Source organism: Orbicella franksi, chromosome 1 (assembly GCF_964199315.1).
Source record: "Orbicella franksi chromosome 1, jaOrbFran1.1, whole genome shotgun sequence".
NCBI classification, from domain to species: Eukaryota; Metazoa; Cnidaria; class Anthozoa; order Scleractinia; family Merulinidae; genus Orbicella; species Orbicella franksi.
Genome location: NC_138145.1, coordinates 42,013,379 through 42,084,325, shown reverse-complemented (window position 1 = coordinate 42,084,325; position 70,947 = coordinate 42,013,379). Strand labels below are relative to the sequence as shown.

Below are 70,947 nucleotides of genomic sequence, written 5' to 3'. Positions count from 1 at the left end.
AGTCTCGAAGCGTTTTAGTTTGTTTGTACAGCACACAAGCTCGTGTTGAGTTGACATACACGTGACGTCTGTACCAGTGTTTCAGCCAGAAAATTTTACTTGAGGGCCAGAGTGGCCCCTGAAGATCTTTTTTAGGGGCCAATTTTTTAGGAAAGGGGCCAATAAATTGAAAGCTATAGAAGGAAAAAAATGCATCAGGATACCAAGAAAAATAAAGCAGTTTATTAGGATCTATGATAAACTTTAATAATAAGTGCTTTTTGAAGTGTTTCTACTCAATAAAGTTGCTTTTGAATCAGATACTACTATGAAGGATCAATGCATTACAAGAGAAAAATCCTTAGGCATACATGACGTAGTCAATGATCAAGGGTTTGCAATGCATTATAGGGCGATTTCAAACACGCTCAGCCATTTGGAAGTTTTCCGATGTGAGAGAATCAATACAGCAAAGCAAAAGGACGGATTGACTTCTTTTCTTATGTTGAATGTTTTAGAAGCAAAGATCTTTCAATATGATTTTCTAGAAGGATATAATGTGTGACAAAATAACCGTTGTTGATCGTCAACACAGAGAAATGTAGTCGCCATTATGCCGTATTATGGCGACTAAACCAGAATTTTTGGTCGTCAAGGATGAAATGCTTGTAGCACTGACGGCCGTATCGATCACAATTTCGAGCCCTGGGGTGGCTTTTAAAGTATTATGCCTGTGTTAAGCCTGCAGTCTTGTAAAAGGAAAGGGCCAAATTGGCCCTTTTTTCGTTTTTCTGGGGGCCATCTCTGATTTAAACGCGGGATTGCCGCAATGGCGCGCTCTGGCGGAAACACTGACTGTACACGTAATTGTTTCTTTGGCTTTTGTCAACGTTATGGACCGTATTATAACCATCATTCTACTTTTTCTCCACGTGCATTTGTTTGTACTTATATTTGATCAACCTGAAAACTGGACCGCGCCCAACGTTTTCGGGTGAACCTCTATTAAACGGCCACCTTCTATAAGCGGCCGGTTATCTCGTTCCCGAGAGTGGCCGTTTAAGTAATGATCCAGATAAGAACTGTAGCATTTTCTATTCTGTGGCAATACGCTTTCCCCACATCGAAACGGTTGTGTTTTCATACGGAGAATGTATCAACCGATGGAAAGCAGGTTTATGAAATAAAATGTATTTAAGGTCATTCCACTGAAATAGAACCTGCACTGAGATTTTTGTCAAACTTAACCTATTGACTGTTTAAAATTGTAGGAACTTAAATTTGGAAATAAAATGAGGGGTACCCGTGTTCGTTTAGGAGCAACAGCACCTTGTTTATACCATATAAATCCTTACAATAGCACAATGATTATAGTCACAATTGCTTGCTAAATTCACGTTTCCGACGATTGTTTCTTGCTCAACACTGAGAATTGGCCCATATTTATTTTACATGGAGATATTCATTACTCAATTCAACACAGCAGAAAAAAATGATAGGTCACCATACTCGTTTTCGAGAAAATGACGATTTACCTCTATGGCGAGGTCCAGCCGCAAAGAAAAAGCCGCCATTTTTTAATGCGCGCGCGCTAATCACGCGTGAAAATATGCGCAGTAGGGATGCGCATTGCAATACTGGGGAATGACCTTAACTCTATTTTGAAAGGTAGTTTCCTTTGTGTTAAAACATTCAACCAATCACAACATTCGTAAACAGACAATGAAAGCTTCCAATTTTCCAATGTTCCCCACATAGGATTACTGTGGTATTTCGATTCAGAACAGGTTTTGCTGAAAGGAAGATAGTTAATCAGTTGCGCATAAATATATATATATAGCTATCTGAAGTTTTGGTAGGGTTTGTTGACTGAGCCAGTCAGAAGTATGGTACAACAATAGCAAAACTGCACAAAAGTTAGCATCTTTTTACATTCCTGGCCGCGTGGTGCTATCCTTCTCATATGGACCGTTACTTAATAGAGGTTCGACTGTATAAATAGTCTAAATGTAAATTAGCCTCTCCAACCTCGTTACCTCGTTTGAGAGTAAAAATTCTTTTGAAGTTAAAATGAGGTTAGTAACGCTAATTTTAATCCTTGCAAAAGAATTTATAATTGGCAACCATTTATGAAAAGGGTATATAGCAGTGTTCTCAAACATAGTAAATTTTTACTTCAAGAAAAATACTGATTTCCCAAATGAGAGAAATTTTATTGTCACAGCTTTATGTAGACTTGAGACTTAAGACCTAAGATTTCTTTCATAGTTGAAGGATGTGGAAGACATTGTTATTGCCAAGATGGACGCTACAGCTAATGATGTGCCTCCACCTTACCAAGTACAAGGGTGAGTCAGTGTTTGGAGACAAGATCTCCTATCTTTTTACTTACAATACCTTAAAGAAGTTTTCACTTGAGAGTCAAAAGTAGATTCGCATTTGCTTTGGTTTTTCATTACCACGCTGCGCGAATTTATTAAAAATTCGCGCCATTTTATCATCCAATCAGAAGCAAAACCAAAACCAATCGCGACTCGCTCGCACACGTTTTCCCGCGCTTTGCCTCGGCTACATGTATTTGCTCCGAGTTTTGATTGGTTCACAGGATTGTCTGCGTTCTTTGTGAGTGGCCAGAGTGAAAACTTTGCTATTGGTTCTACGACACTCCGTTGAAAACTGCTCTAGTGGTAGCAATTGGTGGTTTTCGTCAATGTAACATTTCAGTCAGTTAAAAACAAGCTAACTAAAAACGGACGTTGGCGAACCCTGATTTTATCTTTGCCATGACCGCTAGTTTGCATCAGAGACACTATTAATCTGAAAGGTGTTTGAAGATGCCGTTTTGAGGGCTGATTTAGATGTCAAAGTCACTTGAAGATGAATATGAAGCGTATTAAACTCGGAAACACCCGAAAAATGGGAGCAGGCAGTGAATCAAAAACACTTTTTTCTATGTACTTTTTCAATAAAATAATTGGTTTTGTCGTTCGGGCGATGGGGAACATAACATTCCATGGCGATAGCTTAATTGTATTGCACGGTGTTTTACCGCCAAAATCATGGGATTGGAAGAAACATGTATCATTGGCTCATTGTTTTATTTTTGAACTAAAAGCTCGCTAATAAAAACCACGGACTTTTGTTGTCTTCACAGTTTTCCAACACTTTACTTCTCACCAAAGAAAAGTAAGGATACGCCAAAGAAATATAACGGCGGAAGGGATGTGGATTCTTTCATAGAATACCTCAAGCGTGAAGCAACGAACACATTTGAAGTTCCCGCCGAGGAGAAGAAGAAGAAGAAAAAGAAGACCAAGAAAGACAAAGATGAATTATAAAGTACCATAACAATGTTTTTGTAAAACTAGATTTAACAAATTTAGGTCTAAACTGCTTTGTTATTCGAAATGGGCCTCTCTTTTTAAATAACAGAGATTTGTCACCAGAACAGACTTCGAACTAGGAGTTCCCACTGCTCCTTTCGGCTCACTCTAGTCTAGTTCTGGCTGTCTCACTCTCTCTGTCAAGCAACGTGACGCTCTCGGAGAGAGGAACGCGCGTGTAGCGTTGCGTGACAGAGTGCCAGAATTGGACTACGCTCAACCCCATAAAATAAAGATTTAAAGCTGTGGTAAATTTGTTATCGCCTAAATTAATACTGCCTAAATGTGAGTTATCACAGAGTGTTTCGCTTGGGGTTCAAGGTGCAAGAAGAGTTTTTGGGAATATTTCCGGTGGAATAATTAAATCAGCTCTTTTGAAGAATTCCTGCGTGGTTCGTGTTTGAATCTCTTCGATTAATGTTAGGGGAAGGTAATGCTGTTTGCAAAGAGGATTCTTTGTAAAGTTAACATTCGTCCCGAGAAAGGACTGGACCTGTTTTCCCGTGATGCATTCGTGTGACATCAAACTGACGTCATAAACTGCAATGATGTCCATGTTCTCTGTAATATGTCAAACACAAAAGGCCGTGTTTGACCACATTTCCAAACACCGAGAAGAGAGTTGAAAATACGACGCGTAGCGGAGTAATTTGACGAACTTCGAGGTGTTTGGAAATGTGGTCAAACACTGTCTTGGGTGTTTGATATATCTTCTCAACTAAGGAGAAAACAGAGGAGTCAAATCATACAAAATCCATGCAAAAACAGCTGCGACTGATACATACTGGTTGCTAAGGAGCGGGCCTTGTTGTGTAACCATTGTGGGGATGCACGTAGGGGTAATGGCGGCACCCCGCCCCCCCCCCCCCTTCCCTCGCCTTACTAGCTTAATTCCCTTGAAATCCTACGCAGTTTTAAAATGTCCTCCACTCAAATTAAATAGGAACCACGGTGCCTAAGTGCAGGCCAGGGTCATTGCACTGTGTTCTTGAGCAAAACAATTTATTCTCGCAGTCCCTCTCTTCACCCAGGTGTACAAAGAGGTACCGGCGAATTTAATGCTGTCGGTAGCCTTGGGATTGACTAGCATCCGATCCAGGGGGGAGGGTACAAATATTCCCAGTCAATGGGCCATTAGCCACGAACGTGGACTTAACCCACGCAAAGGTTACCTTGAATGTTTTACAACATAACAAAGTTCTAACAATTGTGACTCTGTTTTAATATTACCTCCATTTGTTTCATAAACATCCGGTTGTTATTTCGCAATATTGTTCTGTTTGCGAGGCGCAATGCGCTTTGCAGGAGTTTACCGGAAAGAAAAGCTCTTGAAAAAGTAATACAAACGTGCCGACTTCCCTCGGCAGACATGTTCTGAGATTGAAAACGGATATTGGTAACTCGCGTTGTCTAAATAAACTGAAATAATTCCGGTAGCAGCAACTCGCATACTACCTAAAATTTCAACACCTTTCTACATTATCTGGGGAAATTGGCAAGAAAACTGATCTTAAGGTCTTAAATTATTAGTAAATAACGAAGGTCTACTTTAAAAAAAAAATGTTTAAATAAACGGATTAGAAATCGTTCGATATGAGATATTCAGTCATCGCGATTTTTCGTAAATAAAACGCAGGTTCGTTCAGGTATTGTGTAGAATGAGGGTTTTTTTTCTTTGAAAGAGCTGGTTTGTGAGGGAAACGTTTAATTTTTGTGTTAATTTATTGTAGAGAAAGAAAGCGTATTAAAGTACACATCAAGCCCCTTACTGACGCACACGTAATAAACGTGTTTTTTTCCCCAGTAATTAATTTTTGATCTGAATCAAGACCTCAGTTTGACAGTTTCTGGTGAAACACTAGAAATAATACTTTTAAATTGGATGAATTTATCATCTGTCCTTAAATGTTTCGATGACCTTGCCGATTTTGAAGACTTTGGCGCAAAGGATGTTTGACACTTGTGAACTTAACTTGATGACGCAATTCAGTGTGTATTCGAGAATTGTTAAATAAAGGAAATATCTGCTTAGAAACGCGTCCAAGGATAAAGCGATAAATATTACAGTTTCTAGAGTGAAAACGCAATTCAATAAGGAAGTTTATAAACAGTCCTTATTCAAGTACGGGTACCTGATACCAAACTATGCAAAACTCGAAAGTGGCGTCGCAAATAGGACTTAAACCACAGAACTGTTTAATCTAAAGGTTGCAAGTTTAGCATTACAAAAGAAACCACAGGAAGATATTGCTTTCAGCTTTAAAGAGACCAGTTAACAATGTGATTTAAGTGGTTTAAAAGTACACATACCCCCCGGCTTAGCAAAACCGGAACAATTAATAGTTCAGTTTGAAAGAGAAATATAATCAATCACTGAAATATATATGAGAAATACTCAGTGCAGGAAGTCGTTCAACCTGAATAGAAGCAGGCTCCGCAAGTGAAATATTTTTTCTTTAAAAGCGTGTAACAACGTGTAAGTGTAACAACGAATACTGTTCGGGCTTGTTCTGGGTGAAGCAGGCTTCCTGATTAAGGAGGTGTGTCACCCAGTCCCCTCTCAATACGTTGGTTAATTAGGCGACCTGTGACGTACTCGAAAAAAGAGTTTTGTCCATGCCGGCGTGCACACGATGTCGTTTTAAACACCACTTTATAGCAGACCTGGTACATTCTAAAAAGTTAACCTTAGAGGCCTGTTCCTTCTTGGTTTGCAATTTAATTTGGAACCTTAAAACATTTTGTGTCGATTGTATATAGCTAAAATGCTGTGGACGGTTTGACCTCTAATCAAGTGGTTCCAACTGCAAGCGTTGCTTCGCACAAAATTATATTTCAATTTTGCAGTTTGCTTTGATCTTTCATTTGTATGGTTCGTCCAAAATATTGGTGGTGATCTTTTCCTAAGTTTTGTTCATATATAAAACGTTCTGTAGCTTTACTGAAATTATCTCAGTCGCAATGCAAATAGCCCTCTCAAAGTTGCGGAATTCAGCAAATAGCTTATTGTTGTCAGCATTCCAAGAGTCTTTGGACGACTTCGAAATAATCGGTCAGATTGATAGTTTAAAGTCTTTAAAATCTGTTATTTCCCTCATAGTTATGTCTCATGATAAATTATCTTTTTCCTTGTAGTTTAATTCCTATGCAAAACCTGGAAAAAAGTCACGATTTAAATTGCTTGGTTTCCTAAACTGTTGTAGCAGAAAGTAACAATCCTATTAACTTTTAAATGCGACATGTCAGTGTTTGTCCGGCGCTTTTCCAAAGCTTCTCGTGAAAATGTTTTATTTGAAGGAGTTCAGTCACGACTTGCGCATAGTGAAAAGTTTAGCCTCAATTTTTCAAATTCGTCGTTTGTAGTCTGTGTCAATTTTCTCCATCCTTAGCCACCCTTGTTCCTCTATGGTTTATCATTATCTCTTTGGTGTTTTTCTATCTTATTAAACTGTTATTTTCAGGTTTCCTACCGTTTAAAGGTAATTTTGTATGTGGCCAAAATAACTCAAAATTAAACACCGTGACTGAGCCCCTTTTAAAACTCTTAAACACGCATTTACGGTCATTAAAATGGTTTCTGTTTCGTACAACTTTCCTATTTTACCGTGTTGAAAATTCACAGCACTAAAAGGCTTAATTCAAGGTTTATCAAAAGTTTCGTTAGTTGTTTCTTTTTCTGCCCAACGAAACTGAGCTAATTCTTTGCTGTAAAATGTCGTTAATGTGAGAATAACACGAGACAGGATTTACAGACTCGTGAGTTTGTTAATCCCTTTCCCGCCTAGGACGAAAACGTCATCTTGATTACTGGCTTTACTCCAGAGAACATAACTTACCAAATAATAAACAACTTAACACTGATTAACCTTATTTAAGCTGTTATCTGACGTCAGCGAAAAGTGTAAGATTTGAACCGCTAAGTCGGCAAAGACGTTCGTTAAAAAAGATGCTCTCTCAGATTCGTGCCCGCGGTAATGTCTAATCTTACAATTGTTTGCTTCGGAGAATCAGCCATTCCACATGTATTTGGAGGAAATCTAAAAAGCCTTTGGAGTAAAGAGTATCAACTTCTAAATATTTGCCAAAGCGGGCAAATTCCAGCGTAGATTATAACACTCGGCAGAATTGAGCAGAGAAAAAACATGCAAAACACTAAACGGGGCTAAACACTCACGATGTTTTACATTTGCACCACACATTTCCTGGAAAAAAAACTTTTAAGAGGACCGTTTGAAGAAAGTATTTTCAACGTGTTCTTAAAGTACCAACGAAAACAAAGTTACCTACGTATTAAACCCATTCTAAGTGGGTGTCAGAATGTCGACTGGTCGCCGGACGACTAAAGCAAAATGAGTTCGCCAGGCTTTGCAGGAAGTCCATAAGAAGAGGAAAACAAGAACTTTTCCGGTTCTTAGAAGTGCCTGGACGTCAGTGCAGTTGAATTTGAAAGATTTGAAGCAAACAACACTCGGCCTTGCGGCCCTACTGCTTATGAGGACGAATTTTTACTCTATTCAAGAATGTTAGTTTACGAATAGTTTCGCTCTTCAAAGTATTTTTTTATCAAGTATATGCTATTGTTGCAATTCAATACGAAGAGAAAATCAAAGTATAAATCTGAATTATTGTTGTTCCAATGCTGGAAGAAAATCAAAAGGGTAAATCTTAAGTAGTTTAACGTTCTTGTTGAATTTTTTTTTTTTTTTTCACACATGCAGTGCCGCATTAAGATGATCCGGCGGCACGAGGCATTCCGATAATGTTTCCGTCTGGATGTTTCCTCATTTTCGGCCGGAAAAAGGTTTAGCTAGCACTGAATTACATATAGTTCAAAGGAAGGTCACATCAACTTAATTGAACACTCATTTAGTTTCTGCGCGTGAATGAGTTTTTCATTTTTTAAAGTTGTTTACAACAAGAACAACAAATATGCTAGTTTCTTAAGAAACTTTTGGGCTGCGACCCCGTGCAACTGAAACACTTAGCTTCTTATCCACTTGAGGTTAATAACAGTTATTTAATCACTATTGCGTGTTTGTGAAGCTAGAGCTTGTATTTTTACATTCACTCAGAAAACAAAATGCCTATAGATGTAACTGCATTTAAAAAGACTAAAATATTTCCGAAAGCGCCAGAAGTGTACCACCTTTTCTTTTGATTTAGAAATGGACATGTTCCATTCAGACCTGTTGCGTATTGTTGTCATTGATTGTTTGTGCAGACCTTTCAACTTATTACTCATTCTAGGGGTCAATAATGGTCTATAAAAGCCAAATTGGCGTTAAAACAAGGTGCATCTTACACACGTGTAGGATCAAGCAGGCTTACCTGCTTCGTCTTACTGAATACAACTGTAATCAATTTCGGCTTTTAGACGAAAAGAAAACGAGCGTTTAAGCTCTTTTTTGTGTTTTCGTGGAATTTTCTTCTGTCGTAAACGGGCCACCCAGGGGTGCAATGTACCGGACAGACAGTCATCTGTTGTTTAAGCCTTTAGGAACTGTACAATTTTCCTAAGCATGCTATCGTGTAGTCACAGTTTTTGCAGCTGCCTTGTCTAAGAGATGCTTCGAGCATGCTTGTTACAAATACTCCAATTATACAACATATGTTTTTTTTTGTGAAAACGCAGGTCGCTACTGTTATTTGTTTAATGGGACAAATGACTTTTTTGACGAGCTATTAACATTTTAAGCTATGGTATGTGGGAATTCAAGAACTCAAAAATGGTTGTTTGATGTCTTCGTGTTTTGGAGCAAGGATTGGAAATCGTGCGAGGAGAGATTGCAAATCATCACTTCAAAAAATCCAATGGGCTTTCTATTGTTTATCGCCACAAAGCGATTGAATAGGAACTTAGCTAAGCAGCAGGGGGTAAGATCGGAGAGACATTTAACGCCTTCTTTGCCGCTTGCCTTTTCGTAAGTCTGTGTTAAGTCACGTTAACACAGGCAAGGCAAGATAGGCAAGATTTCAATAAATTTATAAATTTTCCGCCTTTCAATGCAAGATGGGTTCTGTTTGCGTTGGCAGGACTCTTTCATATGTTAAGCAGCGTGTTTACAGTTGGTACTAATTTTCCAATAAACTTTTTAATTGTGTTTTCTTTGTAGCGATTTCAAGGGGTCAAGCGTATGTCAGGGCTACAATACCAGCACAGGACACAGCTAATAAAACGTGACACACAAAGCCATTGCACTGGATAACCGTCTAGATGAGTTTATTTTGAGACAAGATCCAATTTGGACCTGTTTTGTACAGTACAAATCAGTGCGCGCCATAATTAATAAGGCTGCCGGTGGGGTCCGTTCCTGCGCTTAAAGGCTCCACCCCGAAAATTAAGATGGATTGCAATTAAATTAAAGGACTTAAATTTGCTAGCAGACGCTAACGCCATTTTCGTTCGGGGAAACAGCACAGGCCTTGCCAGTGAAGAATTTCGCTACTTAACGACAAAGTGAACTCCTGTTCTTTGAAACTGAACTGAACACACGCGCCTTGCAAGTTTATAAAACAACTGAGAAGCAAACAGCATTGACACAAGGAGGCAAGAGCGAATTTGATAACTGACAAGTTAAGTCAATGCTCCTTAAAGAACAATGTTTTTGCTTTGAATGGATATAAAATATCGCCTTTAACGTGGATAACATAAACGTGTACCATCTTTTCGCCAGATGGGCATTTATATGCAATTCTCGTCAAGCATGTTGCTTAATCATTGTTGAGGTTACTGCTTCGTAGCTTTTGACGAGGTAGTTAACAAAATAAGACCATTGTTAAGCTTTACAAAGCTCGTATTAATAAGCATATGAATAAGCTTGCAAGAAAGGCTGCAACACTTCTCTAATTGTTGTCATCTCTCAAAGCTAAACACCGCAATTTGTCGATGTTAGCGATAACTTTCCTCCAATTTACAACCAGCTATATATTGTTGAAATTAGATATCAGGATTGTTTTCGTTCGTGGGAAGAAAAACACGAATTTCATAAGCGTTTAGCAGCGATTTCGTAATTCACCAGTTTAGTTTTTACCTCACATTAGAGGCTCGAAAACACTCCAGTTGTGGAAGTGAAGGAAATCATCTCCCGGAAAACTTTTGTTTCTGATGCACTGCGAATATCTTGACGACATTAGCGAATATTTCCAAACGAATCCACGAAAACTTTAGGTTTGAATACCTTCAGAAAGTATAAACCTTTCTATGTTGAAAGGAAAGTGAAAATGCCCAACAACAAGAAAAAAAAAAGAAAAAACCGTATCGGGGCTAAACAGAAATCTATTCAATGGCGTACCTTTATGTTTTTGAAAAAACTATTATAAGCCTTGAAATTATCTTTTTTAGCTGTCTTTTATCAAGATAATATCCTTTTAGAAACCAGACGAAATCACCTCTAAATGTTAGAAATGCCCCCCAGAGAGGTGACGCGCAATGAAAGACAAACAAGCAAGGCGGAAAACACAATTTGGTCTCAAAGACGTGCGCTCATTTCTACAACTTGCATTTTCGAGTTGTAACTAAATATATAATGCAATTAATAACGGCTCTGTATATCTGTCTCAAGTGCTATTTATAACAGCCGGCGTTTATTAGATCTCCGTGCTCATTAGAGAGCGAAATTAAAATACACTTCATCGCACGTTTAAGCTGTAGACAACATGAACAAGCCACCCTTTTCCCCTCTGGTCAGAGTGTCAGATTCCGGAGAGATAACGCCAATATACGAACTTAGTTCTCAGTGAAAATCCGACAATGGGCGACTACAAGTGATAAATTTGAAGGATTTGACGTAAAATGGGTTGTTTTTCGCGAGAATGCCACGTAGGAGATTGAACGTGCGGGGCTGATGGTAATACGAGTTCAATCTAGCGAGGTCGAACAATGACTAACATGTCACAGTAATATCAAAACACAGCGCAACTAAAACACAGAGACTTCATTGTCGATCAGATTTATTTCGAAGCGTGTGTGTGTGTGTGTGCATTGTCAAAATGCTTGTTATGTGGGTTCATAAATTAATCGAGAATGTAAAAAAAACAAATAAATTTTTACGCACTGCTCTCTGATCCGTGCCCGAAGAAAATATTCAGTAGAAATATATAAAATGTATGCCTCTAATATTCAAGTGACTTCTTATTTTTTTTATACAAACTGTCTGTACATCTCTGATTCATAAACAACGTTTCTATCGATGAGGTGTATTTACACGAATTTGTCACAGATCGTATGCAGAAAAATCGGTTCATCTTGGCCATCTTTGCATCGTCCTTCACTAAACGCGCTGTTTAATATACTACAAGAAGATTTTGAAAGATTGAAAATAATCTGGGAATTTCTTGACAGGCAACAGATAAGATTCGGCGGAGACATAGCACATAAATTATTTTCAGCGCGTAGTTTGATTGGATTCCTGTCATCTCACTGAAATGTACATAGACATCAATAGCACCCAGAAAACGAAGTATGAGTGAGATGCGTTATGTTGGCTCCCATTATGAGCTTGTCGCGTGGGTCGGATGGCTGGAGTGGTTTCTAACCGAGGTTCAGTAGTGTTGTAGGACAGAAGGTCCCGTAAGGTTCCCATTTCATCTAGCAGAAATGAATCGTCTAAAGCATGCCACGCCGCAGCGCTGAAATTTTCGTCCCCCGTTGTTAGGAGATCGAATAAACATGAGTCAAGGTAGAAGCCCGTGATTTTCGTCTTTGTACACTTAGCATGGGCTTCTTTGCGAGACATTTTACTTCTTCTGGGACGCATTCGCCCTAGTTGTTCGTCCGTATAAGATAACAGCTCTCTATAGTCGATTCGCTGGCGGTACGGGCATCCCGTTACACAAAGTCCAGTTATCGGAGCTTTGAACAGAAGCTGTTCGGGGATTTTTACATGAAACGTCAGAAATTCACCGACCTGTCGGATGATTATCGTCGTGCTAATGTAACAGATTCTAATCTCGATGTGAACTTGTGCTCCCTTTTGACGGCGATGGATTTTCGCTGCGCAATCTGATGGCCCTGTTTGTCGAGTTCCATCATGAAACTCAGCGGGTAGCAAACCCGCTTTTGCTCGGTATATTTTCTGATTCACACAACCTTTTCCTTGAGCTTTTATCAGAACGGTGATCTGAAGAACAAATCACAAGTAAAGCGATTAGTAAACTCGATCCGTAAAACGCGATCGATCAACTTTGGCAGGCTCTTGTGTTAGCTGTGATGATGGATTGCTTTATTTCAGATACAAATTGCATGATGATACGTGATTAGTTTCATCACAAAAGCGAACGAGTTGAGTCAATGTAAGCATGATTAGAACACAGTGCGTTTAATGAATAGCGTGTTTACCAGTGAAACGAACATCACCGCAGCTCAGCCGGACTCACTAGGAAACACACAGCTTGTGAAATCTACAAGCACAGCCCTGAGTAACGCGCCATGCTTTTCACAATCAGTTGGAGTCCATATTTGAATTGCAAGCAAGCCCTGAGCTGCAGGATGTATATGCATAATTCAAAGCTATGTTGTTTGAACACGTTCCGTGTTACGATGTGGGGAAATTGAAAATAATTTAAAAGCCCTTACCGTGTTTGTAGCAGTTGCGCTCGATCCTGTAACGAGCTGCACGTTCGTAACCTGCACAGAGAAATACTCACTGTCGATTAAAGGCCAGGCACCTTCTACGACACATGTTTGACGCTCTTCTGTGAATGTTTTTAAATGTGGGTCCCCAAATAAAGCACACAATCGAAAATCGTGTGGGTTTCTCCTAATTTGTTCTTTGGATGGTTTGGTTTGCGCGAATGTAAAGTTCAAACAAGCAGGCTGCTTTTGAGCTGGTGTCGCAGGAGTTTTTGTAGTTGGTAGAGCTGTTCCGTTCGTAGGCAGTGAAACATTCCCACAGTTGTGGTCCTTCATTTGCCGTGGTATCAGTGTAGATATAGTGTGAAAATGTATGTCTGAGTTACAGCTTTTCACCGCGTTTTTTACGTCCTGAACACAACGTAAAAATATAGCCAACGCGGTACAAATTGCTCGGTTCGTTGCGGATTCCGCTGCATCCACGGCGCTCTCGTACGGCGCTATGCATCGATCGTTCAATACTTGTATACACGTTTGTCTCTCTGCTGACACGACAAGCTCTGCGAACACAAATGAGAAAGCAAGTAATGTGAGCATATTTATATTTACGGCATAACAACACACGATTACGCGCTGAAGCGAACGCGCGATTCGAAGCGCACAACAATTACAGAGTTGAACTCACGTTGCGGAAATAAACAACTCGACAGCAGCACTTGGAAAACGGCAGTCAGTCCCAGTTTAAATCGAAAACTCATGTCCTTGTTACACGACCGTCTGAGCTGTCGCACATAACTGCATCCAGACCTTGTAAACCGTGCCGATATACTGTGTTTGTCGCGCGACTCAACTGAGCTCTATCCGTAGCAGGCCAATTTGCTCGATGGGAATGAAAACCAAATGAGTCAATTCAGTTATCAATCAGAAAGTTGACAGCTTGTACACAAAGATACTGATTAACAAGTCGGCCAGGACTTCTGTTCTCCCGCCCCGATTGACCTTATCGGCGATTGAGAACTTTTTAAGCACAGCAACGCAGTTACAGCGCGAATCGTTCAGCAAGCATTCGTTTAAGCGAAGCCACATTCAAGTAAAAGGCTTGGGGAAAAAGCCCGGCTCTTATAGGGGGCTGTCAGTTTCACAGTAGCCCCCTAGTGCGGTTTCCCGTCACAGTAGAACCACCGAAGCAGCTGTCATTCTAATTAACTATCTGTTCTTTTCTTTGTTTTCATTGGTTCGCACCGAGCAGTATTATCGCCCGCGGCTATTCAAAGTACCCTTTTCAAAAGGACCAATCACAGGCCAGTATCCAGCACTGAACTCGTACATAATTGAGCGACTTGTCATTCATCATTTTCTCCTTTTGTATTCTCGCTCGGTGATTGGCGGAGAAGCGTTAAAAATTACAAAGGGGGACGGAGTGTTGACACAACCACCGGGGAACCCGACTGTTATTTCTAACCTCAAACAACAAAAGCACTCTGCAGCTTCGTTGCCACATAGAGCTCCCGGTGGAAGAGTCCGTAGCGAAAGCAATTTCGATTTCTTTTCCTAGTGACAGCATGTGTAAGCTTCCATGACTAAATCCTTTCCCTGTGGCGGCCAGCTTTGCCAAGTCAAGCGATCTTTTAATTGCACAAGTTTGTTGATTTTGTGTAATTATACTTTTGTAGTTCAACACTTCGAAAAATTAGAAATGTCATTTGGGAGGGATCTAGACAAAGATAACACAAAGGCTTTATCGCAGACCAAAAGAACAGAATTATATTGCCACAATACGCCGCGAAATAACCATTTTTTCGTTTCACTGGCCAGGAACACATATTCAGAACGCGGGTTTTGCTGTGAGAACGCGGCATAAATAAGTTATTCAGAAGAACAGAAGCGATGGAAAATGCGAAGAACGTGCTGAGTTAATGCTGCGAGCCCGCCAAGTCTTTATCCCATTGATTCGATGTACCGCCCACATATAATGAATATTGGTGTTTCTTCACGACACAAAACTCTTTTTCCGGTGGTATCATTTAAGGTTTTACGAGCGCCTCAAGAACGCATATTTTGCCTAGCAAGCGCTCAGCGTGCGAAATTGAATCACAATGGTTAAGAATCTGTGGGAACACAGCGAGGGAACGTTCTGGGTGAAGAACAATCATTTTCGGAACTTCGATTATCAGTAGCCAGCTTTGAGAACGTCGTACTGGGCTTTGCAGCGAAGCAATTTCCTGTTATTTTATGTTTCTGGAATCAAATGAAGTACACTATATGCCAGGAGCCCTACTGTTGTGGAAATTGTCTATTAAATTTTAACTAGAACTGCCTAACTTTAACCATTTGTGGTAAAAATTTCCTGAATCTCTCTTCAGCTCAAAAAGGCTGTTTTGCCCTGGGTTCGCAGACGACACCCTGCGCTTCAACTATTTAAATAGAAATTAAGAATTCTATCAAGAATGAAATCTCGAGTTTACTGTCCTATTTAGTCTGTTTTTTTATGATTATTTCGTCCGTCAATTCGAAGTTAGTGAGATAAGTTAAACAACATTCAGTGATTGTTCGGTGGAGTTTTCAATCCTTGAATTGCCTTTCTTCCCCGCTGTTGCCACAGAAAAGAATTATCCGACGCAATTTAAGCCGTGGCACGGAACATAGTTTGTAATAACATACGACCAACAGAGCTGTTTGTTTGGAATTCAAGAAGAAAATTGAAAACTGTGGGAGACAGGAGTTATGCAGATAAGGTGGCGATTCGCCGTGGGTTATTTTTGTCCAAAAAATGAACACATTTCAATGTTTCCAACTGGGTCTCAGCTGATTGCGAACAAATTAGTTTTCTAGCTCTACACAGATCCCACGGCACGATTTGATGCCTATTTACACTCTGTATCGAAAAGCCGCCAAAAGTTTCTTTTTGAAAACGGCTAGATAAAAAACGAGTATTTCTGGAACTTATGAGTACTGCTGTGAAGCGACGTGTACAGAATTCCAATGAACTTCTTTCTGTGATGAACGCAGACAAATATAATTTGGAAACCCGTGAGAGTTTTGGACAAAGACAGCACATCTTAAAAACTGCCACCAGAGCTCGCTGAAAAAGTCGTTGACCGAGCAGTAAAAAAAAAAACATTCTGAAATGGAAAAGAAACTGTTTCATAGTATTAAAATATACAAGCGTGGCTGGGGGCAGAGTGCAAATCCGTTTACAGTATAATACATGGCTCTTTGACCGCCATTTTGAAAAATCTGGATCTGTCGTGTTATCTCTTGTCTTATGAGGTATCACTTCTTGGGATAAATGCTCGTTTATCGCTGGGCAAAATCGAAATTTCCATCGAAAATTCATCTTCTTCTTCTCGCCACATTTACAATTAGTTAAATTGGCCTCTCGAAGACAGCAGGGGGCTTTGAACTACCATAAATTATCGAGTCGACTGTAATCACCCAAAAAACGACTTGAACCTAAGTGGATATATGTTCGACTTAGAGCTTTCGTAATGTCAAAAAATTCGAATAAAATTTCTAATTTGAGGTTATAAAATTGAAACCGGTCCGACGGAATATTGTTGTGGTCATTTTTCCTGAAGCAAAACAAACTAAAAACCTTATTAAATAATAAATTAGGCGGTCCTGAATTTATGGTTCATGGAAAAATGCACGGTCTCAATTGAATTGCGTTCCGTTAGGGTGATTCTACAAGTAATTAGTTTAAAATTAATGGTTTGCTTGCAGAGATACTTTGCAGGTTCAATGTTTAACGCCGAAGGCTATATTCAGGGTTTATATTTGAGTAGTTTACGTTAGCTGACACCAGTCACCGAGCAAAAGCGATTGTTTTCGAAATTATTTTCGTTAAGATACCTTTTCCCGTAGAAAAGCCATCGACAAAAAACTATTTTCATCTTTGGGACACCCAAAAAGTGTAAAAAAGTGTAAAAATCTTGGATCACTGTAATTAAACCGGGTAGCTGTTTAAGAATTAATGTATTCACTAGTCACGCGAGTTTGTAATCCCACATAACGTTTTAAAATTATTTTTGTTTTAACTCGCAGAATATGAAAAGGCATTGCTCTCTTGAGTGGTTTGTTTTTCGTACGTGGCAGGTTTGGTGTTCAGCCCAACATCATAAGGGCCTAATTGTTCGCTTTACCAAAATGTTGTTCTAGGCTTTTTAAAAGCGCTTCAAACAAATTGAAATATTGGGAAACTATTTTCATCTTCGTCAGTGCAAGATTGGACCCAGAAGGATTCTTTCGTAGCCAAACCACGTTAGCAGTGAATAGTGGCTTAAACTGTTATTTTCAGATTAACTCAGACGGAAGAAAAACTGACAAGTTACAACTTGATCAGAAGTTCTCTTGTTATCGTCCGTGTCGAACTTTCAAGGTTGATTGAAGTAAGTTCGACTGTTTCGTGTTCATTCGACTTTATATTGCTTTTGAGTACAAAAACTGTAATAAGTACTTCATATATCGTACACTACACAGAAAACAAATCTTATATTGCTTCGACAGGAAAGATTGAATATTGATATCTTGGCACTGTTTTACCTGCATCACAATACACACACTAGAACACCACTCGAAACGTTAAATCATTTCTGGAAAGTTTTGCAGGCAAATGGTGAACCTGTTCGTGTTAAGCGTGGGTTTGTCGAGTTATTCTCAAGGGAGGCGTTGTCGAGAAAATTTCTAGTGTTCTCCAAATTATCATCCCAAATTAGTTGCACGACCGTTAAAGCAAGAGCCAATTCTTTTAGTCCATAGAGATTCGGCTCGTAAAATTTTGGCTAAATGTTTGTCCAGAAAATTTGCTACATTCTCGCGTCCAAATTAATTAGAAATTCTGCTAGCTTCGTTTTCACTGCAGTCTGCGCACAGCGGTTTTTCTTTGGGAGAATACTACCTACTTTCATTGTCGTTTTACTTAGTTTGCGAGGGTCAAAAATCTTCACCGCTAGAAAATTTGGGACGACCATCGTGATGTCCTCTAGTTTTGAAGGTAACAAGGAACTTTTCTTCCTTAGCAAGCAAAAAATTAAGTGTCTTCTCAAGAGGCGAAACTATTTTCACACGTCATATGAACCACAGGCGGGCCTCAATAATGATTGACGTATGTGGGCAAGTTCACGGTTTACTGACGCACAAGTTCTTCTAAAAACTTGCTATTAATATAAACCAATTTGGCTTATTTTTGAATAAGGAGGACGTATGGGTTTGCGGTGGGTGTGAGCAACAAAATTCACTCTACCGTGAATGCAAAATTCCTTTTTTATGTTGATTCAGTTTTCGAATGAAAGAGATGGAAATTGACCTTTATATATGACATAACTGCTCTCAAATCGAGTTTGAAATAATCTCTTTAATATTTGTAGGAACAATAATTTTGAGGAAGTCTCCGCTTTTTATAAAGCGAATTAGCCAACGGCGAATAACAACTCGACTCTAAAACAAAGTCCGGTATAATTTGAATAAAAAGGCGCAAAGCTTTTACTATCTGTCAATAGCTATCTCTTTGCGGTTTAAGTTAAAGTGACAGGCCATTACCTTTGAAAATTATCAAGGCTGGTTATTAACCCCGTTAATGTGCAGCTTAAAGTAGCTGAATTTTCGTAAGTTGTATAATTCACCATACAACGTTTAACTGCATTGCGCTAGTTCTGGCCACACAGCCTTTCAATGTCTCTTCCAAATTCGACGGTCTTTTTAAAAATATTGCCCCTTTAATCTGTCCTAAGACGAAATAAGTTTGATAATTTTAGATATGCAGACGGCTGCCTAATTGCTTTAATCGGAAGGCCGCAAAATATCAACAAAAATTTGCTCGGCTTCAATATTAAACATATCTCGATAACAAACCTGGGGCCCATGCAAACACGGAATAATAAATCTTGATTTAAAAGAACTATAGTCACCGCTACAGAAAAGTTTAGAAAATGATTTAAAAGTAGTTGTTTTTTGGGAGTTTTCGCGCAACCTAAAGGTGCTTTGCGAGACAAGTGCAATATCACTAACATTTATTTCAGGAAATGAAACGTTTAATTTGAAAGTTATCAATTGGAAGTTTGTGTCTAGAAAATGTTGACTCTGCAATGGACTGCCAAATGCTCAAATGTAAATAATGTAAATTCGTAATGTAAAGACGAATGAATGAAGTCCGTTGTAGATTTCGATGTTAAAAGAGAGAACCCCAAGAATTTTTTTAAGGTACTGAAAGAAGAAAGCCATTGAAAATTCTGTTTCTGTGCACTTTGACTTAAGAGTTTTAAAATGAAGGTGCGACACTATTTCTTTATTCATGTATAAATCGATAACACCCCATTAACTTTTGTTCTTTCAAAATATCTCAAAATTTCTCATATCGCATGTTAATTACGTCGGAAACTTTTAATACATTAACAGAACAGGTGACTTTCGGTAAGTTTCTTATCTTTAAATGTATGGCCCGTGTTTAATGATTTTAATAGCACATTTAGGTCGTCTTACAACTCGTATTGAGTTGCGCCAACGTTTTATTGACACTTAAGAGGTGTTGGGTCTTCCCAGCGGCAAAAGGAAAAGATATTACAAACTGTCAGTTATAGCTCGATGCGACTTTTTGATGGGAACACATTTTATCGATATAAACAGATGGGCAAGAATGCAATTTAGACCGCCGCTAAAATTGCAGCCGAAACCAGCCCTGAAAGATTCAAAGATATTTTGATCAACACAAGTTTTTTTACAGAGATCCTCCTCCCAGACTCACTAGCAACTATCCATTGGTAAATCACGTTTCGTCGCTCACCTCCGCTTCGCGTTTTTCCCGCGCCACAAAACTTAATAAAAGAGCAAGTGTAGCGGCAGACTGGCCTCTCCTTCTCGATAAAAGAGAACAGGTAAAACACATGAAATTATAGATTTCATGCAGGGAAAATGTTCATTACCAAGACCACCTGGGTTGACAGAATGGTTGGCCCTCAACAACGTTAGATCAAGAAAAGTCTCAACAATTTCTTATGTTGCTACAAGTCCTCAATGAAAACAACACCTTTACAAGGTGACGAAGCAATTATAAAGAATACAAGATATGAACATTTGTTTTATACATAATGCGAAAAAGCTAACGGTTTTTGAAGCAGAACATAGCTAAACCAACAAAATATGCCATTATTAAAGATGGGTATTTTTATAAAACGACCGCAATTAACCTGACCAAAAAAAAACTGCTCTTTTTCATTACAAAACGTTCGCTACGTCCTTGAGAGAAAAATGATCTTCATCACCTGAGCGCTAAACCAAGTCAAATCGCGTCATCAACAAAGGGACTGCAGAAATGCGAAAAAAAAATTATATTTCGGTTTTAGGGATAACATGCATGCATGCTATAGATGTTTCTCTTGAATCTTCTGCGCTATAAGAGAGTGGCTACAAACAAAACGTTTGCTTGCTTGCGTCAGCCACGTATACACAAGTGCTTCATTTCGCCTAAGTGGGGGGTTCTCAACTTATTGAAATTACTTGTATGGTTAGATGACTTCCCAGCAATATTTTTATTTGTCTATCTCGTGTCCGGCTGAACGTTATGCTAAACGAAAATATCTACGAGGCTAGTTAAAAGGCCTCTGTTTTGAAACAAATTCCTTGCTATTGTGTCGATTTTAAGAGAACTTCTGCCGAGCATAGCAGAGGCTCTATACTTCAAAGTTCGAAAACTTATTATTTAAAACATGAACCAGAGAACTTACCAGAGAAAGTTCACTCGAACTAATTAAACTGTTGGCACGAAAAGGCAGTTAGAAAATAAGAATATTTGAGTTGCTTAATATGCATTTTTAGGGGAAATTATCGACCACAACCTGTTAAAACCACATGTTTACTCTTCAAGGCATAAATATTAAACCAAACGTTTCTCGATAAAATAGCCAACACAAAGGACCTGTTCTTTTGTTTCGCTCAGGGGGTCTAGTTCCGCTAACAGTTAAAATAACGATAGCAGGTATCGCTTGAGGGGACTTCAATTTGTCCATGGACCATGTGTTTCACTTAGAATTAATTTCTCGTGGACTTTAGCTCGCCATAAAACATTTCAATCTGTAGTAGGCTTGCTTGTAGTTTTTCTTGTTGTTCACCAAACTGTTGACGCCTTTATTGAAATTTCAATATGACGTTTTATCTTGTCCAGTCACCGTAATTACAGATCTCGATACAAGAACTGTAAAACTGAATTTCACTCTATCACGGACCTCGCTTGGGCTCCCCATCGTGACGTGAAATTCACCCGAGGCTATATTGATACCATTTAAAGCTGTCTGATAATACCTTTTTTAAATGCATTTCTGAAACTTCCAAATGGCTTTTTTTCTAAAACACTCTGCAAGTGACAGACTTTTAATGTATGTGCTAATTCTCATTGACATAATGGCTGGGCTATCATATGATGCATAAATTACCGTTTTCCCCGGGGAGCGAATAGATTTTACCCACTGGAGAAAATGGCGTTAGCAGCGGGGGACCTCTGCTATAATCTCTGGCTGAAGAAGTGATAAGTTTAAACTTCGTCTTCCAGGTCGCGACTTGCCAAAGGAAAAATTCCTGGGTTCAAAAGCACTTTAGTTTAACTATGTCACTGACGCAAAAACTGCACTATTTTAGAAGTGCTTTTCAAAAGATTGTATTTACCAAAATATAACTGGTGTGAAACAGAGGGCGGGCACAATACAGTTTTGTTAATAGATTGTAATTACACTTTTTATCCGTTGCACGTTCCAACAGCTGTATCCAGGGCGTTTATTTTGTCTCAGGTCCCCCTGTGAAACAATTAATGGCCAAAATCACGCAAAGAGGTGATGTTTTTTCTTAGCACAGCAGGACTTGGCTATTTTTTTTGCTCCGTTTTAAATCTCTCGCTTAACACTAGGCAGGCGAGCGAGCTGCTCATAAAAACACGCGATAAATATATTCAGCGAGTTTAAACCAAATTTCATACTCTTTAAAAGGTAAAGAAGAAAGGCATTAACTATATTGTGTGTTGGATATTCATGACAAACTCGAGTGGAACTGTTTTCATGTAAATTGTTATATTGTAGCTTACATTAGAAACATGCAACGGATAAATATACTGGCACTTTGGAGAAAATTACAGTTATGAGGCAATTTAACGTTTTCAAATGCTGGCGACTGAATTTACCACAAAGTTATTTACATACAGGCTTTTTGGCTTGAAAGGCGTTATTCACTTAGAATAATGTAAACATAACACACATGCAACGGTTAAATATAACTCTTAGTTACTATCTATAGTCTCCACTTGAGGTAGCAAAAAAATAAAATATTGACATATCACATAACCGTAAGATATGAATTGCAATATATTGTTTGAAACAAATATTTGTCCAGAGAATTTACTGGGAACTGCTAAAATGTTTGGAAGAGTAACAAATGTGAACTCCAGGCGAATGTTTAAAATAATCTTCGCTTCCTTAAAACTGAGTACTTCTAAGCCATTCAAACAAATAGCGAATAGACGCTGCCAGGCAATATACACAGCGGATGTTTGTGGAGCCACAAAGTTGAATCGCTATCATAGATTTAATCTCAACCGACGGAAGGGAAATATTGCTTTGAATTAACCAAACTGTTGCAAATCGCTTCGAGATTTGAAAGCCTGGAAATTTTTCACGACACAGGGAAATTACGAGCTTTACGCGAAATTCTGTCTTTTCAAAGGTTAATTCTGCACCAACGACACGCCCTTTTGCAGCATTTCAGTATATGTAGTATCGCTGCATTAATTACAAGCCACAAACTTTAAACTTAAATAATTCAATGAAATATTCCACTCAAAGCTAAACTCTCCGTTATGTTTATAGGAACAAAGACGATTTTTGAACATATTTGACCAAATTCTCCCCTCCAAATAAAATTCAGTGGAATGTTTTCTATACGTCGAGGGGAATTAAAAGGTTTCCACTCGGGGGAGACTCCCATATCAAAAAGACGGGGCTTTTGGTATCTCTCAGGGTGATCAGCCTCAGAAGGTCCACAACAGGAGCTTTTGCGGCACGTTTTAGGATACTGAGCCGAAAAAAAATAGGACAAGAGATAATGTGTTGTTTTAGAATTGGTACCTCTTGGGGGGTGAAAAACATTGCAAGCCACGCCCACAAAACAGGATCTTGGCGTCTCTTAGTGTTTTTTTTTTTTTTCAAAATTACCTACGAGTACCACCATCCTTTTATATGTGAGTCCCCCCGGGTTTCTATTACAAGTTTCTGTGCTAGAAATATAGTGTTTTGCCAATGTAGTAATGCAATACCTTTAATCGTATGAAGAGCCCTCATTCTGTAAAAGAAAACGTAAAGTGTATATGGTTCAAGCCGGTGTCGTTACTGTCTTTTCTTCCTTGGGAAATTGTTATCAATAGATTCGTGGAAACGATCTAAGAGCTACATTTTCCCATGTATTCAGCGTTCTGTTAAACTATTCTAACACAGTGAATCTACCCTAGTCATTGAAAATTTCTATTCAACATTCGAACATGGTTAATAGAGGGAATGGTTATGAAACCTGGCAAAGTTCTCTGTTGTATGTTTTTGTTAGCTATTTTGGAGGTTGACCCTACACAAAACCTGGCAAAACACAAAAGGTGATTACGTGTGGTCATACAACTAACCAATAGGAGCGTTGCAATTATGTAATTCATGCACAGTCAATCAGCACAAAACAAGACATGCAGGGTCAGTCAGAGACCTTCCAACATAAATCTTAGCCTCTTTGATTTGCTTCTTTGATGTTTACCGAGTTTCTTAACCATTCCCTCTATTAACTATGATTCGAAGTTGTTTTAAATCTAAAAAGCTCTAAAAGTAAGAGGTACAAGAGAAAAAGCTACTTATAACTTGAACAGGAAGCCACGCCCAAACTGTTAAAGTGATTTCTTGAGCTTCGGAGCGATGAAACTCTTCATGAAGGCCGATAAGGTTGGCGGGATACCAGCGTTGGCCCTACTTTTGGAAAGGGTCGTGTTTGCAAAGGATATCTGTTTGAAATGAAATATAACTTGGTTAAGACAAGCCTGTTATTCTAAATGCCATTTTGCTCTCATTTAATTCTCTTAACCCACCTGGGTATTCGAGATAGGAACCATTAAGGAATTTTCCCGCGAGTTGAATAAGGTCTTGCGTCTTTTGGTACAGTCTAACATGGAGGAGATTTCAGTGCTGTTTGTCCTGCAATCTGAGTTGGACTGCTGGTCAGCTGGAGCTAACACCTCGCGCACACTCGAAGTAGGTTTTCTAAATGAAGACAAAAAAAAGTAATAATAATAATAATAATAATAATAAAAAAAATTGCTTCTCACTTGACAAGCCAGGGTGCATTCATTTATTTATTTTATAAAAATATCTACTTTTAATGAAGAAAAAACACGCCAGCCCGTAAACAGGAAGTAATGCAGTATTTGCCCTATTTTGGTAATATTTTTTTACGCTGACTCTGAAATTCTTTAAATGTCGCATTAAAATTTTTAGCATATCTGAAATTTAGAACGGGAACAGAATTTTTTCGATATTAAGCCAACAGAGAAACATCCCGTGCAGACACAATAAATTTTGAAACCAAAAGACACTACGCGATATCAGTATTAAACCTTAAAGACTTAAACACAATTGCCATCCGTTTTGTTGTTTATTTTTCACGTGATTTTCAGATATTTAAGCGATATTGTTGCCATTCCAGCGATACATGTGAACAAGATTGGAAATCTAAAAAAAATTGGAAAAAAACGAAAAGAAAAACAAAAAAAACAACAACAACAAAAAAACATGCTATTTGGTAGTTGCAGATCTTCGGAAAAAATGGTGTATCTTTGAAGTCAGAGTATGCCAGAACTCTAGACGAAAATCTGTTCTTTTTAATTTCCAACGCAGGATTTTCAGAATTTTCATGTTCGAATTGAAAGGAAAGCGTCATTAAAATCACTTAATGGTAGTCTACTTGATGAAAACGATCTGTAAAACACACTTTAACTGAAGATGTTGCATAACGTTTCAGACCCGCAGCAGTTCTTTCACAGTTGTAGTTGTCCCGGAATGCGATTTGACGCCAATTTGTAATTGTTAGTTGTTAACGATCAGTTATTGTGCAGCCATGTTGGCGTCATCTCAGCGTGTTAAACTTTCGAAACAGACGAAGGAATTCACAGCCGACAATGGGCTTGTCACATAGCTATAGAGATAAAATAGATTCAGGACGTCACAAGATCGTTAAAACGGAAGCGAGGCTGATAGATATGGGGTTTTAAAAATGGTGAACGGAAACAAATTAAAGTTTAGCCTTCTCCTGGCATAATTTCTTTTAGAAAATTTAGGCAAGAACAAAATGATTTGTTTACCTTTTCTTTCTGCTTTTCAGCTTTCCATCAGGTGCGTTTTCCTTCGAGGACGCCGCTGTTAGGACGGACACTCCAGCGGGATCCTTCCCGTCTCTTCTCGATCGACCCGTATCCCGAGACGTGGATTTGGCCGTCTGTCTTGTTAAATGCGTGTTATTATCCGCTTCAACGGTGTTTGAACCTTGTTTCTTCGACGCGCTGACATCATCAACATCTTGAAACAGCTGTCCAGAGGGTGCAATGTCTGTGTTGTCGTCTTTTTCGTTCGGGTGGAGTCCATTTTGGCATGCGGATTTTTCCTCCTCTAAATCTTTATGTAAACAATTATCAAAGATCGTTTCTTCTAAGGTGCTGATCCGATTAACATTTAAAGCCAGTCTCCCTTGGTCCGACGTATAATCTCTGGGTCGTTCGCCCTGAGGGGATGTATTACCCTCATTCAACCTTCCCAGCACTTCCGGTTCCGGTTGCTGAGATGTTTCGTCACTGACGGGTGTGAGAGTCGTGACCTCTCGTGATGGGCGTGGCTGGTCAACAAGGCTATCGATTTCACGCGATGACATGTCGTTTTCACGCGGTAACTGATCAGTCTCCGGTGTTGATTTGTCCAACATGGTAAGTTCACGACCTTTTAAATCCCAGCCATCGGGTTTACATTTTTCCGTCACCGCAGTCTCGACCACGGAATCCTGCCTCTTTTGTCTGGTTTTAGTGCCAAGTGCTTTTCTTTTCTCTCCCTTCTTGGTGTCGAGTTTAACTCCAGAATGACATTCTTTCGCCCTGCTTCTCAAAACTCTTCCACCTTGACTTTCGTTTGACTTGACTGCGCAGTTCTCTTGAATTTCGCCTTCATCTTCTTGAATTTTTCTTTCCGCCGACTTAATCTGTTTCGCTTTACGTTTTCTTATACTTTCCTTTTTCCCATTCTTTCGCATTTCCTCATTCACATCTTTGACGCCTGGTAACTCGTGGCTTTGTATGTCTTTACCAGCATCCGGCCTTTCTGAATCCTCCGGCAACTCCTGTTCGTCTTGTAGCTGTATCCCAGCTTCATGTAACTCAATCGAATCTCTATCTCCTTCAATCAACGCTCTTTTCTGTTCTTCGCTGCCAACCTTCTCATTTTCCATAGACCGTTCTGGCGAGGGCGTCGCCACGAAACCATCTTCGTTAACTTCTAAGACTTCCTTCACGTTTTCTAACATTTCCTTATTTGAATTACTCTGGACATATTTCTCAAGTCGAGTAAACTCTTTCGGAGCAACTTCAGTTTGCTTTTTCGAGGTTTTCCCTTCCTCCTTAGAGCAGGTTATGTCGTCTTGAGTGCTACCGGAATGTTTCTCCAGACTTTGGTTATTTTCCTCTAATTTTTGCAATCTTCTTGGAGTTATACTGTATTGGAAAGGGGCGTCATCTTCTTGCGAAGCATTCGATGCTAACAAGGAGTCACTGAGGTTACCTCCTTCATGCTGAAATTCCTCACGTTTGTCCGTTTTTGCTATGGTTTGTTCCTCTAGATGAAGTTCTTCCTGTGTTGATGTCGCTGTTTGTTGTTTCTCTGCCATCGACTTAGCTTCGTTTTGTGGTGTAGCACCCTCTCGTTGCGAAGATTTCCTCTTTCTTAAAAACTTTCCTTTGTTATCGCTTTCCTCGTGAATCACTTCATTTTCTTTGCCTTTGTCCTTACACTTTCGAACTGTTTTAACTTTTGCCGTTTTCTCCTTTGTCTTAACATTCATGCGTTTATCTGCATCCTTTTTATTTTCTTTTATCATCGCACCCTTCTTCGCTTTCCCTTTTGCTTTTGTCACCCTTTTCTTTTCCTTTGAAGTCTCATTCGTTTCTCGAAGATCCTCGTTGACCTCTCGGACATCATCGCCATCCATTCGGGAACGATCGTCAGCCAATGCCAGATCTTGGGCTTGTACTCCAACTTCACATGTTTGAGAATCAACTTGAACCATCGTTGAAGTGTTTTTCACGTTGACTCTCGCTTGGATAGCCTTGGTCTGTCGCAACAACAGCAAATAAAGAATAATTAAAATTCCGTTCTTTTTCGCCTACAAAAGAATCAAAATTTACCGGGAAAGTTCGAGTTTAAAAATAGTACTACCTTCACTGCAACCGTTTTATTGCTCAGTTCCGTCCTAAGATCTTCTGCCTCTTTGAGTATTTTGAAATGCTTGTCCTTAAAAGATAAAAAAAAAAAACAGAAGAGATTTTAAAACACGAACGACATTGATGGAACCCATTCAAAGGCAGATCAGGCTGGCGGAACTCTACAATTGGTTTAGGAAATCTCGTGCTAAAAGTTCTAACCAATTAAAGGAAAGGTACTGCTGTTTCCTTGGCCAATCAGGAGATAAATCAAAATTAGTTTTAAGTTGGCTTACGAGGAATTTTCTCGTATTCAGAGGAAACCAATCCTTAATGAGAAAATCGAGTCGTCTGTTTACGTTTCTTCTCGAATGCACGGTTTTAGAAGAGGCAAAAATTGTAAAAACGAGCTATGTTGTATTCTGTTTGACTAGAGTGTCTCTGACCACAATGCAGTTGTCTCAACTTTAGGGACGGACCATTATTGTTTTGACCGTTATTGTTCCTGTGCAGCAAAAACTGCTGGAAAAAAAAAAAAAAAAAGCGAGTGCTTTCTACTACATGTATCTAGGTCCTGTTTTTTGATGATAAAAAACTTCTTGCACAAAAGCTATTGCCCAGCAAAAAGAATCATACACAACCTAAAGGTAAGAAAAAAAAATTCCATACCCCAGAAAATTGCCCAACCCCCCCTACCTCCCCCCCGCCAAAAAAATAATGGTCCATCTCGGCCTTAAAGGAAATAGAACGCAAGTGACGTAAAACTCATTACGCGCAGAAAAAAACATTCCAAATTTCAAAATTATCCAAGAAAGATAGAGGCTTGGTTTTTTTTAGCAATGAAAAATTGCTGCTAGCTGCCCAAATGATATTCCACGTATTTCCTTTTTTTGTAGCTTGTAGCAGTTTGTTGAGATAGATCAACTCTCAAATAAGAAAAAATTAACAGCCGAAGTTTTGAATGGATGTTACATGCAAACATTTGCTCTTGCAATCTGTAGTTTATTCTTTCTCGTACAAGACAAGTGTTTAAGTCACCTGCAAGGTTTTTAGCTCTTCTTGGAGTAAATTCTCTCTTTTGTTCGCATTTTCTTTCTGTTCTTCCATTTTCGTTTCCATTTCCGAGTTTAGTTTTTGCTCCAATTCCTTCTTCTCCAACTCGTGGCGAGCTTTTTCGTCCTGTTTATGATGACAATCGGGGAAATACGACGTGAATATATTATACAGAAGGATGAAAGTATCAAGATTCATAAATCAGTAAACAGTGACGGATCCAGACCTTGGGCTAGGGGAGGGGGGGGGGGGGTTGGTCATGTTTTGCTTGCCCTGCCAGCTTTTCTTCCTTCTGCGATTTCTTCCTTTTTTACCCAAATTGGGGGGGGGGGGGTTCCACTAGACCCGCCACTGGTAAAATAGTGGAGGGAATAGCCCTGTGGGACTCTGTAAAAGTAATAAACCCAATCAGCTTGTATTTAACAGTTTCCCTTCTTCCTCTGGAAGTTAGAGCACTTAAAATAACACTGTTACAGTTCCTGCATGTACATTGAAGAGGTGTATCATATATAGAGTGGAAGTTACACAAAGCTTCTACTTGGTAACACTGACACTTTCAAGGCAAATTTTATACAGCCGTAATATAAATGTAAATGTAAATCTTATTTATAGTGGTCATGCACTTAGCTATACAAGCACTAAGCTTAGCTAGTTTATGGGCATGCCACTGAAACAAAGGAAACAAATATTTCAAATAAACGTAACATAGTTAAAAATCCCAACTGGCAGGGGACAGATCAGTCAGCTATTTGTAAAGCGTGACCGAGGATTTGAACTTAGGACTACCAAGAAACAAATCCCGCTAGTGGCAAGGTGGAAACCTTGAACCCGGGATCTCCGGATTACAACACCAGCGCCATAAACCACTCAACCACACTGCCTCCTCTGCTGGCGTGCATAAAACCACTATTATCTCATCAAGAGCCTGCCATGAATCCTTTAGTCAGTCCCATTGTCAAATAGACCTCGCTTCCATGATACATTTGGATTATTGACCAAGCGTGAGGTCAAGATGGCTGGATATTGGCCAAGTTCTAGTTTTGCTCGTTTATTGGCCGAGATGGAGTCGAGGACCATAAATACCCCCAAAAATGAACCAGGCCAATATCCAGCCATCTTGACCAAACAAAGGGGTGGGCAATAATTTTCCATACCTTATTTCAGACCTGAGCCAAATATCGATATTCCATCTCAGACCTCTAAAATAACTACAGAGCTCTGATATATGACTGCGGTTTACCAGAAGTGGCTCCATTTGTATAAACATTGTAGAAGGGCTACAAATTTGCCAATAATTTTTGAAAAAAAAAAAAAGTTCTTCATAAACAAAATACCCATGCCAAGCCAGAGGGAAAAACATACCCTATCTCAAACCAACCCCCTCCCCCCCTGGGCTGTCATCTCCCAGGTCACTATTTTCGCTATATCAAGAGACGATATCATTGTCTTTTGGCTATGTACTTTCTCCACTAATTTATTTATAAGGTTTCTTGTCGCCTAGAATGAAATGGCCATGATAGATAACTTACTGCAAGAATGTGAAAATAATCCAATCACATGGACTGTAATGACAAAAAGGACTGGTCTCTATGAGAAAACACATCCTTTAGCATTATCAGGGAATCTTTGATTTTATACTCTCCTCTTCCTTGTGTGTTTAGGGAGGCGCGGTGGCCTCATGGTTAGTGCGCTCATCTCCGGATCGAGTGGTCTGGGTTCGAGCCCTGGCTGGGGACGTTGTGTTGTGTTCTTGGGCAAGACACTTTACTCTCACAGTGCCTCTCTCCACCCAGGTGTATAAATGGGTAGCAGCGAACTTAATGCTGGGGGTAACCCTGCGATGGACTAGCATCCCATCCAGGGGGGAGTAGAAATACTCCTAGTCGCTTCATGCTACGGAAACCGGGATAAGCTCCGGCCTGATGGGCCATGTGGCTCGCATGCAGACTTTACCTTACCTTCCTTGTGGAGGCACGAAACCGGGATAAGCTCCGGCGATGTGGGCCACTGACCTGACAGAGCCACAAACCTCTTTCCCTACCCCCTCCCCCCACACACCTGTATCTTGTTCATATTCCCTTGTACCAGAAACGTAACTTTCCTCCTTGAAGCTTGAAATGCTATTTAGTGTCTTATTCTCAACTAAAATTTAAAACATCGGATAGAATATTTTACCTGCAGTGAATTTTGAGCGGTCTGAAGCTGGCTTGTAGCATTCTTTAGTTCGGACGACAATGATTCTAACTGTTCCTGGAGAGGAAACAATACACGCGATCTTGAATAAAAGTAAATTCAGAAGACAAATTCTGCTTGCCAAAGAGTTTTCATGGCACTTCCTGTATGGATAAATGAATGAATAGGACCTTCTGATTCTTTGTCTTTCGACGCTAGTTTATACCTGTAGTCTCAAGTCCTTCTCCTTGAACTTGTTGTTGACTCGAACATTCTTCCGTAGCCGCTCATTTTTCCACAGCAGGTCCAATTCCACCATGGATCTTTTACAGAACAGCGTATCCTGGTACACCTGTAGTTTCGATTTTTCAAATTCCGCTTCTAAAATGCTCAATTCAGAAGAAAACCATATGGTTTCTTTCTCGATCACTTCGTCCGCCATCTTTGTCAGTTCGAGTGACCATATTCGCGCTTTGTGTTCAAACTTCCATAATTTGATCGTTGATTGGTCAAAATTTTCAAAACACTACACACTGATTGGCTACGTTGAGCCATTATGGGAATTACCGCTAGTCACAAAAGTAGATAACACTGGCGCGGTCACTGGCGCGGTCACTGGCGCGGTTAATAAAAACATGGCGACGAATAATTGCGGAGTCGTGATCATTTCCTTTGCTTTGCTGTTTATATTTCCCACGAATGCCCTCGATAATGGCTTAGCTATCACTCCACCAAGTAAGTAGCTACTAAGGCTGATTTGTTAGTACCATACACACTCACAGATAGAAGGATTTTTTTTCGCGGCACGCGTACGTCTGAGCTTGCATGTAATTCATTTAAACATTTGTAAAAGTTCTATATAGCTTACGGTTTATATTGCACGTAGCAAGTGCGGTAGATAGACATTTTGTGTTATGATAAGTTCATTCCTATTTTATGACTCCAAAAAAGAAAAAAAAATAATAATAAAAGATAGGGGCTAATGGAAGCTGGCTGACGATCGTTTGCAGTGTGCGCCAGCTTACATTTTCCCGAGTTGTAAATATGCTTTTTTAAAATCAATAATATCAAACACTTACGCAAATTAATTTTTTTATCAATGCACACTGCACACTTTTTCGACTAGCATGGAATATTCTGTTGATAAATACTGTTTGGCATCTATCAACATGTTTCGATAATTACAACAAAGTAAACAATAACAAACTCCCCTCACACTTACGTCAGCTAGGGCGAATCTTCTGGTCGTCTAGACATGTTGTCAAATGAATGAGTTGCCAGTAATCGGATACCCGTGTTTGCGCAAAGAACTCAGGGATCGTCAGGGGGCAAACATTGCAAGTTGCTAGAAGGAAATGTATGGCGAAAAGTTGTTTCGACACCCAAAAACATGGTTTTGGGGAGAGATCAATGCTTTTCCACCATTGTTTTATCGCAAATGGATTTTGGCAATGTTGATACATGGAAAATGTAAGTTTTTGTGTGAATAACCATGAAATAAGTGATAAAATTTACCAAAAAACTCCCTTTTGCTTGCGTGAGGTTTATTGTGAAATGCATTGAAGAGAATATTGAAAATTTCAATACACGCCTGATCTCGAGAGGTTACCTGGAGCAAATGGGCTTAATGGTAGAAAAGACCCTCTGAGAAGTTATATATGAAGACAGAAAAGAAGCTCTAAAACAGAAATCGAAAACTGCAGAAAAGGAACTACTACCCTTTGTGTCGGGCAATTTCACTCAATCGTCAATACCAAACTTTGGAAAGCATAATCACGCACAAATGGCACTTTTAAATACAAATGCTCGGAGATATATTCAAGGAGCCACCCTTGATCTGTTATAGAAAAGGAAAATCACTGAAATACGTGCTTGTAAAAGCAAAACAAAGGTTTTGAGCAACACAGTAGCCACACAGCATGAGTCGTGCATACTCACTTGTCATTAAATCAACCTCAGACAGTACAATGATCGCCACTGAGCTTATTTCCAGTAATATTTGTATGACTGAGCTTTCAAATAGGCCAAAAGTATCCTGTACACAACTTAAAAGGCTTTACTGGGTTATTTCCTCTCGATTTATACCTAATTAATTTTGTATATTTTCAGACCGTTACGCGATGTAAATTTCACAATAAACCTCACGCAAGCAACAGAGTTTATCAGTAGATTTTGTCACATATTTCACGGTTATTCAAACAAAAACTTACATATTCCACATATCAATATTGTCCAAATCATTTCGCGATAAAAACGACGGCGAAAAAGCGTTGATCTCTCTCAAAAATCCTTTTCTTGTACCTTGAAACGACTTTTCGCCATACATTTCCTTCTAGCGACTAGCAATGTTTGCCCCCAGATGATTCCAGAGTTCTTTGCGCAAACACGGGTATCCGATTACTGGCAACTCATTCATTGCTCAGATTAATCTAAAAATACTTGAAAATAAAGAAGAATTGTGATTTATGGTGTTTATTTCATGGAATACATGAACCATAAACCTTATCATGATTTTGGAAGCCTACTTGATTAGTAGGTGTCATGCATCAGAAATTACAGTGTCTGTACATGGGAATTCGTTGGCAAATAATTACTTAAAAGTTGACATCTGAACAATAAATGAATATCAAAGTTAACTAGACAAAGGATTGCATTGACCAATTTTGAGGGATGCCGCTGTATAAGAAAGCATCCCGTCTAATTTTCAATTTTCTTTACATTTGTCTATGATTTTTTTCCACCGAGTGGCATGGACTTGTAAGCTGCATAAAAGTTCACAGAAAAATTTTAGACAAATGTATGGAAAATTGAAAACATGACTGGATGCTTTCTAGCACAGCTACACCCTAGGATCGTTACTTTGGTATTGATAAATTGTTCAGAATTTCATTTTTTAAGAATATTGTTTGCGATCAAATTTCCAACACTGTTACCTACCTGTCAAGATACCAGGTCTACTGTTTATGTTTATAAGCAAAGGTTTTGTAAAGCACAAACAAGTAAAAACTAGCGTGGCAAAGAAGTACTGGTGTAATCCATAATCCATGGAAAAGAAGTATCAGTGTAATCCATATAAATATTATTTTCCTATCTGAATTGTGTTGGACTGGTATAGTCTACGAGGGTCTATTGTTGAGGCTGGGAGCCTGATCCATTTTAAGAGTGCACTAAAGTGCTTCTTTAGTATACATTAATTGTTTGTCAGTGACCTGATTCACATTTTTGTAAATTAAGTTATTTTATATTCTGTTTTATATATTTTCATTGTACATAGTTTATATCTGTTTTATCCTTTTATTTAGGTAAATGTCATGCGGTCGACCTCTAGTTTTTCCTTTTCAAGATATGCTTTTTCTTGTATTTTATTTTCATCATTTTGAAGGAAACACATCATCTACCGTTACCTTTATTGAACATCAAGAATCTCCTCAATTTCTTTATATCGACATCAATATCTCTCTCCAAGGGAGAGATGCCTTAAACTTAGTAAATTTTATTTTATCAATGAGGTAGAAGTTAGCTATTCTTATCATAAGTCAACATACTCTGCATGTTTTACTTCTAGTGGGATGGATGGCTTGGGAGAGATTCCGCTGTAACATAGACTGTGAAAATGATCCAGATAATTGCATCAGGTAATAGACATATGATGCATTATGTAACAGGGAGGGAGTGGGGAAAGGTACATCAAAAGATTTAGCAACTGTAGGATTTTTAGAACATAGTTTTGAAACAATTCTAGTGGTAGCACACACTTTTTATAATGTTTTCTTTTATTTTAGTGCACGGCCCCATAAGCTTACAGCTTTATCGCTACTATGAATAAGTAAAGTTTATATGTATTTTTCCTTTGGATATCCATAAATTTTTTATTTTATTTTTAATATAGTTCTTGTTTTCATTGGCACGTTATAAAAATAACATAGCAAAGACTTGATAAGCTATGTATGTATGCTAAGTGAGAAGCTCAGACCAAACATTGTTTACCTCAAGGCTATGGTTAATAGAGAAAATATGTGCACTGATTGGTTTAAAATTGTGTTTGTATTTAACAATCAGATTATGAGCTTGAGATTTCTATTGCAAAATAATTGCACTGTTTTAGTATAAGTCTGCTAGTCATTCAAAACTTTATCTAAATCCTCTTCCCAGACACATTGAAAACGCCAAGAAGCGGACGTCATTTTGTTAACAAGGGCACACTACTAAGCTGCTCACTATCTATCACAGAATAGATAGTGAGTAGTGTAGCCAATCAGAGCACGGTATTCTGGATAGAATGCTAGTAGATTTAGACTAAAACTTGATAGAAACACAGGACCAGCACAAGCTTTTGACCTAATGATGGTGTGAACATTTTGATAATCAAAGTAAACAAGTTGTTTTCTTTTTTCGTCATGGTATTTACTAAAAGAAGTAGAAAACATGTTCTCTGTGTTGCTCTTGAGTTATAGAAACACTACAGATGAAGTTTGGGAGAACTTGAAAAAACTGTGGAAACACTTGAATGTGCTCTCACAGCATTTCTCGTTCTCCCAAACTTACTTTAACTTGTGTGTCTATAACTTGATCAAAACACAGTACATATTTTCTATTTCCTAAATGAAATACTGCTGGGTGAAGATAAGATAAAATAAGAAAGGGCTTAAGACATCAAGAAATAACTGTCTCAACTCAAGTTGGATACTCTATCCACTTAATATGACTAATAACTGCACTTATTTCATCTGACTACTGACAGTAAAAATTAATGAAATACCTTTCACAGTCTTAATAGGCTGCCACTTGTGTTTACTAGGGGTGATGAAAAAAAAAAAAAAAAACCCACACAGGCTACATGTGCCTTCAGTCACATCAGGCGTCCTCTGCAATGACTTTCTTCTGTCCTCAGGGTGGCCGTGTGGGGAGGTTGAAATTTATACAAGTATTTTAATGTGACACCAATGCTCGTTTTTGTCTTTCGTTCAGTGAAAAGTTGTTCATGCAGATGGCTGACCATATTGCTGAAGATGGCTTCAAAAAGGCTGGTTATGAATATGTCTGTATTGACGTAAGTGAAAAGCCAGATCCTTTTGCTATTACGTACAGTGGAACCTCTTTGAAACTCTTTGATGAATCTTCAGGGCTTTGGAGGTCCTATCACATGGTAGCAATATCTTTCTGCCAATCATTTCTGATGTTGCATTTGATGTATATTTCAGGATTGTTGGACATCCCACAATCGCACTTTAGAAGGTGACCTTCAGCCAGACCCTAAGAGATTTCCAAGTGGTATAAAGAAGCTTGCTGATTATGTAAGTACACCTCATTCTGATGTACAAGTGGAAAACTGTCAGACATTCCTCCTCTCCAAAAAGAGCAACAACAACAATCTTTATTTGGTTCCTAAATTTTCATTTTTACAGTTAGACAGGCCCACAGATAGCTAGTGCTAGTCTAGACGGGTCAGCCTATCAAGATCTAATTAAAAAAGTTTTTATTAATAAATAGATTACAACAAAAAAGAGCATTAGTTCCTCTTTAGCGTCTCACTTGTTTTTGAACCAAAAATACCATAATCTATATTCTATATTATTTTATACCTTGCTCAATTATGTTTTCATAATAGTTTTGATTATATTTGTAGATCCATTCCAAAGGCCTCAAGTTTGGATTGTATGCAGGTAGTTAAATACAAACATAGTTACTGAGATGCAGTAAGTAAATGTAATGGAAATTTTTAAAACCCCACATTTAATTCATGACCTTATTATTGCAAACAACAGAAGATAAGAATCAATTTCATTGGTGTATAAACTGTGAAACAAAAAAAGAACAATATATTTTTTTGTGCTTAAAGTTACAATTTATAAACAATTACTGGATAAGGTTTTTTTGTGATAACCAGAACATTCAACTAGGTGAGGTGAAGCTGAAGCCGAAGGCTGATGCTGATAACACTTGGTGAGACCTTGATTATACTAGATGTCACAAAAACCAGATTCAATAATTGTTTTATTATGTTGTTACAAAGAACTTAGAATGCTGTGAGCTAAACCAATTTGGTCAGCATGCTGAATGGTCTGAATGAAGACTTCATCCATTACTTAAACTTTAATTTATCTTTCCCTCACAGATTTCCATAATTGACATGGCATTCTTTTAATACCCCCCTTGGCTACTTTTGTGGGTTTTTGGATATTTTCTATGTCAACATTGGCCAACCTTATCTACTGCACGTTTACCTTATTTCATGAATCAATTTGGAAAAACCTTTGTAGATACATGTATGCCCTCATTCTCAGGTGAAAAAATATCCAGAGTTCTTTTCAGCTCACAAAATAAGGATTATGACTTCATTAGATAATGATAGTTAATAGTCACGGGCTTTGTTTTTACCTTTGCTCGTTAAAAAAAAGTGATACTTATATAAAACTGACTGGTTCTTACATTCACTTAGATTATGGTAGTCACACCTGTGAGCATTATCCAGGGAGTATAGATTACATCCAACAGGATATGCAGGTAGGTGAAGCCCTGTTACCTAGTTTTAGACTAGTTTTTACTTGAGTAACAAAAGAAGTATGTGTCTGTTTCGTTTACTTTCCTGTGGTAGTGGTTGTTCTAAAAATCTCACGCCACTGTCTCAACCTTTTAAAAACTCATTTATAATTCGTAAAGTTTAAACAAAGGAAATTGTGACAGTTACAGTGTTTGGATATCTAAACTTAATTTACATAAATTGTCACGATCTTACCTCATTGTTTTCTCCTTAGTTTTAGTTTTGATTGAAAAGATATTTCAAACACTGAAGATAGTGTTTTACAACATTTCGACATTGTTTCAACTCTCTTCTCAGTGTTTGGAAATGTGTCAGACAAAGTCTTTCATGTTTGATACATCAAAAGTAAACAAAAACCTATGGTGACTTAACATCTGCCAACGCAACGCAACGCAACGCAACGCAACGCAACGCAACGCAACGCAACGCAAGAGGGTTGGTGGTCAGTCGGGCCAGTACAATGAAAAAAAACTTAAACTACAGTGAAACTCCGCTCTACGGACACCCGCTTATAACGGACAGTTTTCTTTGTCCTGAAAACTAAAAAGCTAATATACTTTCTCTTAAATTAGCCCGCTTAATACGGACACCCGGATAATGCAGACACTTTATCATGTCCCTTTGGTGTCCGTATTAACGGGGTTCGACTGTATCTTTGAGGTTTTAGTTGCCCGCAGTAAAATACAGTGGCATTAGGAATAATCTGCTCTAGTTCAGGTTGATCACATGGGTTTAATGATGCTACTATTTTTTGTCTCAGCGGTTTGCTGACTGGGGTGTGGATTACCTTAAGATGGATGGTTGTTTTGCTGATCCCCTGACATTTGATGAGGGCTATCCGATGGTGACAAGAGCGTTGAACGAGTCAGGGAGACACATTGTCTTCTCTTGCAGCTGGCCTGCTTATCAAGTGTGGGGAGGAATGAAGGTAAAACAATGTCTTCTTAAATTCTCTTTACATGCATATTCACAGTTGAGTTGACTCCTGAGAACTCGAACTTTCGAGGGAAATTGAAAAAAGGTTTGAGTTATCAGGAGTTCAAGTTATCGGAAGCCGAGAACACATGTCCATGACAATAACGGAAAAATAACTTTTTTTACCACAATTGTTACTAATCTCGCAATCTGATTGGCTAATTTGCCGTTGTCAATAAGAGTCCAGACAACGCTGCTCGCGTCAATGTGTCACGCTCTGAAAAAAACATTTTCTTTGACGTTTTATATTGTGGTAAAAACAAATCGAATGTGGTTTAGCGTTGTCTGTACTGTGCATCGTCACAGTGGTCAGAATTTGATGTTGACTCACTCAGCTGCGTCACAACATTTTGACCACTGTGATGACGCATATCGTTGTCGATAAGAGTATAGACAAAGCTAAACCACATTCGATTAGTTACGTTTAATGTATTTCTGTTCATACAGTGTGCTTTGTCATAAAATGTTATTACAGAGAAGTTCGGTGAAAATGAAATACATAATGCCCTTTTTGAATTACTGTATACATGTAAATAAGAAGGTAACGTAAGAAAAGCAAAGCAGCGGGGGAAGTCCAGGCACTGCAATGTTTGCAGGTTTCAAAGAGAAAAACGTCAAGCTTCTGCCACAGAGTTCTGTTTTTATTTTACTTGTCACTTATTGGCAAACATAGTTTGAGTTATTGAGGGTAAAATTATATCGAAAATTACCTGAAGGGAAATGAAAATTGCTTGGAGTTAGCGTAGGAGGTTCGAGTTTTGGAGGGTTCGAGTTACCAAGGGTAAAATTGTGCTAAATGTATGATAGAAACCCAAGGGAAATCGATTTGGTTCAAGTTTACACGTAGTTGGCGCGAAGTTCGAGTTGGCAAGGGTTCAAGTTATCGCCGGGTCGGCGGTATAAGTTCTTGGGAGATCTTGGCTGTACATCAACAGAATGTGAGCACGGTGCCATGCCATGTCATGTGATCACTTCTACTCACTACGTTCGGAGGGCTCGTTACATGTACTTTCGCGGAGACGCTCCCTTTGGGATTTATTAGCACCCACAATTTTTTTGACGTTTCTTTCGGGGGGTCGCTACTTTCGGAAGTTTATGGTATGAACTAAAGAATTAAATGAGATAACAAGCAGTGAAACTAGAATGAAGTGTGCTTTCCACGATCTCATGAAACTGTTAATTTTAATTAATTACCTAATTAATCATAAATTGATAAAAGAAGATTTGCTGAGAATTTTGTGTTCTCTTTTTAGCCTAATTACCAGCTCATTGCAAAGCACTGTAATTTGTGGCGTAATTACAATGACATACAGGTGAGAGGAATCTATTTTGTCATTTTTTAGGTTATTATGAAATGAAATAATTTATCATAGATAGACAACTGCTGGTTTATAAATATTGAAAAATGTATTTGTTTAATAAATACAGTTTGATCCTGGTAAAGTATTTCCAATGCCCATTACCGTAAATCCTCAAATTAGCGCCCGGGGCGCTTATTTCAAATTTAGGAGAAGATGGGGGACGCTTATTCAAGGGGGGCGCTTAATCGAGGGGGACGCTTATTAAATTATTCCCAAATCATGGCCTGACATGATCATTTTTTAATACATCATATCCGCATAAACAGCAACATTAGCTGTTTATCAAAATAAAAAGCTGATCCTAAAGTTTAAATCGCGGCACCGTTAGTACTTGTAATTTTTTTCCAAACTTAACGTGTTCACAAACTGAAACAATGCACAAATCTAATACTACACGAAGAAAACTATACATCCTTTGTTGTCACATTACTCTTCCACGAAATGGGGAGAGGGGAGGGGGCGCTTATTCGAGGGGGGGGGGGGGGCGCTAATTCGAGGATTTACCGTATTTCGAATTCAAATTTCAATTTCCTCTTTTGCTTCTTTCGTGCTCTCAAAACTTCCTCTGTGCATTATGGCTAGATGACGAATCCCAAAGTATGAATCAATCGTATATATCACTAATAAATTAAACAAGAAGCTTGTAAAGAAACTTGAAACCGTGCGGTGAAATTTAATATACATTATCTGGAATTGATAGAAAAAAAAATCAAAGTCGGTCAAATTTCATTGAATGATCAAATGTTACATTGTTCCAAGTTTTGTCGAGAAGTCGGCCGAGTGGGAGCCTGGTTCTGGGCGCAAGTGAGTTCAAAGTACGGAACTTGATATAGTGAACGGGTCATTTTGCAATTTATGTGCGTTGGCTGTTGGGCTGGCGTTACATATCTTCGCTGCACAGTGCTGACGAGCCCCAAGAAGGGCGAAACAGCTCTCCAGTGTTGCGATCCTACTTTTTTGGTGTATCGAAACGTTTTTCACGTAGTATCAGCGTTACAGTTTATTGTTTGTCTTCATACAATTTTGTTTTTGGCTGATCAGATCTCTTGTAGATCCTACACTGGCAGCGTTTATCGTATGCGGTCCCTTGCAGTTTTTGGTTTCTGGTTCTGGTCACCGAAGAGCGAAGCAAGAAGTACGCTTGACCCAGGGTCGCGCGGTTAATAAGATATGCCAATACCAGTTGGGCATCTTTTTGATTCTGACAATGTTGTACACATATTTATTCTTTGTAGGACTCATGGTACAGTTTAACGAGAATAGTTGAATGGTACGGCGATCACCAAGATGAAATGATACCAGTTGCTGGCCCAGGACACTGGAACGACCCTGATCAGGTATGCGAGACCTTTAGTGGAATGGACTTGAATGTCCCCACCCCCTCACCATCACCCCATGAAGACGTATTGTGGGGAATTAGCACATGGAAGAGACAAGAATTTTGTAACGCAAACTAAATTATATGTAACTAAACGGTAATCTTGAAAGTGTTGACATGATGGAAGACTTTGACAACTTTTCGAGTGCTTTTTGATCACGTGACATTGTCCTATGATTCCACTAGAGGGATTTGAGCCCGAGACCTCCGGATTAAAAGTTCAACACCCTAACCACCAGGCAACTCCACCCCCCCCCCCGCCCCCCTTTTCTTCCAGATATAATTAGGAACAAAATGTTAGCATATAATAACAATGAAATGTAATGTTACTTTTAATATTTTTGATCAATGACTAGTTAATGTTTTGTGTTAAATTCAGCTGCTGATTGGAGATTTCAGTCTAAGCTATGAGCAATCCAAGTCACAGTTTGCACTCTGGGCAATTATGGCTGCTGTAAGTTTAATGTTTTTGTTTTGCTTTTGTTTTTGGAACTGGCTGGGAAAATTTAGAATTTGAGCATCATTTAAATTTGAATTAAATGTTATATTATTTTGGCGTGTCGCGTTAAATCCAGGAATTAAGTTCGACAAAAGCACGGTAGAAGCGCGGCACCGAATAAAACTTTTGAATTAAGTTCAGCAAGCAATTAGTTCGACAAGCTCTGCCATGCTACACGACTTTGGCACGGCAGCGGTTCAAACGTCGTGCTCCTGTCGCGCCAAACAAAAATTCAGTAATTACAGGGTTCGTACAGGTCATGGAAAACCTGGAAAGTCATGGAATTTAAGAATTTCATTTTCCAGGCCTGGAAAGTCATGGAATTTAATTGTCAGTCCTTGAAAGTCGTGAAAAATTAAAGTTTCGTTTGATAGTTTAGTTACTGCAGATGACAAGGCAAGGGAAATGTAAGATGAGTTGAGCAGGTTTCTGAAGTACCAAAACAAAGCAAGTGAAAACTGCTCTAAGAATGACTATAAGTCAATGCATGGTTTTAAAATGAGTGTCCAAAGTCATTTGAAAAAAAAAAAAAAAAAAAAAAATAGAGACGTTTAGCACAAGGGTTTTCGTGTCAACGGCAAACCGCGAACGGCAGTTTCAGGTTAGGGGATTTAGCTTTTGACGTTTGTGGCCTCTATTGGTTTAACTACGGAAACATGAAAGAATTCTCTCTCTTGAAGAGGCCGCCATATTTGAATTTCCAGACAACAGCAGTGTTTGATTTTCAAACGGTTCGCTAAAAACTACATCTAAACCTGTCCTAAAAAGACTGGTTCATATAATTTTCTCAATGGTACGTTGCATTAACAGACATTCAGGATTAAAACGTTCAGGGAAATCACTTACATGAAAACCTTCTTCTCGGCGTTAAAACCCGTGTTGGGGATTCCAAACGTGACTGCAGAGCTTGGTCACGTGATTCCTAGCGGTTTGCCGTCCGAGTTTTGCGTTAAAAACCGTAGTGTTTAATGTTACTAACTTCTGTTTTACAACACTCCCAACTGTGAGTTGTTTTAAAAGTTGCATTACTTACTGGACTAATCAGATGCGAAACGAAAACCAATCACACCTTGGTGTGCGTTTTCATGCTCTTTGGTCGGGACATGTGCAGTTGTTTCATGTTTTTATAGTTTCATTTTGATGTTTGTGCATGTTTCGTGTGATTGTCTTGAATTTGGTTTGATAATCAAATGAAAACTGGTCTTCAACATGACAAAGAGACACTTAATCTAATTCACCACTTCCTAACCTTTAAAAAGGTTGCCATTGTGTGTACAAATTCTAGAACAAGTTTTCAAAGTGCAAATATATGAAGATCACATAAAATCACATTACCGCATTGCTTTTCACACCAAATTCTCATTACCAGAACGTCTTGTTCTACTGGCCAAAAAAAAAAAACAGAGGGAAGCAACGGCTTAGGGAGTGAGACTGGTTAGAAAGCAACAACCTACATTTAAGAATTATTGGACGAGGTTGAGCAAAATATCGTGATTTGCCAGTTGCGAGCAGATCAATTATTTGCGGCAAATAATTGATCTGCGAGACACTGACAAATCATGATATTTTGCAATAACCGAATTCAATAATTGTTTTATCATTCGATCACCAAGTTTGTTTTCGTATTTTAATCACTCTCCGACATCTCAGGGAAGCGAGCTGCCATTTTTTCAGACAAGAGCGTGGCTACAATTACGCATGAGTAGAATATTATTTGCAACAAAACACATTTAGACGGTACTACGCATGAGCAAACCATTATTTGTAGGCAGTTATTTGTAGGTCACGTGGTGGGATCTCGGCCAATGAGAAGGAAGGAAAAACTGCATCGACTGGTAATCATAGTTACTCAATGAGCAGATACAAGGGAGCTCTGGTCGCTTAGCAACTTGTACTTTTTCTCGTAATCAATTTATCCTTACAGGTTTTAAAACGTTTTCTTGTTACTTTTAGAGGAAGTACTTTACTAATTGCTTTTTTTTGGTGTTAATTTTGGCCTGTATATGAATACAACAAACTGGTGTTGAATTAGTTATTGTTAATTGTTAATTGTTAATTTTTTATTTGTTATTCATTAATTATATGTTGCTTTCTCCCTAAAGCCACTTATGATGTCTAATGACCTGCGCAACATTGCTCCATGGGCCAGAGAGATTTTATTGAACAAGTAAGCAAGTGAATTTGCTATAGCTAATCAAGAGCCATTGGGTTTATTAGAAGAATTAACTCTAGTATACGTTTTATTTTTTTCCAACAGGGAGGTGATAGATGTTAGTCAGGACAAACTGGGAAAGATGGGACGACGAGTGTCCCAGGTAAGCTTTACTATGTAAACTGGCAGCTTTAAATTTTACAAGATAAGATAAACTTGAACATTTTGGCTACAGACCTTGCAAAAAGGTAGAGGTCATGGAAAAAGTTGAAGAGAAACTTCAGTGGCTTTTATGCTGCTTTTTTTTTAGGCTAAAACAGTTCACAAATTATTTAAAACCAAGCAGAACAAAGCACAGCATAGTATAACATAGCACAACATAGGATAAGGTAGCACAACATAGCGCAACATAGAACAACATGGCACAACATAGCGCAATATGGCACAACATGGCACACCATAGCGCAATGTGGCACAACATGGCAGAACATAGCGCAATATGGCACAACATGGCAGAACATAGCGCAATATGCCACAACATGGTATAACATAGCGCAATATGGCACAACATGGCACAACATAGCGCAATATGCCACAACATGGCACAACATAGCGCAATATACCACAACATGGCACAACATAGCGCAATATGCCACAACATAGCGCAATATGCCACAACATGGTACAACATAAGGCAACAAGGCACAACATAGTACAGCATGGCACAACATGGCACAACATAGCACAACATGGCACAAGATGGCACAACGTAGGGCAACAAGGCACAACATATAACAACATAGCACAACAAAGCGCAACGTAGAACAACATGACACAACATAGCGCAACATGGCACTACATGGTGCAACATGGCACAACATGGCACAGCATGGCACAACATAGCGCAACATGGAACAACATGGCACAAGATAGATCAACATAGCACAAACACAAAATAGGGCAGCATGGCAGAACATAGCACATTATAGCACTACATAGCACAACATAAAACACCAAGGTACAACATGGCACAACATAGGGCTACATGACACAACATAGAGCAACATAGCGCAACATGGCACAACATAGGACAACATAGCATAAACACAAAATAGGGCAGCATGGCAGAACAGAGCACAGCATAGCAGAACATAGAACAACAAGGGACGAAATGGCACAATATAGGACAACACTGCACAACATAGCACAACATAGCACATTATGGTACAAGATAGAATATTATAATACATTATAGCACAACATGGCACAACATAGGGCAACATAGCACAACATAGCACAAGATAGGATAACATAACAAGAAGATCAGAACACAACTAAGGCGATCAAAACAGAACTAAGGAGATCAAAAAACAACTAAGCAGACCAAAACCCAACTTAGCAGACCAAAACACAATTAAGCAGATCAAAACACAGCTAAGCAGATCAAAACACAACTAAGGACATCAAAACACAACTAAGCAGACCAAAACACAACTAAGCAGATCAAAACACAACTAAGCAGATCAAAACACAACTAAGCAGATCAAAACACAAGTAAGCAGACCAAACACAAGTAAGCAGATAAGGAATTATGGGGTTTGTTGAATGTCCTCCTGCTGTTAAACGAATACTGGGACCTCCGTTTTTATTTCAAAATTTTCGTTTTCTTGACCAACAGGTAAAGTTTGAAAGAAAATCTAATATTAGTTCTATTTCGATGGAATTACCTGACGTAGCTGTGAAATCTGAAACAATTCAGGCCTGAAGGGGATTCGAACCCATAACCTCTGCGTTATCGTTGCAGTGCTCTTCACAACGGCTTTCTTGTATCTGAATGAAATGATCAATTGTGTCTTCATAGCTTTCTCAGCAGTTCAAATATATGATATTTGATATATTCAAAAATGAAAACAACATTACAAAGCACTTTTGTGTTTTCGTGTTTTTGTTTTTAGTTTTTCTTTTTACTTTTGGAAGTCATCCTTATGAGAATGCCCTTGAAAAGAGAACAACTCTGTCTCGTGTTATTTGTTTCTGATTTCGTGAATTTATTGTTTTTCAGAGCTACAGGGAGTTCACTGAAGTATGGTGTCGACCTCTGTATGACGGATCAGTAGCTGTGGTTCTTTTCAGTCGCAGAGCAAATCAGCCTTACCCAATAGCGGCTTCCTTTAATGAGGTATTGCTTCTAGACCGCATTTACATGTATTCTAACTTCCAATTGAAAATCAGGGAAGCCATGCACATCCTTTGGGCGCATTCCTCTTTAAATTCCCAGGTCAGACATCTTAATTGATCCCTTTCATGCTAATTAGTCTCCTTTCTTAGCTTGAATAGTTTTACCCGTTTTTTTGGTTCGCGCCTTCATCCTTAGTTATTCTTGTTAATATCTCACTTTGTTATACTATTTATTGCAAATATTTTCATTTTATTTCTCACTGTACAACTGACGATGGATGATGTCTCATCCAAAACATGTATTTTTTTCATTTAAAATGAACTTCAAAAACATCGTGTGGTTCATCAAAGCGATATATTAGATTTCAAAGTAAACAGAATTTTCAAATGTACAGCCGTAATTTGCCTTTAAGGTCATTCCACTGAAATAGAACCTGCACTGAGATTTTTTGTGAAACTTTGCCTATTGATTGTTTACATTATAGGAACTTAAATTTTGAAATAAAAATGAGGGGTCCCCATGTTCGTTTAGGAGCAACAGCACCTTGTTTATACCCTTATAATAGCACCATGATTGCAGTCACGATTGCTTACTAAATTCACGTTTCCGACTATTGCTTTTTGTTCTACACTGAGAATTGGTCCATATTTATTTTACACAGAGAAATTTATTACTCAATTCAAAACAACAGAAAAAAAGTGATAGGTCACCATACTAGTTTGCGAGAAACTGACGATTTACCTCTATGGCGAGGTTCAACTGTGAAGAAAAAGCCGCCATTTGGTATTGCGCGCGCTCTAATCACGCGTGAAATTATGCGCAGTAGGGATGCGCAATGCCATACTGGGGAACGACCTTAAGGTGAACAGGGTTGGTGCAGTGACGAGAGCGCTCGTTTCTGACTTATGTGGCCCAGTTTGGATTCTAGCCCAATGACAATGCTATATATGGGTTGATTTTTTTTTTGTCGATTCTCGCCTTGTTCCGAGTTTTTTTCTCTGGGTAGTCTGTTTCTCCTCTCTCGACAAAAAACAACATTTCCAAAAAATTCCAGCTAAAGGTAATATGGCTTCCTTTCCAAATATTGTTATTTAATTTGTAATTTCATTTGGGGAATCCTTCATTGCTGTGCGGTAAAGTTCTCTTAACCCTAAAAAAGAAAGTGGTCTCTTTTAAGAAGAGTAGAACAAAACCACACCACGATATTCCCCTTAATACCCCTGAGTGATCATTAACTACTTCTTCTTACAATATCAGTATTTACCAAGCAAAGGGTCATGAGATTAGAAAGAGTCATCAAGTATTGAGTAAATCGTTTTGCAATTGATGTACCCCAAGTTCTCCAAACTGGCTGCCATAACAATCTTGCAACAATTAGATCAGAAATTTCGATTTTGATCCTCTGACTATATTTACGTTTGCCCAAATAATTGAAGCCTGGATTATTCGCCCGGTTATACTCGTCTGAGATGCCAATCTCAAAATGCCGTCTTGATAACGTAATCTATAGTTATCTATGCAGTGTATTTGATTGGTTATTCAGTGCTTGGTAGCGAATTTTTGTTATGTATCTGGTTGCACACTCTAAAATATAATAATTTCAAGTGATTTTCGCTGTGATGTCAATGGGATGTCACCAAGCACAATTTGAATGCAAAATTGTTTTGTTTCTTCCAGGTTGGTCTTTCCACGTCAGAGGCAAAGGTTCGAGATCTCTTTGAACACAAAGACCTTGGAATATATAAAAATAGCTTCAGGGCCAAAGTTAATCCTAGTGGGGTGATCATGGTAAAATTAACTCCCATTCACTATGAGTTGTGATTCAGGCAGTGTTTGGTGCGAAAACGTTTCGGTGAGCGAAGTGAGCCAAGCCATTTTTTTCGATGGTTGTTCAATACACCCGAATTGAATGGAGTCGTCTCTACTCACTTTGAGTGTATTGGACACGGATGGACTCTCGGCACACTCCGCTCGCCCGAGTCCACACTCGACTACCTTCACTCACTGTGTTGCTATTTGTTCTCCCCAGACCGCCCTCGACACATTGCGCACGACCTAGTCCTGGACCATTCCTGGTTCACTCTATTCGCGGGTTTCCTTTTTAGGCTTGGCTCGGTTCGCTCACCGATGTTCACAGGCCAGGCTTCATGTTTTTATATAAACATGTTGTGAGTTTTCAACCGATGTCGAACATATATCCAAAGTTGCTTTTCTTTACTTTGAATTTGATGGAAAACCAAAACCACCTTTCTGTTTTTCAACCTTTGTTCAGTCGCATTTCCTGCATTTAGCGCAGTCACATGCGTTTTCTTGGAGTTTTCATCGGTTCCTTATGTTGTGTAGCCTTGTCGTGATTGGCAATTGCAAACTGCCCTTTTTGCTTAGCCATAAGTAAGCTTTTTTTTGACTGAGTGATACACTGAAGAGCGAAAACGTTTAGCACTAGCAAACATTGCATAAAAATTAACAACCTTGATAAAGAGATTTACACTAACTGTTATAAATGATTTGCAAACGTCTTTTAAGGAGAAAAATGAAAAAGTAAAGTAATACAGTTGTTTATTTAGCTGAACTATCACAATCTTGTTTTTAATTTACTATTTAACCTGCTATTAACTCCGTAGACGTTTTTAGCATTTTATGATTACTGTCAAGCACTTTTAACGTGAGCTTCTGGCTCGAGGGATTTAACAACAACAACAACAACAAAAACAAAAACAACAACAATAATAATAATAACAAGGTTTATTTGTACTTCAACAAACCTAAAGCATTTAAATATACAATATTGATTAAAGTACATGCAGTAGCTGGTCACCCAAACTGAAATAACTATGAAGCTAATCTAGTTGGATGACCACCATTTATTAATTAAAAACTAAAAAGAAAAAAGATACTTAAATTAACTTAATTATTCAAATGTTCGCGCGTTAATTAATAGGTAGAGATTATAAGATTGCACAAGCACTGCCCATTTTATTGACATTAGATAAGTTACTTACTTAAATGTGGTGTTTACTAGTTTTTAGCGGTTTTAGCCTTTATCTGTATTTGATACTTAGAAAGGAAAGTGTTTTAAATTGGACTATGTGATAGTTGCTATAAATAGAAAAGAATAGAAAAGTTGCTTTAAACAGAACAAAATAGAAACTCTTTAATGGATTGACACAAAACTAATTTTGAAAAATGAGAATAACAATAAGAATATGTGATATAGAGTTTAAACAATAGTTTTAGATTGCCTTGTAAACTATGAAAATTCTTGTATGTGGCTAAAAAGCCAGATCGGCTGTAATGTATAACAGTGCTGTATTATTGAAGTGTTTCTCTTTTGACCAAGAAAACCTGTCATCTTTAAATCACTGGGACACTTCCATAAGTGAAATAACTGATCCATTTTTTTGCGAGGGTGACTCAAACTAATTTTTTTCTCCTAAGCAAAGTTACAGCAGCGCAACCCTTTGGAACAGCTTACGCTGTAACATTAGAGAGTTTGGTTCATTAAATCAATTTAAAAGCTTTCTCTATCATAATTTTTAAACACACGGCATTCATGGAAATCAGGTTTATAAGTAGAATATTGTCGTAAGTTAATATAATATTAGGATTAGAATTTTAGGTTTAGGATCTTAGACATTTTATTGGAATGTTTTGTGCCTGATGAATTTTTCTTTTTACCGTGTATAAGTAATGATTAAAGATAAAAATTAAAGCGCCATGTCCCAAACAAAACAGAATAGAAACCTTCATTGCCTTTAAAACTAGTTACTGTTTATAATCGAGTTACTTTGAAAACGTACCTTACGATTTGTCATAATCATCGCACAGAATGGCAATGGGGGAGGGGTGATTACTCAACAAAGTTTTATGCGGAGAGGTTCTACCCAGAAGCTCATACCTCCAGCCTGAAAAAGGACCTCTTTTCTTGCAGACTCCCCATATAGTCCATTTATGTTTTTCCCATTCCTCCCATCTACACATACATCAGTGCTGCATATCCTGAAGCTTGTTTGCTGGACCCCAACACAATATCAGAACGAACCAATGTTGGAATTAAATGGCTATGAAAAAAGGCCCATAGCCGCTTCAGGGTTCCAGATAAGTTTTCAAGGTATGATGCCAATGAGGAACTGATTCCAACGGGTCAATTTCCAATGCTCCCACCAAATCATCATAAATTTTCTATTAATTTGTCGGGTCATGTTGCTGACCTTGTCGGGTGTTTGACCTGAGACCCCTTGCTTATCTGGAACACTGCGCTTTAATAAAATCATGTTTTGAGATCATGATCAATTTACAAGGAAAAAATTTTAAAAATATTTTTCTGGCCTAGTAAAGGTGAGGGCACTCAAAGACGAAACTGCAGAACAACAACCCAGGGCTCTGCTGAGAGTACAAAACAGGGCAGGGTTGGGAGGGGAGAAACACTCCTTCCCCAGCGAGTCAAAGCATTGAATGACGCGACAGCAGTTGACTGTGCAATATAGTCACGCATGCCCCTAGAGGGGACATATTTTGATTTAGCCCCATGACATCTCGGCACATGCGCGGATGTTGCCACGCGATACGTAACGCAACAAGATAATTTAACATTAGATCGTCAGGGGAAAACATAAAAATCCTATTTTACAATAATTGTCTAATTTCTCGCGCGCTGATTGGCTCATTTTTATCATCAGTAAGGGTACAGACAGATAAAATTTTAATTTATGCAAGCTTTTAAGTTCAACTTTCAGCTGTCAAACTGTCAACTTTTTAACCAATGAGATTTTATGGACTTTCTTAAGTAGCCAATCAAAAAGCGAGAAAAGCTATTGACAATGTTCGCGTCATTTATGAATAAAATTCACTTAGTTTTTGTTTACGGCAAGTTTACGGCGTCTTTTCCCCTCATTTATTCCCGGCATTTGACTATTTTGGGGTCTTGTTATTGTAAAAAACAAATTGACGTCAGTTTGTTAATTCGCAGGCAAATCAGAAAGATATCAGAACGAACCAATGTTGGAATTAAATGGTTATGAACAAAGGCCTATAGCCGCTTTAATAAAATCATGTTTTGAGATCATGATCAATTTACAAGGAACAAAATTAAACATTTTTCTGGCACAGTAAAGGTAAGGGCACTCGAAAAGGCCAAAAGCATTAGGATTCTCCGAAATAATGGTGCTCGACCCACTTAAAGGATATACAGCACTGGGGAAAAAAGGTAAAAGTAGTGAAGAAAGGTTACTACAAACTGTGAAAATCCAAACATCTATAAACTGTTCTTCGCTCATACCTATAATTGGGGAACTGCTGCCCTTGCAAGTCAGCTCTCCAAAATGTTAACGAGCAAAGATAAACCGACATGCTGACAGACCATATTACAACCTCGGGATACAGGTGAAATAATAGATAAAAACAGGACACTGCTGCCCTTGCAAGTCAGACCCTGCATATGTACATGCAGACGTATAAATCGACACCCTGCTCTACAATGTTACAATTAACTTGATGCAGGAAAATACCAGAAAAATTAGTAGATTGCTGCCCTGGCAGGCCAGCCCCAGTAAATGCAAAAATAGAAGTATACACTGGCATGCTGCTGTGCCACACCACAATACTAATATAGAGTAAGTAAAGTAAAGTAAAACCTTATGTAAGTGTCTGTGTGTTCAGCCTAGATAGACTAATTGGGGACACTAGTGAAATAGCAACACTAATTGACATACGGTACTTAGAAATGTTAGAAATTAAACGGGCGACTGCTGTCCTTGGAAGTCAGTCCCCGTCTAAAATATGTAAAAAATAAAATCCCAATAATACTACTAGTACCTAACTCTGAACTGATTAAAACTGCTGCCTTGCAAGTCAATAAAATCAGTCCTGAGTACCGCGAGAGCAGCAATAGCAACCTCCCACGCCGGATGCTGCCACCAGCCTTAAATTAATCAGCTACGATGATAATGAAGGGATTCTTATATATTCCTGGAGTGCATTGGACTTCAACGGCCTAAAGCCCTAATCTGTGCATCAGACATTCCAGCATCAGCAGCATAAGAAACAGCGCCTATGAGAAAGCTATGACCTTAATAACGTGACGGGTCAAGCCGGCAATCCTTAATGACCATGGAAAGCTTGTCAATAAATATAGCTCTTGAGACAGAGGAACCATCTGCAAAGCGAAAAAGAGGCCCTGGCCTCCCCCCACCCCCTACCTCCCGCTTCCTTAAGAGACAAGTAATCCAAGATGATTTGTACAGGACAGAAATTGTTGCGACGATTAATAACAACTGAAAAAGGTCTCTGATTGTAATTATGTTTAAGTCAAGACAGGTGAACTTTAAAGTAATGACCGCCTGATTCGCTTCCACCAGCTGCGTAAGTTGGTGAAGCTGAATAAGAGAGCCTCTCTCCGTTGTGATTGTCGAAATGATCTCACCAACCCGCATGCAAGCAAAAAAGGCAAGTGAGCACATGGCCTGAAATAAGCAACTTTCACATGGTGTATGACACATCTGAACCGAAGATTCCAAAATTCTATGTAGAATTGGTAGGGTAATTGACAGTCGACTATCTAGACGAGACCCAAGCTTTCCATACCCCTTGAGCAGGAAAACCTGAGAGCTTGTGGCAGTAGCCTAAAGCCGAGACATAAGTGCTCGCTGTGGAAGGAACATAATGACGATCATACATGTATGCAATAAAAAGTGCCAAAACAGGGGGTGAAATGGGCAGGGTAGTAGAAATGTCAGTTAGCATCACATGTAAAAATTGCGAAAATAGCTTCCATGCCCGTTGATAAGTTGGAAGTGAGGAAGGTTGCAGGCAATAGTGTGGAAATTACAGGCGCCAATTCTGAGGCTGCAGATGCACAGGAGTGTCTGTTGGCTCCCGTTCCATAAGGACTGGTGCAAAATGCTTGAATGTATCCACCTGTAATCAAGACAGAGGGTCTGCTAGAGTGTTATGAACACCCCTAACATGTTTGGCCTTAAAAAGTATGTTGTTTTGTAAATAGACCAGCACTAATTTTCTAACAAAAAATATCAAATTCTTGTCCTCGCAGAACCGCTTATTAATCACGTAAACGAGTGCCTCATCATCTGTCAGAAACAGGATACAACGGTTTTGCATTTGATGACACCACAGATATAAACTAAGAACGATTGGATAACACTCAAGCATAGCAATGTTCTGGTGTAACCAATTATCAGGCCATTTCCCATTGCACCATTTACTGCCAGAAACTGCTCCAAAACCCAATGAACCAGCGGCATCGGTATATAGCTCCAATTTGTCTGAACTATCCCAAAAGTCCTCAAGAAAGAAGGACCTGCCATTGAAACCGGTCCAAAGAGACTGCCAAAGCTTCAAGACAGCTTTGACCTCTCGATTTATCCTAACATAATGATATAGCGAATGAATCCCAACAGTGAGATCAATTAATCTACGCCAAAAGGCTCTACCTGGGACAACTACAGAACAAGCAAAATTTAGCATGCCCGTTAACGATTGGATTTCTTTCATTGTCACCTTCTTACGAGTAAGAAAGTCAGAAATCAGAGTGAGACATTTATCAATTTTGTCCAGAGGCAAACGAGCCTCAAAAGAAGCAGAATCCAATTCGATTCCAGCAAAGGATAATGTTATAGCAGGACCACATGTTTTCTCTGGTGCTATGGGAATGTCAAAGTATGAACACAGGTCAAAGAATAAATGTAACTGATCCTGGCATAATGATTGAGACTGAGTGATAATAAGAAAATCATCGAGTAAATGAATAATATGACTAATCCTCAGTTTATTCTGAGCAATCCACTCCATTGCAGTACTAAGGGTTTCAAATGTTTTACAGCTACCAGAGCACCCCATAGGCGTGCACCGATCGTATAATAATACAAATTCCTCCATCTCATACCAAGTAAACTATAATCCAGAGGATGAAGGGGGATAATCCTAAAAGCATTTTTCTCATCGGTTTTGTATAGGTAATCGCATGGGGCCGAGTAAAATTAAGGATTAATATCACGCGTGTTTTCAGAAGTTGCTGAAATTGCCTGAGTCGCACAGCGACGAGGACAATTTCAGCAACTTCTGAAAACACGAGTAATATTAATTCTTAATTTTAGAAGGACCCATTGCGATTACTTGTCAATGAAATAGAGGAAAAAATTTCTGAATGCGCTCTTGAGTAATCGGTCATAGGAAGCCATTTAATGTTGACAAAGAATCAATCGCCACAAACGCACGAATGAGCTGAATGAAATTTTATTTTTGCACAAAGACACCAGGACATTGACGACCAGACCTGCTAACAAAATTTCAACTTTGAAAATGTAAAGTTAGTGCTGTTCTAAACAAAGTTAAAACGTCCAAGACGCTTTCAGATCAATTAGAATCTGATTCTTCGATGAAGATACGCTTGTATCATCTCCTTATATCACTTGTGCTCTTCTGAACGGCATCATTCCCAGCGATGTTCAAGGTGACGCTGCAGTGACTGAAATTGTAAACATGGTCGGGGTACACAAAGATGCAGTGGAATTTGGAAGATAAAGTTGACCTAAAGCGTCTCTTGAAGGAGCAGGACCAGTGTTGTCAACGGCTCGTGAAATGATCTGCTGCTCTCGTTCGTCTCCTGAATCGTACTCGTCAAGCCCGTTGGCAGATGCGTGGCCTGTGATATTCTATATTTCACACTTCGGGATACCAGAACTTTTCAGCTTCTTTACCACGGTTTTTCGTGCACTATGGTTGGTCAAATTCTTCTCGGGACACCGATCCTTAAGCGGTGAGTTCTTTTTCATGTTTTCACGATTATGTTTATGGTGTTCTTTCCCATTGGGGTTTTCTTGTACCAAACGCTTGAAACCGGCTTCTCGATGACAGTGAGGTATAGAAACGGACCGCTCCTCTTCATTTCGCTTGGTCGTTTCCCCAGATATCGTTTGAACAACATGACGGAACACCTTTCCTCATTCCCTGTGGCAAACATTTTGGGGGTGACTAGTCTGGTTTTCACGCTAAGTCCTCCCTCTCTCGTCTTAGTTGGACCTTCGGCAAAAGTTAGAAAATTCGTTTCCTTCGTCGTCGCGTTGTAAAGTGAAATCTTCAACTTTCATTTGGTGGCGTTCTTGTCGCCCTCGTAGGCCGAAGTGCTGAGTGAGCAGCCACCACATGGTGTTAAGTAGAGCTCGTGGAGTTCCTCCTCCAAGCTGGCCAGCGTTCTGTCAGAGGACTTCTTCCTCTTCTTTTGTCAAACTTCTGGATCGGTTTGGTCGCTTTCCTTTGCCCTGCTCTCGCAGTTTCCTGGCCTTCCCTTCCAGGACTTTTCTGAAGTTAAGAAACTCCCTATCTCGGATGATGGACTTTGGATAGGCTTTTAATTTTAGATATCTCTCCAGTGATGCCTGCATTACTTCCAGGCAGTCGGGCTCGCCGAGTCATCCCCGTTTTCTTTTCGTAACTCGGCATAAAACTGCGACAGTGTTTGGTCGAGGACAGCGCTCTCGTACTCTTCTAAATTTGCTTGAAAGTTTCTCTCATTCGCCCACTTTTTGAAAACCTTCTTCCAGTACTCCGTGGTTTTCCTGGTGTCTTCGTTTTCGCTCTTGTCTTTTAATTCTTCGATATATTCCTCGTCAACTATCTCGAAACGAGACACCATTGTTACAGAAAATTTTTAGTAACAACTTCTCGGTAGCATAAGCTGTTGCTAAGCAACCTGAGGACCAATCGTGAGCGAGTAATGTTGCCCTCTTCACGAGCAAAATTGAGAAAAAATACCCTCTTCATTGACCCAATCAGTATTCAGTAATTTTGCCCTCTATTTTATTAGGCTAAAAAACACCCACGACCTGCAGCTTTAATGTGGCGAATGGCATATGCAATAGTCGCATAGGAAAAACTAGTATGGTCTGGAGAGATGCCATAATTAACAGAAGAACCCCTGGGATAAGATAAGTGGTGAATCGATCTAAATTCCCCAGGAGTCGTTTTTGGAACAACACCTAATGGAGAAATCCGAAATGGGTAGAAAGGTCGAGTCCGAAATGGTCCAGCTACTCCTTACTAATTTTGGCATCTACTACATCCGGGTTTTCTGAAGCTGAAATTAAATGTTTTTGTATCTGAGCAACCAGGGTCAGTGTGTGGCCCGTTTACCCTATCTACGACCAAACTCTGTGATTTTCCTTACCCAGTTTATGACCGGACCAAAAAGTCGATACCCTATTTATGACCGTTGCGGCTGGTGAAGTTGCCCTGAACATAATTTATGAAGGGCTTTTGTTGATGGTCTTAGCGATAATGATGAAAAAGTAGCTTCTTGTAAAAACATACCCAGTTCAAGACTATAATGCTAAAACCATACCCTATTTAGGACCAAAATGGCCAAAATCGATATCCTATTTCTGGCCAAAACGGCTGAAAAACCATACCCTTTGGGACCGCACATATTTACATAACCCAATTAAGGGAGTACCCCCCCGGGGGGTGAAGGTACAAAAAAAAACATTCCCCTTAATTTGGCACAGTTTAAGTACTAGGTACTGTATTTTGTCCAGTTAACACTTCGATTATGTATTGAAGATTTGGCCTTGTAGACCCGGGGTTTATTTGAATCCGACGTCATAAACTCGACGGAATCGGAGTCGGAAGAATCAGAACGTTTCCATTTCTTCCGATTCCGTTTACGACTCCGTCGCTTATGATCTAGTGAAAACATATTGTCGGAGTAGGAAGCAGAAGCGGAAGAACCAACCAATCACAAGGCCCAGAATGGAGCATTGTAATTGGTTTATTCTTCCGCTTCTGCTTCCAACTCCGACAATCTAGTTTCCACTGGATCGTAAGCGACGGAGTCGTAAGCGAAATGGGTGTTCTGCTTCCGACTCTGTCGGTTTGATTTTCACTACTTCGTATCACTCTACGCTTCTGATTATGACTCCAACTACGACTCCGTCGCTAGTGAAAACCAGCCTTAAGTTTACTTCTAAATTGTTAAGGTTTCCTCAACACCTTTCATCTTAAATTTGTTCAATTTGTTATAATTTTGTAAATATTTTTTCCCAAGTTTTTTTTATATACTTTGGCACACACCTGGAAGTTGTTGCCTATTACATAATAAAAAAAAAAATCTCCATTCTCCGGCTATTATATATGGTAACAGAAAGACACGACTTAATCGAATTTTCACTGGTAGAAATAATTCAATTTTGCCAAAATCCTTTTGGCAAAAGTTTGCACGGAGGAGGATACAAAACATGGACCCCCTTAAACCCCTTCTGAATTCCATACTGGGTCCCTTCTGGACCCCGTGCAGCGCCTTCTTTTAATTTAGACTCTTCTCAAGATGCAGCGGACAAAAAAAATACACTAGAATATGCCTGCGCTTTTGCAACAACGGCGCTTACTGAATTTTTTTCGATCCGCCGCAGTGACTCTTGCACTTTCCATATACCTGTGTGGCGCAGCTCATGATTGAAGAGAAAAACGGCCACAAAGAAAGAGGTCTGGTGCAACTCGTGAGCTCATTAAATTGGCATTTTGTGCTACATACATTAGGCGGAATCTTTTCTACTATAAACGCTAATTAAATTCTTCGCAGTGTTATCATGAGTGTCACTTTGTTTCAAAGTCAGATTAGCAGATTTGCACGTTGTCATCATTTGACTTCAACTGCCAGATTCCTTTCTTTTTTTCTTTATTATTTACATTTTGAATTCCCAGAGGGGTTTAAATAACAATTGCCCTGATTAGCATAAGGAAGAGACAAAGTGAGGGAGTCTGGTAGTTGTGGTCAATTGACGCCACTATGCAAATCGTCTATTTTCCACTTCCAGTATTTTATGTCCTACTACCACTGACCAAAAAATACGTGTTTACCCACCCACCGAGCATATAAGTTTGAAGGTAAGTGCGTAAGTTTTCTTTCTTATTTTGAATGCAATCTCGACATTTCTGAGGGTATCCGGTGCCGGTACATATTCGTGACATCGCTCGACGTCGTGAACTTGTGTTATTGCATGCACGAATGTCTATCCTTGTCCTTTAAAGATAAATTTGCAACACGCATGACAGTTATTACTTCACATGTTCACGGACGCTTGCTTTGTATATATAGCACATTGCTTTTGCAAAATAGAAGTTTGCTTTTCTTTTTCACTCCTCCGGTTTGTACTAGCGAAATTTGCGAAACTTTGAAAATGTTTTGTAAGAAAATTTGCTTTACGCGCCTTTTCATGTCGCGTATAATTAAATATGCAAGATGACCAACTGCAAAATCCTCCCGCTATCCAGTGGGTATTGCAAATCTTTCCACCCTATTGCCGAGAAAGAAAAAAAAATTCTTAATACAACGAACACGCATGAAAATCAAAGGTTGAAGCCAGCGAGTAAAGTTTGAAAAGTTTATAATCAAACTTGAAAGCGACAGTTTCTAATTAAACTTTAGACAACAACCTTCCGTCACGCATCGAGTATTGCTTTCCGCGGACGAAAAATTAATTATACAACTAGTTTACCTAAATGGTACAAAATGCTGCCGAAGGGAAGGAGGACGTAAGGAGTGTCAGTGCAGAGCAGGGTTGTTCCCTTACAGAATCCAGTAACAAACTGGTTTATTTAACTTCTCGGATTACAGCACTTAGGCCCGTTCCAAACGCCGCTCCATTTATGCGCCGAACCTAACTGATGAGGTAAGTGGCCGTCGATAAAAACCAGGAACATGGAACATTCCGGAACATCCCGGAACATTCCGGAACATCCCGGAACATCGAATAATTATCATAATTACGCGAAAAATATGTAAAATTAAATTTTAAAAAATCAAATCAAACAAAAATAAACTGGTATCAGCTCGGAAAATAGAAACAAAACAAAAGCATAAAAAAAGGAAAAAAGGAAGAAAAATGAAAGTGACTGCAATGAGTGAAGGCTAGCAACTAAGAAGAGTAATCAATTCCTTCCAGTCGTTCACCGTCACTTTAATTACGTGACTGTCCTTTATTCCCAGATTTCGTTCTTCACAATCAGACCTAAAAGTGTGGGTACACGAGTGTGATATCTTTATTCAATTCATTACGTCAATACAAAGAAAAATAATACAAAAATACGTCAATACAAAAAAAATAGTTTTTCCACGAGATAGAAATAGAAACTCTTCGGCATCGAGTTTCTTGTCTAAACTAGTTCGGACTGCTCGACCTCTGATGACAGTGTAAACAAATACAAACACAAAATTTAAAAACATTTGGCGACGCGCGCGCTGTCTTGCGGGGTCGCTGGTCAAATCTTTATTGTCTCTAGAAATATTTGTTACAAGTGTTGGCGATCTGAAATTGAATTCTGAGTGTCGCCAACAGTTCAAATGCATCTCCTGGAAAATGTTTGTCCAGTACAAGTTAATACTTAATTAATTAAAAATAATTTTAAGGCAGACTATAATCTATTCATCGCTAGTTGAACTTCACGTGCCATGAGTGTTCCACAAAAATCGAAACTGTCGATATTGAACGAATAATGTATGCTACAGTTGTAACCTTCAAAAAGAAACAGTAGGCGGAAGGAAAATCAGTTTCGGGCGATATGCGCGTACCGGTGATCGAAATAAATTTGCATAACATTACAATGTACCAAAAGCAGCGTCTATTTTGATTTAACTGCAACTGTTTGCAAAACTTAATCACGTGGTTAATCTAAAGGGGTAAAAAAAAAAAAACAGTTTACAAGTATCCTTATTGACGAAAAAGGTTTCCATTCGCTTATTTTTGTTCTTGATGAAGGTAGCTGGCTAAGTTCCATGTTGGTTTCACGAATGACGAATTTACAAAAGTGTACCACACGTTTATGTCTCTCGACGGGTTAGTTTTTTCGGGCCGTACCAGTGGGCTTTTGATGGTATTGAAATTAGCTAAAATTAGCCATTTCGCTTATGAGCTTCGATGAAGGTACTTGTATCGGCCTAGAATATTATTAAACTTGGGGCTTTTGCTAATCAAACTAATGCTTTAGAAACAGCAAGACATGCACTGTGAACTACCCAAAGTATATTGATAGATATCATCGCGTTGATCTGTACGAGCGAAAAGAAAATGCACAATTTTCGGCCATTTTTGGCGGCGTCAGGCAGCTTGATTGGCGATTTTCAAACTTTCCTCGATTTCGAAAAAACTAAAGCGCTTCAGGACCTTTGAATGGTATTTTCGAAAACAACTCACTATAGAGGTTATTTGGGCAAAATATAAAGAAATCGAAAATTTCGCGACTGTCATCTCATTCTCGGTATTTACAGGAACTGGCTCTTAAGGACGTTCACGCCCAAAATGTTCCCAGATTGTTTTAAAACTTACCATGAAGTAAGGTAAAAATCAACCTTTGCTAAAAAGCCAAAACAAATGGGGAGTCACCCTGTTCATTTTTGACATTAGGCGCGTTGAAGACCATGCTATCGGCCATAAAAAGGCTTCCTTAGTGAAATTTAGATCTTCTAAAAGTATTCAATTCAGCACAATTAAGTATATCAAGTAAACTTTTGGAGCTTATGTTGTTCCTTGAGGTAGAATAGGCCTTTGACAAAAAACTAATAGCCTTGACCGTCCACATTCCAAGAACACACGAAAGAAAAGCTAAATATCTGTAACTTGTTTTGAAACGGACATGTTTTTCCTATTTTTCGTTAAAATTGGGAAAGGAATTGTTCTACGGAAAGAAAAATGGGGGTCAACGAGCATCCAAGAGAGTAAATTACAGGCAAAGTTAGCGCACCCGGTACCAAGTCCTATACATATGGGTTATTGACCAAGTGTGAGGTCAAGATGGCCGGATATTGGCCAAGTTCTTTTTTTGCGAGTTCATGGACCGAGACGGAGTCGAGGTCGATAAACTCGCAAAAAAAGAACGAGGCCAATATCCAGCCATCTTGGCCGAACAAGCTTGGTCAATAAAGGATTTATTATATTGCTTTCGGGGAAATTTTTCTCGCGGGACACGGCGGGTAGTCCCGAGCGGGCAAGATAGCTCCATCTTGCCCGCTCGGGTAGCCAATCACAGCGCAGGATTTGATTCATCTCGCCCGCTCGCGGAGCTAGCTATATAATAAGTATGGGTTATTGACCAAGTGTGAGGTCAAGATGGCTGGATATTGACCAAGTTCTTTTTTTGCGTGTTTATGGACCGAGACGGAGTCGAGGTCCAAAAACACGCGAAAAAAGAACGAGGCCAATATCCAGCCATCTTGACCGAACAAGCTTGGTCAATAAAGGATTTATTATATGGCTTTCGGGGAAATTTTTCTCGCGGGACACTGCGGGTAGTCCCGAGCGGGCAAGATAGCTCCATCTTGCCCGCTCGGGTAGCCAATCACAGCGCAGGATTTGATTCATCTCGCCCGCTCACGGAGCTAGCCATATAATAATTGCTTATATTTCTTCCTCAGCGCGCGCGTTTGATGTATGACGTAGTGTGCTTGGACTGTCCACGTGAGCGAAATCGCGTCTCAGGATTTGCTGTTTCTAGACCCACCTGGAATTTCCAAATCTGGGAGTGACCTAAAAATAATATGAGATGGGTTACATTTGGAATAAGGCTTGTATAAGGAATTTAACAAATTGAATGTGGTTTAGCGTGGTCTGTACTCTTATCGACAAAGACATGCGTCATCACAGTGGTCAAAATGTTGTGGACTCACGAGGCGCAAGAAAATGTTTTTTCCAGAGCGTGGCCAAGAGCGCGACACATTGATACAAGCAACGTTGTCTGGACTCTTATCGAAAATGGCAAATTAGCCAATCAGATTGCGAGATTAGTAGCAATTGTGGTGAAAAACTCTCTTACTTTTTATTCCCTCTGGGTAGTTTAATATTATACTTTTTCATGTTCTCATGACTTTTCTTATTCGAGATTTCATTTGTGGTTTCAGTATCAAGAAGGGGGAAATCCAACCTGTTAATGGCAGCAAGCGAGATTTCATAACCAGTACGAGTCAGTAAACAGAAACATTCGGTTACTGGTGTCGATAAAGAGTAATTATATTGCAAGCTGATGGCAGAGGACCCTCTTCCAGAGGCTGCAGGACATAGACCTGCTCTTGAGTTGGAAGTTGGTTGTGCAGCCGGACGAATATACGTTAATGTCAAAATTGACAGGCCCTGGTTGGCAGCTGGAGTGGTAGGCGCCGGTATCGTAACATTAGCAACTTTGTACCAAAGAAACCCGGAGGGTGTTGAGACTGCAGTGAGAAACGCCTTGGCAGGTTTGGCGGATAGAGTCCTGTCTATAAGACCATCTTCTGTTCTTGTAGACTTGTGCTTTCATACAAAAGAGAGGTTTCTGGCATTTGTGGATACTTTTGTGACAGGGATAGTAAAGCAAAGATTTCAAGAGGAATTTTCAAAAATTGGATTTAAAGACAAGTTGGAAGTAACCGTTACTGTGTACGATATGGAGTCTGAGATGAGGTAAGATATCCCGCAAGCTGATAACAGTAAAGCTGATGACTTGAATTGTATCCTGCGTGGAATAGCGAGACCAATTTGAATGTAGCCAGTTTCTTGTAGCGAAGAGACAACCAATGAGAACGTCAGTTAGATGCGGTGAGAGAACAGCACTTAGTGTATATATATAATTAAATACTTCCCGTCTTATCTTGTTCTGCTCTGTACCCTAACAGGTACCGAAAAAGCTCCCACTGTGGACCTTATGAGGCTGAACACCCTAACAGGTACCAAAACCTATTTTTTAACCCCTAAAAGGTACGTCGAGAACCCCCGTCCTTTTTAAATGGGAGTCCCCCTGGACGAAATGTCTGCTGGTATTTTTAAAGCCATCGTTGGTTTATATCTCGATTCCGATAGAGCATTTGAACGTCATATAAGCCGGATACCAATCAAAAGTGATTAGGCTTGAATGTACTAGCAACAAAATCACGCATGGCCTTGGTAATTACAAACCGGTAAAGTTCCAAAAGGAATTGGAGGAAAAAATGAAAATTTTGCAATGAGTGAAAAACTACTTGTGGACAGTGGGAACTAGAGTTGTCAATCATGCTCGCAGGGGAAGCAGGGAGCGAACTAAACGGTATTTGGTGTTTTTGTAATAGCTAGTGTTAGTGACGCGAATGTTACATTCTCATTTGAACTCCATATCAGTGGTAGCCTGCCGAACAGGCGGATTAGCGGGAATGAGCGCTAAACGCGATACACGAGCTCGGACAGCGACCACGTTAGCGCTTGTGTTCGCGCTCCGCGTTCGTGAATCGCGTTTCGCTCTCTGCGCCGCTAATCCGCCTGTTCGGCAGGCTATATCAGTTGACATCAACCTCGTTCCCAGGGCTTTTACCTTTGAAATTGCCTCCCAATTCCAAAGTGAAAAGCCCTGGGAACGAGGTTGCAGTTGACAGAGAGGAAGCCATTTAAGATCTCAAGATCCGTTCCTTCATTTTCTCTTGTTTTTACATCCAGTCAAGAAGTTGATTACACTGGCATAGGATGCTTTGAATCCGTCACAAATATCTGAGTTTGTTTTCAGAAAAGAAATGATGGAGAGATCCTCGGACTTTAGCGCGGCTTCTGAGTCTTCTGGTGTAGAATTAAAGGAATCAGGTTGTATTACATTTTATAATTTTAATTGAATCTAGCTGTATTTGCCCCCTAAAAAAGCCATTTAAAATAGAATGACTAGTAATTGATTGCTATGACTCTGTCATAGAATGCTTTCATATACTAGAGACGGCGGGCATTGCACTCCCCGCAAGGGGGCCCGGCCGTCTACCTTAAATATGTAAAAAAAAACTAGAGACGTTTTTAAAACATATCATAAGTGATCGACAACCGACAATACAGTAGAACTTGCATTCCTAAAAGATACCCTTTAAGTAAAGATATTAGCGTTCATTCCTGTACACTATAATTATAGCAAAATCCAAATTTTATCACCCTTAAAAAGAAGACCATCCACCCCTTTGACTGTGGGAGTCCCTCCTGCATCAACAAGCTGGAAGGTGGTTTTCAAGCCAATTATGGAGCTGAGAAAATGTAACGGTCACTAAAAAATTTGTAATCATTGCAATAAAAATTTCTTTTAATGTTTTGCTGAGAAATGTTTAGTCTACTAATGCATTGCTTATATCTAATGATGCAGAAGACACTATTTCTCCAGAATCCTCTACAGAAGAACGACCTACTCAATTCTCGAGAATTTTTGAGGTACTGCTTTTAAAATTGATATCTGTAAGTCACTACTTCTCAATAAATCAAAGTTTGCCCCAAAAGAATAACTATAAGAACTACTGCTTTTCTTTTCCGTCTTTTAACTTTCACATTTCAGGAAGAACCCATTTTGTTCTTAGGTCTCGACAAAACTTCTAGTCATTGTTATGTATTGTATCTATGAAAGGAAAAGAGGGGGAACCGACATTCAAGAGAGTAAATTGCAGGCTAAGTTTGCGCACCCGTTGCCAAGCCCTATACTTGCTCATATTACTTCCTTAGCGCTTGCTTGGTGTGTAACGTGGCGTGATGTTACGACATGAATTACGTGCACAGTTAGGATGCGCAGTAGCAATGGCGACAAAAGTCCTTAAATAGGGTGTGACAGACAGACCCTTTCCATGCCAATGGGCCATTTTCGATATATTAAAATTCTAACTTAGCTCCGAGGCCTAGTGAATAAAATAAAACAAATCACATCGAGGTCACTGAAGGATGCATAATTATTATTGTTTTTGTTTTATTCCCTCAAGCCCCAGGGACAAGTTAGAATTATGGCCTATTAATAGATGAGTTTAGGCAATTGCTGAAGATGAGCTGTGCTGTTCCTTTTTTTCGTCTCATTTATCTTCTCGTTATTCACCATTAGAACTTGAAATAAACTTCCCCTCTTTATTAAATTCTCTTCAGTATAGTGGTGGATGTAGACATGCTGCTGAAAAGGGCAGGAGGGGGAGAGGGGGTAGGAGAGCATCCAGGGTGTTTTCTTTAATGAAACAGTATTTTTTGCACACATTTTGGTGCAGTATACTCCTTAAATCTTATTTAATTAACCCAACTTCAAGTTACTCTTCACTTCATAGATTTTATTAGCAGTTATTATTGTTAAGCACCCTGGCTCAGTGTTATTGACGTTAAATAAATTACTTACTTGCTTACTTCAACCACCGTTTTTAACTATTGTTTTCTTCCCTTTTCAGTTCAGAAAAGTGACCCCGAGGCCCTTGGCGCCAGCTTCTTCTATATCAAGGCAGGTTTACGTCCTTATACTCTTCTGTTTCACTATAAGTGACATATTTTGTGTAAATTCCATCGACCGTGTTGCTGGATCGATCAGCCGGTATTGCGACCTTTCCTTGATTTCACAACAATGTAAACTTTTAAACAATATTTCCGAAAAAAGTTCAACGAAAGGGTATTTCTTAGACAATAAAAGAAAATTTGAATGTTCGGTTCCGTCGCAGAAAGTTTCCATATCGCAGGCGCGACTTATTCAAACTACGACGGTAACGCGAACGAGAGCGTCGCCAATCAAAAGGTTTAATGAACAGAACGGTGGGTCTGCACGTGCATTAAAAATCTTTGTACATTTCTTAGGCGTCCCTTGCAAAGCAACAACGTGAAATGACCAAATTCTGGGTACTTTGGAGAACGTGAACCGCGACGGATAATTCATTGGATTTCCTTTTGGAATTAAACGATTTCATTGCATATTTATCCTGAGCAGGTTTTTAGACCGATAGGTATAGTTACTAGATCTGGATAATTGCTTAATTCGGTAAAGTATATATCAACTTTTTATACTGAAGGCGTCGTCCTCGGTGTCGCTGTCGTCATTGCTACGCGCCCTAATTACGATTGAAGCTCTTAACGAATTGTAACAATTGCGCGATTGGTGGTGCTTACCATTTGTCAGAATAACCCGGTTGGGGTGACCGTTGTATAATGGCAAGGGTTTTTCCAAAATCAGCACACCAACCGAACGAGATGGCGCTTACCGTTTGCAATTCGATTTCTCGTAATTGTTTTCGGCTGATGAGAGACTGGAAACTGGAAAATTTACCAAATGGTAGGGAAATTTCCGCCGTTCCGTTCCGAACGGAAAAAGAGGACTACCTCTAGAGGTAGTCTACAATTTCCGAACGTATTTTCCGGAAAATTACTGTTCCATTTGACTTTCAACCCAAATTTCCGGATTCTTTTGCCAAATGGTAAGCACCCTGGATAACAATCGGGAAGACACTTGGGCCTAGTCCAAACGTCGTGCTACTGCCGTGCCGAGCTCAAATAAATTTGTCCCGGCAGTGTCAGGGTCAGGACAAAAGAACGGCAGTGATTTTATTCAGTCGCACCTAAGATCGGAGGAAGTTTGCTTTGCTGAAGACCATTGTAAATGCAAGAAAGCAACGGCAGCTGATGCAACAGGCTTTGAATTCAGTTCGGCACGGTAAGAGCACGCCGTTTAAAGCCAAGTCGCGTTACCGCCGTGCTAAGTAGTCGTGCCGAACTTAATTCAGCCTGCAGAACTGAATTGTTTCAAATGTCTTGCTACTGCCGTGCTTAACTGAAATTTAATTCTTAAATTTAGCTCGGCACGGCAGTAGCACGACGCTTGAAATAGGTTTTAGTCCACATTGAAAGCTCGTTGCCTCCCGGAAAAGGCACTAGAGAGATGCCAACTCTGTCCGAAACAAAACTTGTATAGACTGAAGCAAATGTTTTGGTCATCTAGTTGGCAAGCTTGCAACAACAACAACAACAATAACAACAGCAACAACAATCTTTATTTGTACTCTTTCACACTATAATTCTAAATGAGCAAAAATATCAATGATAAATTTAGAGTACTGGCTGCCTGGAATAATCATATGGGCTAGCGGAGCCAGGCAGCCAGTTGGCATCACTGTTAAGAGGTCCTGCGCCTAAGAAACGACCGATGATTTCCGGCTAAAAAATAAAATCGGCCGATTTTTATCTCCCAAGTAGAGGTTACCGAATACTATTTAAAAATGAATTTCTTTTGTTTCAGTTTCGCTTTAAACCAAAAATATCGAGCCGCAAACTTTTTCCGTCTGATAGCAGCAAAATCAGGCCGAAAATAAGCCCCCGCAAAAAACTGTTCAGAAATTACTATCGCAACGCAAAATAATGAGAAAATTACACAGTGTTGAAGAAAAAGGCCTTTTAATGCAATATCATTCGATAAACATCAAAAAAACTGCCGAAGCGATTAACAAATAAAGTTTCAAATATTGCATACTAAATTAGATGGAGCGTTGGAGCTGATTTTAAAATAATTATTTCTCAAAAGTTCAACGCTTTTGAAAGCAGTCACAGTGATGAATTAGACATTGGAGGGATACACATCACGTTTCTGGAAAACAGTTTTCGGCCAAAGTATATTGACCTTGTACAAAGCGTTCAAAGTTACCGTGTTTACCGTTATCCTGCTACTTCGGCGAAACACTTCTCTTTTGCCAATACGGCCGTGCATAGCGTGGTAAATGCCACTTTAAACCTTGCTAGGCATTCAAAGACCATCCTGAGTAGAAGGATGTAGAATTGAAAGAGAAAGGAAGATGAAAAATACGCAGAAAAAGAAAATAACTCGAAACTACCATCTGCTAACTGAGGGAAAGTTGAATCTGGAAAATGTCGTCGTGTGACAGCAAGATAGCACAAATGCACACATAAAAAAAAGAAAAGGAAGAGAAAAAAAGAGAAAGGAAATAAAAAACCGCCGTTAGGGAAGTCTGAGGTGATAACATTTGCATATGAGTATAAAATACTAATATAGGAGAAACACACAGTTAATAGCTGTGACAACTAATAACACAGTAACGTTATATACATATTATATAAGCTTTAAAAGAAAATATAGTAATAAGGCTTGGAAATGTGACAGAATTAAACTAAAGAATAATTAATCATAACATTAGAGAAATGAAACAACTGCATTCTAAAATAGTGTGAAGACATATAACTAATCATATAACTAATAATCTTTAACAATCAACATCACTTTTTACTGATTCCTTAAGTTTTGAGAGAGAGAATGTTTAAGTGGAGCCCCGTACTCATATAAGAGAGAAAAGGAAACCCATGAATTGATTTTCTCATGGTTATCATGGCTAGCGGTATTGCTCGGGGGCGCGTACGCACGACGACGGCGGCGGAGTCGCGCAAGATGGCGGCACTCCAGCTAATAGGGACTTTAAGATCCAGGACGCGACGGCTTTTAGGACGCGGTGACCGGGAAAAATCCTGGAACGAGGACGGCGTTTTAAGCGCGGGAAATTTAAGTTAAGATTTGCGACGTGATGAATCAGTGCATTAATCTGTAGAAAGGTTTTGACGAAGAAGAATTACTGCTACCTTGCTTGGTGGAAGAAATTATAGACGACGAAGAATTTTCAGTGCTTTATGAGGCGTATGCTCCACAAAAGCACTCGGTATACGAGAAATTTTCTCTCGAAAACAAAAATTCTGCCAAATGCAAAGCTGATTTTCGAGTCGACAAAAGGGATATCGCGTTACTTGTTGAAGCCTTAAGAGTTCCACCCATCTTCAAGTGCTCTAATGGAACAATCTGTGATGGAACCGAAGGCCTCTGTATCGTGCTTAATCGCATATCCATGCCGCTATTCCGACATGATACCAATCTTTGGGCGATCGGTGCCAGAGCTCAGTATGATCAGCAACGAGGTTACAGACTGGATATATAACACTCACGGGCACAAGGTTACACAGTGGAACCATGGTATTTTAAACCCACCTTTAATCGCTACGTATGCAGATGCGGTCCACTCTAAAGGAGCAGCCCTTGATAACTGTTTCGGCTTTATAGACGGAACTGTGCGGCCCATTAGTCGGCCGATGTCAAACCAGCGAGTTGTTTATAATGGCCACAAGCGCGTACATGCGCTCAAGTTCCAGGCCATCACGCTTCACAATGGACTGATTGCTAATATCTGTGGTCCTGTAGGTAAGCCCCAGATTTTTTTTCTATTCACAAAGCAACCTGTTTTCATTTCAATGCCATATTTATGGAATTTTTCTTTCATTTCACTTGCCTCTTACTTTTGCCTTATTCTTTGGTGAAATTATTTTAAATAATTAATAATAGCCTATTCAATTTCTTGTTTTCGTGCCATATACCCTACCTGCTAGTTATAAGTGAAGCCTGCATGACTTGATTTTAGCGAACATTAACGATGAAATATATATCCTTAGTTTGTTTTAAGAGTGGAACCTGTCTTCTTTCCTTCTTTTAGAAGGCAGAATGCACGATGCAGGAATGCTGGCAGTCTCCCAACTGTACGATGATTTACAAAACTTTGCATTTGACCCTGTTGGTAGAGTAATGTGTGTTTATATGGGGATCCAGCACACCCACTCAGGGTTCACTTGCAGGCACCTTTCAGATTTGGCATTCTAACACGAGATATGGAGATGTTTAACGAGTCCATGAGTGCTGTTCGCTCATCAGTTGAATGGTTATTCGGAGATATTGTAAACTACTTCAAATTTTTAGATTTTAAAAAGAATTTGAAGATTGGACTCAGTCAAGTCAGAAAAATGTACATAGTATGTTCTATTTTAAGAAATGCTTTAACTTGTCTTTATTCAAACACAACAGCTGATTTTTTTTGGACTAGATCCACCTTCGTTAAATGACTATTTTAATTAACAGGGCTTTGTGACAGTGGACTGTTCGTGAGAATAATATAAGTTTTTTTTATATATAATTCCTGTGACAAAAATGCTTCTACAAGAGGGTTGTGGGTAAAAATCTCCTTTTGTGATTAACCTTTCCCCTGTGAGTTCCAGACTCTTGGACTGAAACAGGTTGTAGTTCTACTTAGCTATGGTTAGTAAAGTTCCCTGTATGTTTTCTTTACCAAGAATAATCAGCGAAAGGGATAGATATGAAGGGTTTAACTAAGATATCTATGCAACAAATATAGTTTGTCTCATATAGGTGCACACGAATCAGTACCTTTAAAATCATATTTAATTAACGTTTTGTGGATTGGTTTGAAATGTAAAAACACAACGGATGGCCAGGAAGGTGGGCCTCTTACTTGCACAGAGAACAGAGGTACAAGGAAAGTCCCTCAAGTAATAAAACAAAACATTCTTAGTCACTTGAAAAACTGGCAACAATTGTGCACATATACAACATCAGTCAACTTTTCCTGGCTGCTGGTGACAACCGAGTTTCAACTTAACAATTCAGCAACAGTTGCTAACATACAAGTCTCCTCAAACAAAATATAATGCAACAGGTGGTTTTATGTCATGAGTATCTCGAGGGCCTGCAAATTAAGGAGTGTATTTTTTAAAATATTTTTATCCACAAGCCACTCCAAAATGTTCATACTGTGTAGTTTTAGATGTTGGCTTATGCCACTTAATGTACCAGTCAAATTGAAGCTTAATCATCCTCCCCGGGCATTTGAACTTTTCAGTTATTGGCTGTTTAAATTCCCCCCTCCCAAGGACTAAAAGCCATTCAAATGCCCTAACCTAGATCCGTTTCAGGTGATCAAATTCCCCCACACCTAGAATTTTAATTGAGTGACCATAATTTATTAATTTTGCTCTTCCATGCAAGGGGGATATTTAAGCTTGGATTTGACCGATACATAACAGTAAAGTACAATTATTGTACGTAATTATTTTATGGGAACGATATGCAGTACTGCAAAATATGCACAAATCCATAGATCACTTATTGGTTAATTTCTCCGATAATGCCATCATTGCCCTTGACTGTTCTTGTTGTTGTTGCATCATCATCATTTGGGTGTTAAGCAGCTGTTGTTGGCTTTGCTGTTGTTGCTGGTACATAACTTTAAACATTTCGGTTTGTTGCTGTTGTGTTTGTAGCTGCTGTTTGGCCATTGCTTCCATTTTTTCTCTCTCCAACGCGTGCTGTTCTTTCAACATTTCAAACTCTTGTTGTTCCAGTTCATAATTTATCCTAGCCCTATCTGCTAAAAATTCCATCGCATCACTTCCACTTCTTCGCTGTCGTTTGAGTTTTTCCTCTTCGCTCTCACTTAATCTTTTCCTAGTCTCAGACAGCTTTTCCATGGCTTTTAATCTCGCATCTTCTGCCTTTGCTCGGTCGTTTTCACATTTTTCATTTTTCTCTGGTCTTAATTCCTGCGATTCAGCATCTGCACTTTCTTCTAAAGCGATAATAGTGTCTAAAAGATTTTCCAGTTCGTTTGGCTCGTCGGGCGTTATACCAGATGCCTTCTCCTCGG

The 70,947-nt window shown here is 39.1% G+C and overlaps 6 protein-coding genes and 2 pseudogenes across 6 annotated transcripts in view; 4 read left to right on the top strand and 4 right to left on the bottom strand.

Moving 5' to 3' along the window:
- LOC145481544 (protein disulfide-isomerase A3-like) overlaps positions 1-4,215 on the top strand; it is a 17,938-nt gene extending 13,723 nt beyond the window's left edge. The window contains exons 11-12 of the mRNA XM_081460036.1: positions 2,248-2,327; positions 3,134-4,215. Of these exons, the coding sequence (XP_081316162.1) occupies positions 2,248-2,327; positions 3,134-3,317 (264 nt within the window). The 3' untranslated portion in view covers positions 3,318-4,215. The remainder of the gene's footprint in view (positions 1-2,247; positions 2,328-3,133) is intronic.
- A 6,103-nt stretch (positions 4,216-10,318) lies between these two features.
- On the bottom strand, positions 10,319-16,353 carry LOC145462807 (repulsive guidance molecule B-like). Its single transcript, XM_081446431.1, has 3 exons — positions 13,619-16,353; positions 12,937-13,493; positions 10,319-12,481 (listed from the first exon to the last, which is right to left on the bottom strand). Exons 1-3 carry the CDS (start codon positions 13,689-13,691, stop codon positions 11,774-11,776), a joined length of 1,338 nt encoding a protein of 445 aa, XP_081302557.1. The 5' UTR covers positions 13,692-16,353; the 3' UTR covers positions 10,319-11,773.
- A 7,450-nt stretch (positions 16,354-23,803) lies between these two features.
- LOC145481206 (uncharacterized) lies at positions 23,804-31,092 on the bottom strand. The gene is made up of 7 exons (XM_081459641.1): positions 30,846-31,092; positions 30,623-30,697; positions 28,433-28,573; positions 27,411-27,485; positions 25,298-27,306; positions 24,029-24,200; positions 23,804-23,944 (listed from the first exon to the last, which is right to left on the bottom strand). Exons 1-7 carry the CDS (start codon positions 31,059-31,061, stop codon positions 23,831-23,833), a joined length of 2,802 nt encoding a protein of 933 aa, XP_081315767.1. The 5' UTR covers positions 31,062-31,092; the 3' UTR covers positions 23,804-23,830.
- An 81-nt stretch (positions 31,093-31,173) lies between these two features.
- LOC145481711 (alpha-N-acetylgalactosaminidase-like) lies at positions 31,174-50,305 on the top strand. Its single transcript, XM_081460238.1, has 14 exons — positions 31,174-31,354; positions 34,185-34,254; positions 35,588-35,669; positions 35,821-35,913; positions 36,246-36,282; positions 37,059-37,123; positions 37,921-38,088; positions 39,389-39,448; positions 40,732-40,833; positions 41,254-41,328; positions 43,476-43,540; positions 43,631-43,688; positions 45,588-45,704; positions 47,382-50,305. Exons 1-14 carry the CDS (start codon positions 31,255-31,257, stop codon positions 47,523-47,525), a joined length of 1,236 nt encoding a protein of 411 aa, XP_081316364.1. The 5' UTR covers positions 31,174-31,254; the 3' UTR covers positions 47,526-50,305.
- Positions 50,306-52,426: 2,121 nt separating this feature from the next.
- On the bottom strand, positions 52,427-53,539 carry LOC145484645 (uncharacterized; annotated as a pseudogene).
- A 4,025-nt stretch (positions 53,540-57,564) lies between these two features.
- LOC145502241 (uncharacterized) lies at positions 57,565-66,123 on the top strand. Its single transcript, XM_081481526.1, has 6 exons — positions 57,565-57,599; positions 61,606-62,143; positions 63,213-63,286; positions 63,825-63,889; positions 64,873-65,227; positions 65,978-66,123. The coding sequence occupies exons 2-6, from the start codon at positions 61,728-61,730 to the stop codon at positions 66,121-66,123; spliced, it is 1,056 nt and encodes a 351-aa protein (XP_081337652.1). The 5' UTR covers positions 57,565-57,599; positions 61,606-61,727.
- A 1,492-nt stretch (positions 66,124-67,615) lies between these two features.
- LOC145464556 (uncharacterized) lies at positions 67,616-69,362 on the top strand (annotated as a pseudogene).
- Positions 69,363-70,402: 1,040 nt separating this feature from the next.
- Positions 70,403-70,947, bottom strand: part of LOC145484810 (uncharacterized) — an 829-nt gene continuing 284 nt past the window's right edge. Inside the window, exon 1 of the mRNA XM_081463452.1 lies at positions 70,403-70,947. This exon is cut by the window's right edge and continues 284 nt beyond it. Within this exon, the coding sequence (XP_081319578.1) occupies positions 70,403-70,947 (545 nt within the window).

Coding starts and splice junctions, on each gene's coding strand:
- LOC145481206 (XM_081459641.1), bottom strand. CDS start 31,061: ATGGCGGACGAAGTGATCGAGAAAGAAACCATATGGTTTTCTTCTGAA. Junction 30,698..30,845: donor AGAAGGACTTGAGACTACAG/GTATAAACTAGC, acceptor TTTCCTCTCCAG/GAACAGTTAGAATCATTGTC. Junction 27,486..28,432: donor AAGAGCTAAAAACCTTGCAG/GTGACTTAAACA, acceptor TTATCTTTTAAG/GACAAGCATTTCAAAATACT.
- LOC145462807 (XM_081446431.1), bottom strand. CDS start 13,691: ATGAGTTTTCGATTTAAACTGGGACTGACTGCCGTTTTCCAAGTGCTG. Junction 13,494..13,618: donor GAGTTGTTTATTTCCGCAAC/GTGAGTTCAACT, acceptor TTGTGTTCGCAG/AGCTTGTCGTGTCAGCAGAG. Junction 12,482..12,936: donor GCGCAACTGCTACAAACACG/GTAAGGGCTTTT, acceptor TTTGTTCTTCAG/ATCACCGTTCTGATAAAAGC.
- LOC145481711 (XM_081460238.1), top strand. CDS start 31,255: ATGGCGACGAATAATTGCGGAGTCGTGATCATTTCCTTTGCTTTGCTG. Junction 41,329..43,475: donor TCTGGGCAATTATGGCTGCT/GTAAGTTTAATG, acceptor TTCTCCCTAAAG/CCACTTATGATGTCTAATGA. Junction 43,541..43,630: donor AGAGAGATTTTATTGAACAA/GTAAGCAAGTGA, acceptor TTTTTCCAACAG/GGAGGTGATAGATGTTAGTC.
- LOC145502241 (XM_081481526.1), top strand. CDS start 61,728: ATGGCAGAGGACCCTCTTCCAGAGGCTGCAGGACATAGACCTGCTCTT. Junction 62,144..63,212: donor GATATGGAGTCTGAGATGAG/GTAAGATATCCC, acceptor GTTTGTTTTCAG/AAAAGAAATGATGGAGAGAT. Junction 63,890..64,872: donor AATTCTCGAGAATTTTTGAG/GTACTGCTTTTA, acceptor TTCCCTTTTCAG/TTCAGAAAAGTGACCCCGAG.